General features: G+C 35.6%; 1 protein-coding gene across 1 annotated transcript; it reads right to left on the bottom strand.

Moving 5' to 3' along the window:
* Nucleotides 1–7,519: 7,519 nt before the first annotated feature.
* LOC140061023 (cytoplasmic dynein 1 heavy chain 1-like) lies at nucleotides 7,520–52,148 on the bottom strand. Its single transcript, XM_072107421.1, has 84 exons — nucleotides 51,824–52,148; nucleotides 51,393–51,492; nucleotides 51,118–51,291; nucleotides 50,330–50,585; nucleotides 49,853–50,039; nucleotides 49,005–49,225; nucleotides 48,410–48,630; nucleotides 47,783–47,951; nucleotides 46,309–46,400; nucleotides 45,658–45,874; nucleotides 43,418–43,504; nucleotides 42,905–43,060; nucleotides 42,506–42,640; nucleotides 41,901–42,035; nucleotides 41,274–41,345; nucleotides 40,892–40,975; nucleotides 40,467–40,646; nucleotides 39,986–40,132; nucleotides 39,388–39,534; nucleotides 38,678–38,922; nucleotides 38,136–38,208; nucleotides 37,026–37,136; nucleotides 36,536–36,655; nucleotides 35,895–36,035; nucleotides 35,670–35,768; nucleotides 35,452–35,575; nucleotides 35,173–35,318; nucleotides 34,973–35,083; nucleotides 34,432–34,641; nucleotides 34,095–34,241; nucleotides 33,741–33,907; nucleotides 33,373–33,546; nucleotides 32,926–33,277; nucleotides 32,619–32,819; nucleotides 32,232–32,514; nucleotides 31,908–32,008; nucleotides 31,451–31,607; nucleotides 31,053–31,290; nucleotides 30,770–30,953; nucleotides 30,300–30,512; nucleotides 29,734–30,129; nucleotides 29,291–29,503; nucleotides 28,859–29,062; nucleotides 28,561–28,728; nucleotides 28,190–28,423; nucleotides 27,863–28,037; nucleotides 27,601–27,754; nucleotides 27,057–27,386; nucleotides 26,755–26,941; nucleotides 26,524–26,619; nucleotides 26,165–26,422; nucleotides 25,697–25,911; nucleotides 25,125–25,218; nucleotides 24,823–25,014; nucleotides 24,484–24,663; nucleotides 24,229–24,382; nucleotides 23,381–23,576; nucleotides 22,870–22,987; nucleotides 22,323–22,538; nucleotides 21,754–21,993; nucleotides 21,332–21,516; nucleotides 21,000–21,069; nucleotides 20,740–20,886; nucleotides 20,246–20,396; nucleotides 20,067–20,154; nucleotides 19,616–19,781; nucleotides 19,177–19,311; nucleotides 18,632–18,901; nucleotides 16,411–16,486; nucleotides 15,600–15,760; nucleotides 15,313–15,485; nucleotides 14,566–14,803; nucleotides 13,256–13,426; nucleotides 12,870–12,971; nucleotides 12,417–12,538; nucleotides 12,197–12,300; nucleotides 11,637–11,803; nucleotides 11,183–11,251; nucleotides 10,775–11,041; nucleotides 9,810–9,920; nucleotides 9,441–9,501; nucleotides 9,145–9,241; nucleotides 8,727–8,763; nucleotides 7,520–8,300 (listed from the first exon to the last, which is right to left on the bottom strand). The coding sequence occupies exons 1-84, from the start codon at nucleotides 52,047–52,049 to the stop codon at nucleotides 8,145–8,147; spliced, it is 13,947 nt and encodes a 4,648-aa protein (XP_071963522.1). The 5' UTR covers nucleotides 52,050–52,148; the 3' UTR covers nucleotides 7,520–8,144.
* Between the last annotated feature and the right edge of the window lie 2,748 nt (nucleotides 52,149–54,896).

The raw sequence follows: 54,896 nt of genomic DNA, 5'->3' as shown, positions 1-54,896 counted from the left end.
AATAAATTATTTTTAGAAAAGTGCATATTTTTGTCATTTTCTACAAATTCCTTTTTTTTTTCGTTACTACGATACCATAAAATCATAACAAACATTTATACAGTTCTACATAGTTTACGTAATGGACCCTGAGGTTGGCAGGGTCCATTACGTAAAGTGGGCACTTCGGAGAGCAAAAATTTCATAGGCAGCATCTTAGGCCTACTCATCAGAAATTTAACATAAAGTGTTACATATTATACCTCGTTATATTAATTATGTGCAAGAGAAAACTCTATAATTCTATTTACAAATATGTTAAATATACATTTTTATTTCGGAATTAAAATTGGAATTTTTGTTTTGTAAAAATTAGTGGAATTCAAATTTCATTTCAACATTTCATTCAGATATAGGCAGTGTTGTATTTCGAAATTGACCAATAGAAATAGAAATAAGGGTTAGTACGTTGATAGAGATGGTTGGATGAAAGTGAGATGTAAACGATAACACTCCTTACATACAGTACTCCCTAACTAATCTAAAAAAACTTACTCTACGCGTTAGCTAAATTCTAATCGCACCTAAGTTAAAAAAAAAACATGATATCGTTTACAATTGGTTATGTTAAATGAGTTCAGAGGTTTTAAAGACATTTGATGAAATGAGTAAATAGTAGAATACACATAGCAGAAACAACACAACCTCTATTCAAAGAGTAAATTCAATACGTTTTTTCCTATGTTTTTTTCCAATACAGTATATGTTTTTAAATTTGGTTCAATTTTAGTAAATTACCAGTATTATTGCCAATTGTTTAGAATTATATAATATAATAAGGCACAATATAATAAGGCATAATATAGTTAATGCACCATATCAAACAATCACATTCTTCTGAATGATTTAATATTGTTCGTAATGTCTATGTTCATCCGCAGAAACCATCAACACCAATCACAGCTTTCTGGTAACTTCTCGTAATATCTTTTAATTTTAATTTACCCAGAAACCATACCACTATTCACCGGCTTCTGATATCTGCTTTTCATAATTATTGTCTGATATTCATATTTCCTGCTTCTCTTATCGTCTGATATTCATCTGCAGAGAACATACAACCAATCGCAACCTTCTAGTAACTGATTTTAATTTTGGCGGCTTACTGTTCATCTGCATATTAAACCATACTGCAAGTCACACCTTTCTGGTAAAACTCCTTATAGATATCATCTCATATTCATCCGCAATGCTTAAACATATCTGCTTCTAATAATAAAATAATCTTTATATATATTCATCCGCAATTTCGTCACAAATAAACGCAGCAAAATGATCTGAAAAGTAAAAAAAAATTAAATCAATTCAATGTTTTGACTAACCTTAATTATTCATCATGTTATTTTGTTTTATTTAATAGTTTTTGTCAATTCAATTGTTAGATTGAAAGGTATTTGTTGTTTATTCTTTCGTGTGTCAATTATTTCTTTTAGGTAAGAATTATATAATAATGAGTTTCATCAGCCGAAACCATACCCCAATTCACAGCCTTCTGATATTCATCCGCATAAACTACTGTACACCCCAAGTCATACTTCTGTCAACTTCTAATATTGTCTGCTCATATTCATCCGCATAAAATACTGTACACCCCAAGTCATACTTCTGACAACTTCTAATATTGTCTACTGCAAAAGAAAAAAACATTGGCACAAGGTATTAATATATTTAGCGTGTATTCAGCCTTTTCTTCCTTAGAAAGTACAGAATAAAATGATCATCCTAAAACCTAAGTTAACAAAAATAAACAGTTCATATCTTAACTATACAATATTAATAACATTTTTCAATAGAATTGTGCATAGCGAGTATACTGTGATAGAACAAAATTAGCCTACCATTCAACTGGTCTTAAACTTGGTCCAAATACTTTCAGTCTAAGTACCTACAAAGCACAATAAATACCCTGTCTCTCTAAAGAGAAGGTAATAAATTAGTTGATTTCTATGGAAAATGCTAATAATATGAATAATATAATTTATGGGCTGTATTCAACTAATTTTTCTCTTACCCGGTATGATACCAGGGATACAATATATATCATATTTTGTTGGCCATTTCCAGATACCCAGCTTGCAGAATAAAGAAAGGTTTAGCAAATAATATTTTTTTCCATTTTAGGCCTACATTATTTAGGACGACTTCTGATACTTTTACTTTTATTATCAATTTTAGTAAGTGTTAAAATACATAAATCCACAGCTAAAGTCTGTAAGGCTCAGTTCTGAACGTCCATAGAATCCAATGCAATACAGTATGCGAATGATATTAATTATTTTTTGATATGGAATGGGTTACATGTATAACTCCGCCATAATGCACATGTGCAATAACAACGTCAATATCACTCCGCCACACAAAAGAGTACAAAATCAATCCACACTGATAAATGAAATAAATGGTAGTAGTTACAGTTACTGTTATTAAACAAAATAAAAGTCAACAAGTAGCAGAAGTCTGATTAAATGCATGCCTTTATGAACCAATTTCTTGAAAATCGACATTATTAGCCTACAATTATCATAACTGAACCTTGTATGTTTCCTCAAGCAAGCACATCATGCCATGTCAAATGAGAAATGGAGATTTCAAACAGGGAATGCAAGCGGGATTGTCTGAAATGGCCACCAGATTGGAAATGGCCAACAGTGTGTATGGGAAAGATCCTTTCAAATACCACTGATCTTTTCGAATAGTGGACCAATGTCAAATATGTTTAACAGACTGGTGTTTACACACGGAACCAACGGCTTTAGGTCCATAAGAAAGCAATGAGAGTAAAGCATCTTAAGGATACAAGCAATATGTCCCAAGGTTGACTTGTGCTTCTTCTTAGATGCTAGTCCAATTCCTTTACCAATGCGCCATATGGCTCTCTACGCAAATAGCACAACCTCTTGGTGGTATTGTACACATTACTGAGGCTAAGCCATAAGAAGCCTGAAACTGCAAAATACAGAAAAAAGATCTTGGCCGAAACCAGATAATAAAGATGATCAAAGAGGATGCAGAGGGATGTAAAACTACTCAGCTCATACAAAGATTACAGGAGACATTTTACATGCTGGCGGTCTAAAGAAGATGTTTTGGATTTTCTTTATTTTTTACTTTCATTATTTTGCTCTTTTTTATTGTTTTATTCTGGTTTTACAGTTTTGACAGTGTGTGCCACTGGTTTTAAAAACTGATGACCAGTAAATAAATCTTGTTGATTGTTTTGTTTTTTTTTGTTGAAAAACTAATTAAATTGCTTCGGTCAGTCATCAACAACTTTTTGAAAAGATAAAAAAGAATCATACAAACCGTATCAACATACAACAAAACATTGTTCCAAAAATTTAAATTTACAAGCTGGTTTAAGGTTGGAACAGGACCTAAAAACCAACCATTCTCACCAAATCGTTACCACTGACATTTCATAGTTATTTCTATAGGGTACAGAAGTACACTCTTAAATAACTGACTGAAAACGACGAGGTACTAGGCCGTGAAACTCGCATGCTATCAACCAAACTCGCATAACGAGTCCTAGAGAATTTTTAAATTGTGTTAGTTTACACAGATGTTCGATACTGAGTTCCATGCCATTTAGCAGACAGTTTACAAAATTGCCCTATACCTTAAAGGTCGCGCTTACATTTTTCTAATACTGGACACTAAAATGACTGGAAGGCAGTTTACAATACATTTTCCTATACAAGTTTTTGATAGTGGGGAAGGCCGTATGTATATGTATAATGTCAATGAGAATAGTGAATGAATGGATTGCTGTTAATTATAGTACTATTATAGTAGTATTATTATTATTATTACCATTTTATTATTAAATTATAGATTACTTTATTGTCGAAAAGATTGCAAGAAGCCTCCCTATATAGACTTCTATGTGAACCTTTTTCAACATTTTAAAGGTTTCTTTATTTTTAATTTCTTTATTTTTTCAGTTTTTCATTTAGAAACATCTATTTTATATCAAATACAGTTATTCAAAGAGCCGCCCTATACAGCCTTTTGATAACCGAATTCGACGGAAATATTATTTTAAGTTAGTGACATGCAAGATTTGCTAGGTCACTGGATAGAAAGATAGAACACGTAAGTTAGATGTCGCAGAAGACATCATGCTGTCTCAGAAGACAACATAACGCTGGAAAAGATAGAATTGACAGAGTATAGATTCTCTCAACGTGACTTTGTCAGAAGCAGTGGCTACTAACAATCCGTTAAAGAGAAAACAAATAAATAAATAAAAAGTAACATGAGTTTGATTAGCTAAATCACAAACCTAGTTATCTAATCACAGACCTAGTCATCTAATCACAAACCTAGTCATTTAATCACAAACGCGGTGTGGTTCCCCGGCTTACTTATAACTTACCAACTCAAACCGGATGTCTTGCTGCGTTAGTCACTTACCTGCTAGTAATCCACCTGTAGATACAAATTATGGGAGCCGGCGTACAACATTATAGGGATATTTTACGCCGGTATGTTGTATCATGCACTAAACATTATGATTTAAAATGTTAATTTTGTCTTAACTACCGTAGTTAACTAAATAAATCAAACTATAGTCAAAAGAGGACAACAGACAACTTTTTTTTTCTTAATTCTTTATTCATTTACATGAGTAATAATAATAAAACACAGTCACGTAATGCTAATATAAATAGTTGTAATATCAGCTATTTTCATCCAGGCGTTGTCGGTTCTTGCTATGTTAATAAAGGAAAAAAAATATACATAGTGGTATACATTATGCATTGTCATATCACATGCGCATACATATAGGTATATGAGCGTGATAATGATATGCAAATTAGCATGTAAAACATAAATAATATTGGTGTCGTGCATGATACAACATAAACACATAAATACCATTATGGTTTATGTGTTTTGAGGAAGGGGTTAAAAGAAAAGATTCTGCAGCCAGTTCTGTTCACCTGTAATTTGCATAATTAACTAAACATGTGTTAGTTAACCTGAAAAATAACGAACCATTAACACTACCATACGTGTAATCAGAATGATTATACGCGCGCGCGTGTTTATTCACGTATTTTAGTTTTAATGGTTCGACTTGTTAGGTCTTACTATGTTTCTTCACGTATACCAGTTCTGAGCATCGTCTTCGTCAGGAGGATAACAAGGCGCAAACGTCAAGTGACGTCAGTAGGTCGTCATCAAGAATTTTGCATAAAGTTGGCTTTATAAAAATGGCGGATTTCAACAATCATTATCTACGACCTGTAAACGAAAAAGTTATAATAATATAATCAAACTGAGCGAGATACTTGGGGTAGTTCAAACAGCGACAGAACCCGACCCACGCTAAAATATGTCGGCCCATAATTCATGTTAGTTTACTTGGTGTACCAAAATTAACAACTAGAATTTCTCTCTATCCGCAATGGTCACTATTTGGTCATTTTTTGTTGTATTCTTTAATAATAGGCCAATACAATTTTCCGTTACTGTATATGCGGATTATTAAACAATGAAATATTCACAGTAAGCCGTCAACATTATTTTTATACCCATTCAAAACAGATAATTTTACCCCATTCTAACTTTAAGTTGGAGCTAATATGCACCTAATCTGTTTAGTTTATGCAATAGTCCTTATTTCATGTTTTAGTATTCATACCATGTTAAATATCTGTTATACCATACCTACTAAGCGCCTCTATCAATTCGCACCCTCCTCCATTGACTTCGTACAAAGGAATGCCGCTTGTTGTTCTTGCATAAGGTGTTCTAATGAATATTCAAATTAAACCACGCAGGTGATCAATATTGAGAATGCACATTGTTCTATTACGTCAATGAAACAATCTGCACTGATTGGATAAATAATATCGATAGCTCGCTCTTGTCTATCGAATTAATAAAGAAGCTCGACTTAAATAAAAATAGACTTGTGCTCATAATTATTTAAATAATCTTATTTACATTTTTATATATATTTATATTGGCATATATTTTGTAGTTTAGTTATTTTATTTTCAACCTGTTATTGGTGTTTTACACTGTCGGCTTGAAATAAAGAATAAAGAAAAATCGCTCGGAATATTCACCTTTTTTAAACGGTCTGAAGATGGGTTGTGTTTTATTTGAGGTGGTCAAAATGTGTCAAAAAACTTACGTGATTTAACTAAAACTAACTTTCAGAATCGACAATATCTATATTACACATGGGGTACAAAAATAACTTTGCATTGGAAAAGTTTTACACTAAAATAAAAACCGCCATGGGGAAGGTATCTTTTATAATATAATTCGCACGTAGGTCCATGCCTTATCATTCTTGTATTATATCATAGAACTATGTTTTATTGAAACATTAGAAGCATTTTTCGCGAATATCATGCAAAATATATGGGCTTTTTATAATTCAATACTATATATTTAATGCAGCAATATTGATATACACGTACAGTATGTGCAAGTATATGACATAGTGTCAATTTTCATAAAAACCACCTACTACTGTTTTCTATTATTAAAATGATAGATAATTTCCTCTGCTCGTCTTTGAATCCACCATCCTCATAGGCTACAGTATTAAAGAAACGTGTCAATTGATATTTTAAAGAAAATGTTTTAAGGCTGCAACATCTTTTTTTACAAACTACTTTGTTTGTCTTTTGTGAATTTGAATTCGATTTTTGTTGAATAGAATAGTCGGACGCCTTCTTCACTCGAGCTCCGAGAGTACCGTACTGTTTCGGCAACTCTCATTTGGAAGCTTCAAAGGGAACGGAGCGATGGAGATGATTCCTCTGCGTCATCTCAATCGTAATCCATATGATTGACGTCTTTTTTGGGTACTTTTAAGATATTTCATGACTTCTGTCTTTCTTTTTGTGTTAGTACCTAGAAACATTTATACTATGGTTTCAAACTAGGCCTACATTTAATTGTCACCGGAGAGGAAGTAAAGAAGAGGTTGGTTTGGGGAGTCTAAAATTCCTGTCTGTACTTATTGTCCTTTGTTAGAGCACCAGTAGTTTAGGTTCTAGACAGAGTTTTGACTTAAATGTTAGTAAAGAGATAAACATTTTGGCACATATGATGTTGAGCTCACAAGTCTGTGGTTTTCAGACAAAAATCGAAACGTCGACTGGTGCACTAACATAAAAAAGACATTAACTACAGACCTGGGGAAAGTCTAGTCCACCAGTTGACGTTTCGATTTTTGTCTGAAAAATCTGGCTCATGCTGTTTTTTAAACAATAAGTTGAAATACAGTTTTGGACTCAAATACCCAAAAGCAATTGTTTAACATTACCAGAGCTTATGGGGGGCCCTGAGCAGTGCCCAGAGGGAAAACAGGCATTAAAATATGACGAAAACGCCCATTTTCCTCCGTTTCCTTAATCATCAGTCTTATGCGTTATGCCACTGATCACAAAACATTAAACTATTAAAGTAATATATGGAATGAACAACATAATATCAGCAATTCAATGACATTTATTCCACAAACATTTATATCATGCGTTCATTTATTTTCTATAGAATGTCTTCATAATTATTATAACTTGAAATCTAGCGAATTTTTATCCGTTAGAAATCGCTTGCAAATAATTCAAAAATATTTTGCATTATGTAATTGATTTATAATTATGAACATTTATTATTTATTTATTTCATAATTCGGAAAGTTTAACATAATTATAACCACAAAAAAACTTTTAAATTGCAATTCTAATTCTACTGAGAAAACCTTAAGAATATCCAAAATTAACTAAAATGTAGCTCATTTAAAAAGCATACACACATTTTCAGAAACAGTATCTACATTTTTGTATTTTTTAGCAATAATTTGAATATATTTAAAATGCACACATTGATTTTATTTAATATTTTTTCAAATTCAATAATTTTTAACAAATAATAAATATTATTACTGTTAACTTTTACACCAATTATTTTTATTAATTTTACTGCTGGTACACTCTTATTTTTGACATTACATTTAAAACATTTAATATTTTTTTTAGATACTGGATGTCAACACATAATTGATAATAGCTATATCGGAAGCAAATCTGATGATTGTTTTTTTGATGTTACCAAAATGATATTTTTATTTCTACTTAGGCTGAAAGGCCAGAACATAAGACTGCTACACCTCGCTCATAGAAGCTGTGGTCTGCACTACCCTTAGTGGCGGAGCCCTCGCCGGCCGTATCCATGGTGAGTGTAAACAGAAGTTCGGCTCTTGTATGGTTCAAATACACAGGAAGAGTTACCTATTAAGATTAAAAATAGTTTCATATTATATTTATGGTTTTATGCTTTTTTTTTATTTCTTTTTTTTATTGTACTAGCCCATTACAGACTGCAGATTTCATATAGTTTGAATCCAACTCTTGCCACATCGCTTGTATCCTTAGGCAAGACACTCTCTCTCCACCCAGTTGTATTAATGGGTACCGGTTAGATCAAGACACAACTTTGCGCTGACTACCTAGCTGCTGCATTATGGGAGTATGTTTCCATACATGTTTGATGCAAAAAATGGCCGGGGTAATAAAGTGAAGCGCTTAGACGCAATAAGTGCGATAAGTGCGATATAAAAAAGAATATTATTATTACAGTATTTTTATTACTCTTCCCTCATTACATTAAAACTTCATCTAAACAATACTGTACAATAAATAAACCAACTAACTTACCATTGTGTTACTAAGTTTCTTGGCTTCATCAGCATTTCTGAAAAAAAAATGTCATGTTTATGATTTTATGTAAATTAATTTACAGGTCATAGGTTAATTTATACAGTAGAACACCTCCATTGGAACACCCTTATTCAAGGGACACCATCCCTATTAAGGGGACATTTTCTCATGAAATAAATGAGGGGCAATGGCTAAAAGGAGGAATATACTTTGATAGGCCTTTAACTATATATCTGTTATCTTGATACTATAATGCTATGTTTTTAAAACTTTGTGCTCAAAAGGCTTCCAAACATTTTCTTGCAACCTACAAAGCGCGACTGCTGCTATATAAAGTACTTAGCACAGGTGTACAGGTTACAATATTATTCTCAATAATAATTTGCATAATAAATGAATATGCTAATGTACTTACATTTTCCATCGTAGGATAGTGAGCGGCAGGTCTGTCGAGATGGAGCTACATAGGTACAGTTTGTTGTTTTGGCACTTGGATCCTTGCAGCTTTAAATCTACATATTAATGAATAACAAGGTATTTACAATTTATTTTTAATGTGAAAAACAGAAAGAAAAATGCAAAATTTTCTCTTTACTTTAACTACCGTATTTATTAAATGTAACAATTATCTGTCTCCAAAGCATGGAACATTTGTTGCGTATTATTACATAATAATGCTTAAAAATAAATAAATAAAACTAATGACATTACCAGTAACAGCGAAGCTGCAGTCATCTATACTGGGCTTCTGACCTTTGTCAACAACTGTGACCTATTGAAAAAAAAATTGAGACAATAAATAGGATATTTACAGTATGTTGTAACTAGACTCCATGTATCAGCAGTTACAGAAATTCATGCCTCAAGATATGGCATATTTAAAGGTTTAGAGCACCATTAAATTAAAACCTTACCTCCATTTGTAGCACATCTCAAGTTATGGCATATTTAACGGTTATCATAGTAGGTTTAGAGCACCGTTAAATTAAAAACTTACCTTCATTTGTAGCACATCTCAAGTTATGGCATATTTAACGGTTATCATAGGAAGTTTAGAGCATCGTTAAATTAAAACCTTACCTCCATTTGTAGCTCCTCCAGTGACCAGCTGTTAGCTTGGGCAACAAATTGACGAGTGGCTGTGATGTATGCCTCTGGGATAAACATTCCACCCAACCACACTTGAAGGTTCTACAGAAATGAATACATATCAAACAATGTTTATTACATTTATAAAGCTCTGTCCACACTATCAACAAGTGTGATGTGCCCATTTGTTTGTTTGTTTGTTTTATCTTTATACTGGGTAACCTCTTCAGTCAAAGACTGATCTCCCAGAGGGCTCAGTTGGTGATCAGTGGCTGTGATGTACTAATACACCGGGGTAACCCCCTACTCGTCTCGAAAGATGTACTAGGTTCTTTAAAGTGCACACGAGCAAGTTGTGTACACTGGACCTACGGTTTATAGTCCTTATCCGAGAAGACTCGTTCTACCACCAGAACCATGGAGTGAGTGAGCCTCGAACCCCTGCCGATGTTATGGCTACGTGATTACGGTTCCACTGTCTTAACCGCTTGGCCACTCACTCACTCGGTAGACAAAAATCCTGCCCAAATATTATAGTGATATGACGTCATCATGTCCATATATGGGCACATCACATTTTTTTGTCACATACAATTTGGTTGCGTAGACAAGAGCTTTAAACCCCTCTAAGCTGACACACAGAATAACACGCAATGCAACGATAGGGAAACAAGATTCTATGAAAATGAACACAATTATTACAGTAAAACACTCCTTTGAGACACCTCTATTAAAGGGACACTTTCCCATGAAAGAAACGAGAGGCCATATATTTGAAAACTGCAGCCAACCCCTATTCTGGTGACACCTCTATTAAGGGGACACTTTGTTGGGGCCTGAAGGTGTCCCCTTAATAGGAGTTCTAAATGACGAATTATTATATACTGTATATAAAATAATTACAATCTCTAAAGTGACACATTGAGAAACTAAAATATTTCTTTATCCTCCATTACCTTGAGCTCCTTGGCACCACCTTGTGAGGTTGCTGTTGAAATCCTCTGAAGCTGTTTGATTCGCTCACTGAAGTCTCCGACCCACTGGATGACAGTTAAGCCAACTGGCGCCTTGTACTTGTTCCAATTGGTAGGAATGATTCCTTTCGCCAAGTCCGATATCAGAGCTCTGTCGTGATTGGTTTGTTTCTTTTTGCCTTGGCACACTTGAGCCACATTCTCTAAATCGGCTCGTACTGTTTTTAATAAGCGCGCTCCAAGTGTTACCTAAAGTACGTAACAAAGCATACAAATAATGTGAAAACTTGTGATAATAATCTTACCAGAAAGTGCTTCATTCTAGACCACAACAATCATAATTCTATATTTTATATTTCTTTTTAAATTTACATTAAAACTATTTCTTACCTCTCTTTCAAAGAATCTGAAGAGCGGATCTTTAATGTTGTCTGCAGTTCTTCTCAACAATGGCAATGACTGAAAAAAAAAACAGATATTAAAAAAATGAATTTAAAAAATCGTAAGAGATATTAAAATTGTTGTAGTAGGGTGAAGCTATCACTACAGTCTAAATGTTGTCATCTTCATTATTACTAGTCTGACCAAGGCAATCTAACAACAGGACACTGAGCTTGCCTTGCCAAGATAGGAACTCGTAACAGTCCTTTGATCTTATGTCTTGCTGCGATAAATACCAACAGTACTGTACTATGTACATATTCTCCGCAGCGTACTGTTAAAGGGCGTGGAACTGATCATGTCGTAGCCATAGATAAACCGTTTGATCTCCGGAGTTCAGCATCATGTTGTTAGATTGCCTTGGTCTGACCTTCTTGAACGAAATTATTGATAATTATCCTACCTTTGGCACAACACTTTGCCAATGGCCGACAGACGTATTCAAAGTTCTCATCCAAGATGGCCGACCATCTGATGTATGTCTTGTCCTCGACTCAACAGATGTGGCAGACATGTCCTCTTCATCTTCCAACAGACTCATCTTCAACAACTTGGAGATCATGTTACTCCCTTTAAAAAGATAAATGTGTGTATTAAAACTCTAATCCTCTTCATTTTTTAGGTACAATATCCATATATGTTTTTTACACCGTGTTTCATAACTTACATTTTTTGTGCAATTATGTGTGTGTATATAATATATTATATTGTATATCTATTTATTATTGTACTAATAATTGTCAATCTTCAAGAAGAATTTCTGTTGTTATTTTATGATGGACAAATAAAGCATTTCAGTATTCAGTATTCAGCGTTTTAAACATGGTAGTAGCTACAATTGTACAATTTATGTCTTTAGCCACATGTCACCAAGGATTACCAATAGTAAATTAATCACTGTCCTATCAGATAGGTGGTAATACAGGTGCAAATTTAATTCTAATCAATATAGCAATGTCTTACCCATAGTAGTAAGCAGCACCTTCTCAGCATTGTTCGGCAGGCCTAGCCATGATGGAGTTTGGTTTTCTGGCAGGGACTCAGTCCACTGTAAAAACTGTTCACGTCTAATGAAAAACACAATGTAATATGAAAGTCTAGGCCTAGAGTATGTTATGATGCACACCTTACGACAAAATATGGATGAAAATAAAATAAACAGATGTCAATTAAATCATTTTACCTAATTCCATCTGGCATAGACAATCCCTTTTTATCGCCTTGTTCCAATTCCTTGATCAATTGGAAGTCGGAATCAAAGCTTTTTACGGTAAACAACTTGTTGACGAATGAAGTCAGTAAACGCTACAAACAAAAAGAGATTTATATTTAGCTGTAAAGTTCTGGACAAGAAATGGGAAGAACATTTTTACAGGCGATTATGGTACCATAACATGACTTTCAAAAAGCATCTCCAAATTAAATACTGATTACCAAAATTCAGAGATGCATTAACAATTTTAGATAAATATATATATCTTTTTATTTATTTATTGTTTTATTCAATATTTCCCCTAGAGGCTCCTCACAAGGCACAGACTTAGTCTCAAGAAGCCTTTGCAACACATAACAAATATTAGCTTAGCAACAGAAGGTGGAAATAAATAACAACAAAAATCCTATTTTTAGTTTTTACCTGATCAAAGTCATTGTCAATTCGGCCACCGTATATACACTGTGATAGAAGCGTCCTGAAGGCGTTCCAGGGTACCTTGTCGGGAGACAAGTTGGATCTTCCCTGTAGACACAATTAAAAATATATATTATTTTAAGCTCTGTCTACACTATCAAACTAGTTTGACAAAAAAAAGTGTGATGTTCCCAAATATGGTAGTGATATGCTTAAATATGGTAGTGATATGACATCATCATGGGCATATATGGACCATATATTTTTTTTTGTCACAGAGCTTAAGATTACATTAGTACATTTTTATTCAAAAAGGTATAGTTTTTGTTTTTCGTCATTGAATTGGGATTGTTGGGTTCAGTTTTATTAATATATGGTCTAATGCTAAGTACCTTAGCTGCCATATCCAACCACACGTCAAGTGTGTCACAAGCACACCGCAAGTCCGATTCGTTGAACTCGTACTTCTTAGACCAGCCGAGTGGAGAGTATACAAGACGTTCTTGGATGATTCCGTGGAACCATGACAACAAGAAGTACAACCTTGCTCTCTCTGTTGGAGCCTATAAAAAATAAATCTTAATATTATTAACAAAATGACGGGCTTAGGGAGTGAAGGAGAAAGATAACCCTGGCACTAGATCAGGATTGAACCCTGGACCTTGGAATTGAAAGGCAAAGATTGTAAACACCAACCTACAGCTCCACTACATATGTTCTAATTAAGATTTTATTTGGTTAAATCAGGGATCTGCAATTTAGTAAGAACTTTTTCCTATTGAAACAATAGGCTATTGTATACGACTTCCTGATGACTCACTTCAATTAATAACTGTGTCACTTATGTTTTATATTTCGCCTGATGAGTGCGGCCAGCTAGATGCTGGTCATACGAAACAGATTCGTAGCGATTAAAACAATGAAGTAACCAAGTTTTCTGCTGTTATTTTATTTATTTATGCTCTACCTTGGTATTGAGTACTCTATCCTAACGGTCTGATACTTTCAACCTATACATATATATATATATCCACCCACCATTCAACACGCTGTTTCTATTGTTATATTTCTTTTATTCCTGTCCACCCAGGCAGTACTTGCCAACTCATATGCTATGACTTTATCCAAATTCCCTCACTTGCACTGATGAAGGGCTAGTGTTGCCCGAAAGCTCTAACTTTTCTGGCTGTTTACTTTATCGTTTTGATTTAGCTTTTCACTTTTTTTTTTTGTATCTCCATTGTCATTTTTTCAGTAATTTGCCTTTGGATTTATATATATATATATATATATATATATATATATATAAAAAAATCCAAAGGCAAATTACTAGAGATAGAGATATAAACAATTTTGGAATGGAACTAAAAAAAGCTAAAATAGTGGTTAATATTAATATTGAAACTTAAATTTTGGTAGTCAATGGAATAATTTTACCAATCTGGGAGTATGTTCCTAATGTTAAGTCCAAAAGGTTTTGTGGTTTTAAGTAGTAATTCCCAGTGGTTTTCTTTGTATTTGCGAGTTTTGTCGCTCCATTTGACATCGTGGTCTATTGCAATAACTCTGAAATTTGCAATCGAGTGACCAGCTGAATTAAAATGTTCGGCTACAGGTTGATCAAGCTTTAATGTTTTGATAGCTGATCTATATATATATATAATATTCAATTTATTACAATTTAACAATATTTCCAACGTACCTTATTCATGCGTGATGCTGGTACGGTACTGAACGTCCTCAATAAATTGGCTTTCAAACCGGGAGGCGGTTCAAAGACGAAGACACGCCCAGCACGGATCAGATTAACTGGCACCTTGGGATTGATCTCCATGGTGAGGAAGAGACGGAAGCTAGGATGAGCAGTGATGCTATGAAGTTTCTTTTCCAATGTTACCAGCCATTGTGGAGCAAGATGTACATTCTTCAACATCACCCATCTAAAAAAGATAACACAAAATATAGTAGAATCCCTCTTTTGGGGCATCCCTATCAGGGGACACCCATGTTCAAGGGACACCACTATTCAGGTAACACCACTATTCAGGTGACACCACTATTCAGGTGACACCACTATTCAAGGGACACCACTATTCAGGGGACACCACTATTCAAGGGACACCACTATTCAAGGGACACCACTATTCAAGGGACACCACTATTCAGGGGACACCACTATTTAGGGGACACCACTATTCAAGGGAACCGCTATTCAGGTGACACCCCAATTAAGTGGACACTTTCCCTAAAACAAACAAGAAATATATGTCTTAACACGACCAACCCCTATAAATGGACAGTAAGTGTTCTGCTGTAATATTATAATTGTTGTGCATTGTTTATTTACCCAATCAAAGTGAGTTAGCTAATGTAATGGTTAATAAAAGATTACATTATTTTTAGGACTTTATTTTTAATGTCCTTGCCTAAACTCTTTCCTAGGCCTTACCTTCCAGTCTTGGAGGCTGAGTTGATAGCTCTATCAGCTTGGTTGAAGCCTTCTGCTGACCCTATGGCAATCGATGTTATACCTTTACCAAGTTCTGCTGCCATGTCATCAACACGTCCACTGGCATCGTACCCGGTGACTGAGCACATAAGGATTGGGGTCGATGCTTTACACTGCAATGAAAAAATATTTCCAGTATTTAGTAATTTTAAAACAGAAAATTAAAGTAGCATTTCATACAATACGTTAAGATAAATATGATTCACTGAAAATGAAAAATAACGTACATCTTTTTCAATGACGTTTGCCATATCCATGTTTTGTTCAGAGGAGTGTAAGTACTGATCTCCAAACACACTGATGATAAACATTTGGCAGGCAGACAGCAGACGATCAGGACGGAAGGCCTGGATTACTAGCAGACGATGCAATGCTTGGCCAATACCACCTGTAATCATATGCATATTAGTATTAGAAATTGTTTTTTGTTTTTTTTATTAATAAGATAATTAAGTAACAATAATTAATATATATATATAAGAGAGATGTTGGGCAAATGAGTTCAAGTAGTATAAATATTATGAGGATTTATATTTGGAAGTTATTTAATTATAAATTAAAATATAAGTAGTAAAACTGAATAGATTATGATGGAATTCTGTCATGAAATTTATGTCGTGAGGTGGTTTCCCGAATGATTGTAAAATTAAAACGGTACTGGGTATGATCAACTAGCGTTCTTGTCACCAACTAGTCATCCATTCATAGAAGTACTGATGTAGTAGCCTATCTGTACGGTGACCATAGAATGTGACCCGAGACATAACTAACTACGACTTTTAGAAAAATTTTTTACGAGTAGTTGTACGATATGAGGATATTTATGAAAATATGTTAAAGATGTAAAACATATTAGGCATATAAACAGTAATGTTTGTTTAGTATAAGCAATTTTATGTTAATTAAGATATAAGGAAGAAAAGCAAAAAGACGACACTAAGTATTTTAAGGTTAAAATACTAGAAATTTAGGCGATCTTGTCAAAGGTCAAGCGCCTTCAGCCTGCCACGTTTCAATGGAATAAAATAAAATTCTTACTAAATGGTACTACTTCTTTCCAGCACATAGGTACACTGTGCTCTGGTCCTCCACTATGAAGCCAAACTTTAAAGTCCTAGAAAAAATATGCAAACATAATATGAAAGAACATTTGACAAAATTAATTTATAATGCAAAATTTTAATATGAAAAGTAACAAATTTGAAAAAAAAACCACAAAAAAAACAATTGCGATGGAATACACAAAAGACAAACCCATACATAAAAGTACCAAAATAATGATTGTAAAATTATAAACATAATATATAGAAAACAAATGTCCAAAGTAATTCAAAAATTCATTTAATCTTTTGTCACCAATTTATATCGCTAATTTTGAAATGCAAAAAAAAAAAAAACCCCAAAAATACAAGAGGATGCAAATAGAAAAAATGTATACTATAACTGTCAATTAATCTTTTTCCCTTTCCAACTTTTAAATTTACTCAACTAAAGCGTGGTTCCCACTAGCGACGCAACGCAAGGACGTAACGCAACGCAAGTGAATTGACCAATCACAAGCGATGGCTTATTCGCTTGTGATTGCTAACTGTCTATAACTTCGCTTGTCATTGGTTAAAACGCTTGCGTTGCGTTTACGTCCTTGCGTTACGTTCTAGTGGGAACCAAGCTTAAGGTGTAACAATATTATTACCATAGAAATTAAAGCACTCAAACTGAGTGAAGTACTCGGCAAAATATATCAGGGAAAGCTATAAATATACTTTATATTTTGGTCCATGTTAAAAGAATACAGAGGGCGTGCTATTTAAATATCTCGTATGAAAGATACAGGTAAGTCAGATTTTAATATAATCTTTTGTGACTGACAAATATATCAATTTTCTTGAAAGACCAAGAAAAATGATGCAAGTTGTTTTTTTTTTTTTAATTTAACAACGACAATGAAGCATCAAGAGATACTTAACTACATTTTGCTTGCAGAAGAACATTACTATAAAAATTCTGAATCAAATTTACGACACCAATTATATGTCGGTGAAAACAGAAACTCTAAATCGCACAAAATAATGCTAAAAATAAGACAATGAGAAACGTTACAGTGAGACAACCGAAGACTGAAAAAAGTTAGACATGATATGAACTTGTAGGTACAGTGTATTTATGCTTAGTACTAGTATGATAGTATTTATGTTTCTAAAGATAAAGGTAAGTCCAGTATTCATTTCTGAACGTCGTGAAAAAATCAAGACATGTTCTGTAAGTATATACCTATTAAAACCCAAAAATCAAGGACGATAACTTAAAAATTGTGGACGTTATCGTGCTAACAAACAAAGTAAGTACTATAAATAACATAAAATCTAAACATCCACCCTTATGCAGATTTAGTTTTGTCCAGTCATCATGGTTACTGAGCTTGCAAACCCAGATTCTTGGGTTCGAGTCGTGGTTCTGAACTTCACCAAGTAACATTTAACTAATGTGCTTTGCTAATTGGTGGAAACAACCCAGTTAATTAATTTAATCATTTAATCCATCACCTGCATGCAAAAACCAAGATAAATATGAATGGATAAAAAAGTTTTTAATTGCAATTTATTTGTTACTAACCCTTAGAGTACATAAGCCAAACTCTAGGTTTACCTGAGTAAAATAATTGATTATAAAATGAAAAACATTTATGAAAATATAAAAAGATGTTAATATAACACCAATGATGTAAATACTATATGTAACTGTTAGTGTTTTAGTTTTAATAGTTTACAGACAACAGAAATAGTTACCAATGACATTTATTAAACCTATTTTTAATATTTACATATGTTGTACATTTGTCCTCATGGCTAGACTATGCTTCTATCGAGTCGAAAAGTCATTCTGTGCATGCTCAGAAGCGTGTGGGGCAGTGTGATGGACGTTCGACTGAGATCGAGGTTCAAATCCAACTCTCGCCGCATTGCTTGTATCTTTAGGCAAGATACTTTACTTTCATTTGTCTCTCTCCACCCAGGTGTATAAATGAGATCCCGGTTAGATCAAGACACAACTTTGCGCTGATTACTAGCTACACTATGGGAGTATGTTTCCATACATGTTTGATCAAAAAAATGACTATGGTCATGATGTTCAGCGCTTAGAGGTTTCACAACATTAGGCGCTATATAAATCCAGGATATTATTATTATATGCAAAATGACTCACTTTCTCCATCCTGAAAACATAAGGTAGGTATTAGTAGATTGTAGTCAATACTTACATCTTTAGATCTGACCCATTCAGCGAGCCCCTTGAAGGCTGGTAGGTTTGTAAGACGCATCATGGCCGTCACTTGATCATTCGTTAGATTCTCTTCCTTTGGGAGTTTCTCCGCCTGTAGTGAATGCTCCGCTCCCCGCAGGAAATGATCAAATTCAACGTTGTAATCTGGTTCGCTTGAAACACCTTTCAGATGGATGCGAGCCAAGAGAATACCGAACATGATGTGATCCTCGTGCAGCATGCCATGAGCCACGCGGGTAAACGCCATCTAAAAAACAAAAATAAAAAATTGTCAAGTCTTGTCGCACTTCATAAAACATTTTTAAATGACACCAAAATAAAACTTGTCTGCATATATGTATAAATTTTGATATATTTTGCATCTAAAACAGTACACTCATCTTCGTAGAGCAGTAATGATATTCAAACATTGGACTTCATGGTTCAGTGCACAGCACAGCGACTACCAACACTTTAATACAGTACAGTACCACATGGCACTCTCGTATACAAAAATCTATTATAAAAAAACCAGTTTCTGACCTGGAATAAATCCTTTGTAATTATGGACAGACGCGAGGTGTGCTCAGTTACTGATGTTAAATTATCATTTTCAGACAAAACTGCGTGGAACATTTCCAGGAAGAACTGCAGTGAGAACTGGTACAAGAAGTGAACCTAAAAAAAAAATATTATTATAATCATCATTACCATATATTGAATTATTTAACTTAAATAAATTCCTGTAATTTGATTGGATGATTGTGGTGTGATGTCACATGGCATTCAATAGATGTTACTATTAAACGATAAAAAAGACTTTTGGGAAAGAAATTTTTCAAAGTAGATATTTATAATATATTCATTTGAGAAAATCTTGGTGCAGGCCCTCAAAGGCAGCAAGAGGGCACAATACTAGAAGGTTATAAAGAGGCTTATTCTGGTGAAGGTGAGATTTAAATTGAGAGTGCAAGAAACTCACCAGATTGAGTGCTTCCAACGTAAAATAGATACTGCTGCAAGACTGAGCTAGGGCGTTGTACTGTTGCGAGACCGTCTCCACTTCTGCCATCACAACGTCCGTCTCTTCAACTTTCTTTGTCACATCCGCAGCTTCTTTCTTCAGTGTTTCTAGAGTTGTTATGATGCTTTAAAGAAAAATTTAATTTATATAATTAATTAATAAATCAATCTATGTCCCAGAAATTCATGAATACTACCTAAGGGACAGCCAGACAACTCTTTAGACATGAAACAGCCAGACAACTCTTTAGACATGAGACAGTCGGTCAACTCTTTAGACATGAGACAGTCAACTCTTTAGACATGAGACAGCCAGTCAACTCTTTAGACATGCGAGAGTCAATCAAAACTTTAGACATGAGACAGTCAGTAAACTCTTTAGACAAGACAACCAGAGAGAAAGGCATTACCTATCATCGTCAAGGATTCTTCCTTTTACATCATTCAAAGCCTGCAAAAGAGATTTCTCCAAGTGTCGCAGACGTAAGGCAAATTCCCCTGAAAGAATAAGACAAAAACTAATTATCTAATCATTTTATCAAAGATTGTATATAGAATGTTTAATTGAATTACTAGGTCAACTAATTACCTTGTAGTTTGAGCAGATCAGAGCGCTTCTCATCAATATCTGGTCGTTCTGCTTTCAGTACCTCATTCAAACACTGGCTCTGCAGACTGCTTCGGGTCACGGTGAAGTTAACAAACGTTACTCTGGAACAGATATCTGGTGCAAACTCAACCTGTAAAGAAAAAGAACAACACATGTCGACATTAATGTTCAAGGAATCTATTGAAAAGATTATGGAAATTTTAAAATTGTAAAATTTCTTTTAATTTTGAACTACCACTATCAATAAGAATGGGGTACAGTCAGTGGCTAAACCCTGGGGGCTTATGGGGACCCCTGAGCAGTGTCCAGAGGAAAATACATGCATTAAAATATTTCGGCTGAAGGCTGAAAACGCCCAAGGCCTTCAGCGTTGGAGGGCCACTTGGGGTTCCTAAACCAGGCGCCTCAGGCCTCTGCGTTTCGCTACTGGGGATGGTACGCACAAATCACACAAATGTTTCTTTTAGACTTACGGTTGGATCTCTTGTTGAGAGGAATATGGTAAACGATGGTGACAAGTCAATATCTTGGTCTCCTAGCGATATTAGGACACGTCCACCTGTTCTGCGTACTTCACGATTCAGCACAGAGTTTAAGATCGGATCGTAGCTTTCAACATCCTATCAAAAAATAAATAAAAGACAATAACACATATAGTTGGTATTCAGTATATAAAACAAAACAAAAAGAAAAGGCAATTGTATGTAAAATTAATCATAGAAATACAATTTACCTGCACAAGAAGTGGGTTTCCAAAACGAAGAGAACTTTCCAAGTTCTTTCGGAAAGCATCATCCAAGAAACTAAGAGGAAAAAAAAGAATTTTTATCAGGGGCAAAACTATAACTCACAGAGCTGAATAAATGAAGCAATTTGGATGTGATTTATGATTGGTTTATTGCAGGAACCAGAGCTATGATTTGGATGCAGGACTCTGGGATTGGTAGGTAAGCATGTTAAAACAAAGCTAGAGTTTTGGCAAATTTTAAGTTCACCCAACAACACAATATGCCTAGGTTCTAGGTCTTGGTCATCAAAACAGTTCTCTAGGTAAAGAATACCAACCTGGTCTTAGAGATCTTCTTGTCCCTGTATTCATTAAGCAAGAAATCTGTAGCTTGACCTGATGGATCGATGATCAATGGGTACCGGTTGAAGCGTTGGAGCATGATGGCGTTCTCAGTACACAAGTCGTCCTTTGGCAATGCGTTTGTCTGCCAGCGTAGACGCTCATCAGCATTTGAGAGATACTGTATAGATATAGATATAGATTTAATACATTATTATTTAAAGAGAAATTAATAATCAAACATAAATTAATTTTCAAACAATTAAGATGAGGATATATATGAGAATGTCCCAACCAAGATTCAAACAAAGAAACTTCTGATATGCAGATGTCCTACCATTAGAAAATCTGTTCTCAGAACATATTATACATTCATTCATTTTAAATGACAATTACATAATATCAAATTACTGCCTACCTCAACTCTAGCAATATCATGCCTGTACTTAATGCGAGCCTGTTGCAAGTGAGAGGACCATGTGCTAAACAAGTTGTGCCGCATCTGTTGATCAAAGTAGCCACCGTAAGCCATGAAGGCAGAGGACAACAAGACATCGCCAAGGATAGTGCTCATCTGGTCCTTGAATGATTGGCTACTGGCTTCCCATCTCTCGCTCTCCATAGACAGGCTACGTAGCAGGGCAGTACTTCGATTCACCTGGCGAGATAATTATGTAAATAAGCAATTAGCATATTTTAGTGTTTTTCTAGTTAATATAGGAATAGGGATACGAGAATATACACTAACACTGCTGCATCAATCTTCAGTAGAATTCCTCTTCCCTATTAAAGGGACACTTTATTATAACAAACAAGACCCAATTATGTTTTAACACTATGGCTAACTCCCATTCAGGGGACACCTCTAAGGGGACGTTTTGTTAGGTATCGAATGTGTTCTCCTAATAGGAGTTATATTATATTTGAATATAATACATTAATCTGTCATAGAAGAAAAGTTAAGATCTAAATATATTCTTAACATACCTTGATTTCAACAGATTCCAATGTTGATTTGATAGCCTGTGCTTGACTGATCAACTGAGCGTACTCCTCCTTGTACCTTGCGATACTCCTTTCCAAACCATCAATTACTTTGTTTACCTCATCCATTTCATGTTTGTTTTCATCAGCTTTAGATTCAAGATCCTTCAGTTGGTTACGCAGCGGTTCGACACGGTGAAGCATCTCTGCGTAACTTATCTGAACATTTACAAACAAAATTTTTTTTATTGCAAATGTATGCAAAATTACTACTAGTCCACAGTAGCTACAAAAAATTACAATCCTGTTGGTGCAGTACCCGCTGCTTACTTGGGCTTGAATCCAACCCTTAACCATCAGCACAAGCTAGGTGGTCTAGAGGTATGAACGCCAGGCTAGTGATGTGGAGGTAGTGGGTTTGAGTCCCACCCGAGAATTACTTGCAAATTTGTATTCTCAGTGTACTAGTATAAAGAACAGATTCCATCAGAGTAGGGCAAAACATCTGACCAATACCATACAAATTATGACAAGCAGTTTTGATACAAACCTGTGCAATTGCCCATTTGACTAGTGGCCCACATGCCAAGCTAGCCCTGTTAACCTTTTCAAAGTTATAATTTGGATCACTCAGATATTTTGACTGGATAGTCTTTCGAATCTGCTCCCTGTGAGGTAGAAATATAATAATATAATGAATTTAGGAATTACACCAAACTTTTACAAGTTTTAAATTGATGTCGACGTCTTTGCCAGTTTCTGTCCGAGTCCAATCTTGCCGAGTGCACTAGTACAATCTTGGTGACTGTACTAGAGGATGAAGTAATTCTCTACTAGGCAGCCAAACTTACGAACAGAAATAAAAAAGATATATAATAAATAAATTGTGTTGTAATATCACTCAGCAAGAATCTGGCAAAGATGTCGACATCAATTTCTTTTAAAATTATAAAAAATAAATCTTGCTTAATATGAAAACAATAAACTCAATAAGCCTAAGTATATAAAGAGTTTTTCTGAAGAAAAAAAAACTGGTAATAATAATTGATATTGCAACTTACGTGATGTCTTCTGTTGAGAAATTCACAATGGTGCTTATAAAGTTATCCTTGATGATGATACCACGAATTGCTTTCCAATCGGTGGTGTACTGACCAAGAAGCAGACAGATGGATTCTAGGGTGAGTTTGATCGCAGCAGGGGGGTTGCCCATTGAACGCACCTCTACCAAATGACTCTTCTTGATACCCTTTACAGCTGTAGAAGAAAGAGTTATTTGGTAGAAGAACAAAATAGTCCGGTGGCAGAATTAGGCAGGAAAAACCACTCCAAAGGGGACGAATTGCCATTAATATTATCTAGACCAGAATTTTTTTTAAACATATTTTATGATAAATGTTAGTTTTTATAATTGTATAACTTTAACCCTTTATTTCCCAAAATATCCCGATCAATTATCTTTCAGATTCGTAATTGAAAAATTCTGGTCTACAAAAGTTGGATGGAAATGTGTCCCCCCTCAGGTGGCGATACCCACTTCTGCCACTAAACTGGTTGTAAAAAAGCTGCTTAGGGTTAATGAATGATTGTATATGATATATTCATATTTTGTTACTACAGTAGAACCACATTAGGACATCCCTATTGAGAGCCCACCCCTATGAAGGAAAAACTTTCCTGTAAAACGAACAAGGGGAAAATATAAACATTTATATGCCAACCTCTAGTAAGGGAAAACTTCTATTAAGGGGGAACTTTGTTGGGTCCCAAATGTGTCCTAATTGTGGTTCTACTGTCATTTCAATAACATGAGATAATGGATTACTTTGTTTATGAAGGTAGATTTTTATGATTGATTTTATAATATGATTTTACTGAAGATAATGATCAGATATTAAAAGAGCTTTACCTTGCTGAGCGTCTTGAACTGCAGGTTCTACCTTTGCGAGATCAGACATTACAAAATTTCTAGTCTCCTCAATCTCTGCCGTTTGTTTTGTAAGTCTCACCTGTATCTCTTGCGACATCACTTTCTTCTTCTCAGCTTCTTGCTGGTCTTTTACCTAAAAGAGAGATCTCTTTAAATATTCTGCAACAGACAATTTTTGTGGGGTTGTCACCAATAAATGTAGTCTTTTAACTATATAGCAAAAACAAACCATACCATCTGTTTTAGTTTAGCGTTGGCAGCCGAATTCTTCGCTTCCAACTCATTCCTCTTCTGTGCCAAACTTTTCCTCATCTCTTCTACTTGGTCGACTGTTTCTTTGATCTTCTGCAGACCCACGTTCAGATGCAGCTGTTGTTCTTCCAGGTCAGATCGTTTCTCGTTGTACAGCTTCACCTATGAAGAGGAATTTATATGATGCCACAATTAATCTAAAGGACATTTACTACTGTAACCAGTATCTTTTATTTATCTATTTGTCAAATTTGTTCCAGAAATAGAAAGGATCGGATATAAGATCATCGGAGATAAAGGAATCTTTAAAATTAAACTTACGTAGTGGTTGATGAAGTCCAGATAGTGTCTCGGTGTGATGGCCATCACACGACCACCGCGCTTCTGCAGACGGCTGTTAGCCTGGTGGAGTGTTTGATGTACAAAGACATACGCATTTATGATGGCTTCGCGGTGAGTTGGTTGCTTCGGCAAATCTTCCAACGCCTTGGGGAAGTAGTCCGGCAATCGGTACTGTAATTGAAAGAAAAATTTTAATTCTCGATGAGAGCTACTATAGGGTAATCAAGTTTCAATGTCAATATTTTTAAAGTAGCAAGTATGACGATAGGCTATTTACTTACGTCAGATTTGTCAAGATCGACTTTGTTTGTAAACTCCTTGCCAACTTGATAGAGAGCGTGGTTTGACCAATCACCAAACCAATTCAGCACACATCTAAAGGGACATAAATCAGTTGATATTACCAAGATCCAAATTGGTAGTGAGAACAGTGGTTTGAGAAATTGAAGCAAGGGAGGTTACTTAATTTAAGTTTCACAATTTTTTTAATATTTAATTAAGTTCCAAGTTTCCAATTAAGGTTGAAGTGTACACCCCACACAACTATTTTTTAAAAAGTGGTCTACACTGTTCTCTTTGAAGTTGAAGAGTCCTAAAGCTCTGTCTACACTAACAAACTTTATCACAACAAAAAAGTGATGTGCCCATATATGGACATAATGATGTCATAATATCACTACCATATTTGGGGATACCACTACCATATACAGGGATATCACTACCATATTTGGGGATACCACTACCATATACGGGGATATCAGTACCACATTTGTGCACATCACACAGCAAACTAGTTTGATAGTGCAGACAGAGCTTGAAGAGCCAATTTGAGGGACGAATAGTAGACACGAACCTGTTAAAGAGAGCTGGTGAGGTTGCAGCTCTGTCCTTAAGACCTTCTGATGATGGGTTCATAGTGAAGACAACATGCAAGTTCTTCATGACTTGCTCTGTAAACCACTTGTACAGTTCCTCTGCGCTGTCCAACATCAAGCCTTGCTTCTGAGAGCCTTCTTTGCATTGCGTCATCAATGTTGTGTATTCATCTCCTTCAAACAAACCAGGTACCTGAATTGAAAACAAACATCACAATCAAATGTAAAACAAGGTCATTGATTGGCCAGACATCCATTTTGGACAGTACCATGGCATTGGTTAGTGGCTCAGAGTAAGTATGTAGGCTCGGGATGAGACGTAGCATGGCACGGTTGAAGGTTTCATAGGACAGATATGGGGGAGATGTCACTACATGAATGGTGCATTTAGCTGGTTAAAGTCCAGGTTCTGGATAAAATGGAAAAACTCTTAGATGTTTACTAACCTCTCCATTTGCTAATAGTGTGTTCATTCTTTCTAAGAAACTGGAGTCAAGAACGTTTGACTCGTCCATAATGAAACAGATCTTCTCGTCTTTACATCCGCTGCGGCGCAACACAACACGTAGATCCTCATCAAAGTCATCGGCTGTGTACTTGCGGTGGACTTTTACTTGGACAATGCTCAGTCCATTCATCCAGGCCACAAAACGAGACAACGTGGTCTTGCCAGCACCGCTTACACCAATGAGAAGTAAATGACCCTATTGGAAATATGGAAGTATATAATTATATAGTCTTTAAAAGTTTTCAGCATAATAGAAGAGAACAAGATTATTATTATAAATGACTATCGTTTACTTACTTGAGGTTGCTTGAAAATTCGGTCAATTCTAAGTACATGGTCTAGCACCTCATTGAACAAGACCAGAGGTACATCCAGCTCTTCTTCATAGAATACCTGGTGGAGAGTAAAACAAAGAATTAATAGGATAAAGAGAAAGCAAGTAAGTCTCCAAGTCAGTATCTCTCCAGTACATTTCAGTATCTCTCCAATAAATTTTAGTATCTCTACAGCATACGAGATGCTGATTACCTTCAGTCTGGCCTTAACATATTGTCTAAGCTCTTCTTGGTCTACTGGCACATAGTCCTTGGACAGCCAATTGGAATACAGGATTGGTCGCTTGAGGGCAGTAACTCTGTTGATGTTTGGGAAGTGCTTGAGTGCCACCATATCTATGTTCTCTTCAGTCCATTGTCTTTCTTCATCCAGAACAAGTCTGACAGTAAAAAGGAAACTTACTGTACTTGGTATTCTATTTTGTTTTTAATATTTGTTTTCTGTACATATAACTTAATTTAACTTTTCATATTAAGAATTTTTTTTCTCTTTACCTGTCTTGAAACAGCCTCAACGCTTCGTGAGCCCAGACACGCACCAAACCTTCTACTGGCAGTGACTCAAGAGGGCGCAATGCTTCAACAATACCTCTGACCCATCGGGTCATCTCACGTGGACTGTATATATAGTGAGGCTGCATGTCTTGGGTGAATCTCTCTTGCGACATCATGTAGAACTCTACCATGGCATTGGTTAGTGGCTCAGAGTAAGTACGCAGGCTTGGGATGAGACGCAGCATGGCACGGTTGAAGGTTCCATAGATTTGAGCTAGTGATGCAGGGCCAGGGTAGTCGACGTACACCACAGGTACATGTCGTAGGAACCTGTTGCAGAAAAAAGTATTAAATAGAAAAAATGTTAATTCCTTTCTGTCTGAAGCTTCCTGTCTGTAGGAAGGTTTTTAGTCGCGTGCAAACACAACTCTACAGCTCACTATTCCGGTCGGTTGGTCGGTTGTTAAACACTAACTCAAATTTGTAAATATATGGCCTTGTTGGTACAAACTGTAACTTCTTTCTTCACCACAATTTAACATACCTGTGTGACAGAGGTTTCCTGCCAGGATCTGTTGGAGGATTACATGCTCCAACAAACTGTATTCTCTCAAACTTAACCCATTGCTCATCTGATGTTCGATAGAATCCTCCATGTTCCAAAACTTGGCGCAAGAAAGAGATCACACGTTGGGTGCCTGAAAAACACAAAATATGGAAATATAATCTTTTGAAAACAGTTCACATGTTGTAATACTATATCGTGATAGAAATGTTTCAATAATTATGAAAAAAAATACACTTACCATATTTATCCATATCAGGCAAGTTAATCTCATCACAGAATACAACAAGCCATTTGTTCAGTTGGATGGGTGACAACACCACACCATTAGGGGTGCGTCGGTACTCACAATAGTGATCAAAGGTCTTTAGCATCAACTCTGGTGTGGTGGCACTTGAGAAATTCAAGCCAACAACCTAAATGGATAAAAATAAGAATTTTGCAGATGGAAACAAAAGTTCTAAAGAAGAAACATTACATTTGGCAAACCAAGGAACAACTTTTCTTATTGAAACAACTTTTCCTATTAAAACAAGATGTAACTTTTGACCCTTACAAAGACCCTTACCTCCATATCTGGCAGGGCTCTGAGAGCACTGAACAGGGTCATTGTCTTGCCACTGCCTGGGGGTCCACACAGCACCATTGGTTTGTGTTCATTTAGCCAGAGATAGAGTAAAGCTTCATGGCGTACTGTATCTAGTGTTGGAACAACAATGTCAGGAGAAGCAACTTTATGGGTTTCTACTTCAATCTGTGGTACCTTGGCTTGCCATGGTACCCATTCACCTGTAATGGCCACCTGTAAAACAAATATCATTATAATTCAAATTAAATATTACCTTAACATATCAACATGGTTGACATTAAATATTCTTATACAATGGTTCACATAGGAACATCACAAGAAATTAATTTTAAAGAAAACATTTACTTTACCTCATAATCAATGACTGACGTGTTAGCTTGAGGTGGAAGTGGGATTGTTGTTGCGTTGCGTATAAACTCTCCCATCTGGTCACGGTGTTTCATTTTGCTGTCACCGGAGAATGCCCAGATAATTGAAAACACCAAGTATCGTACACTGTATCGCTCTATTTGATCTTGCTGCTCATACAAGTAAAAAAATAACGATTTATCAAATGAAACTACGCAACAAATCTGGATGGTGAAAACAACTAATGGTTTTTTTTTTTCTGTCATTTAGAGTCTGAGGAATCCAAAAAAGAACACTCACCTGCATTGGGAAGTCTCCGTGAGTATGGTTATACTGGATAATATTCTTCGCACACTGGTGTATCATCGAGAAGAGAGAGCCTAGCGCTCTCAATCGGGTAAAGTCCATTATATGTTCTTGTGTGGAGGCGTATTCTAAACATCGTATTACCAGCCCATCAGAGCCAAAGTGTTGAGATAGCACAGCGGCTACATCATTCTGAATCTGGGAGGATAATAATAAAAAGATTTTTAAAATACATTTTTTATCTTAATGAATCAATATGCTATCTATCAATATGACCACATATAAAATGCAAGAAATAAACCATTTACTTTAACATTTTTAAAACAACTACTATTAAGGTGATACCTTCGGGACCCAACCAAGTTTGGCCCAAAATACAGGTGTCTCAATGGAGGTGTTTTACTAAATTAGGAAAGCCTACCGTACCTGCATGTTTGGAGAGAGCACACCTTCTTTCTCATCTCCTCTTCTGGGTTCCTCCTCTGCTTCTTCCAAAGGAATGTTGCGCAACTTTGTGAGAAAGTTCTCGCATATGATCTCTGTGCTGAGTACGTCTTCACTGAACCACACCATGCCACAACGACTGACGGTTGCCAGTGTGGCGTAGCGTAGGTCCTGTACCTCGAACATTACTCTCACCTATTATAAAATGAAGATATTTTTCATGTATGTATTTTGTAGCAACCATCAGAGGCCAATGCTATCACCCAACATGACTAACTTCCACCACAAGGCAGCTAGTATAGGCAGTGTAATCCATAATTTACAAAGTCCTAGGTCATTGAAAGCTACAAATATCTGCACTTTCATACTGACATTTTGATCACAATCTATATATAATTATTGACAGAATTTAATGTAAATCTTACATTTGGTGATAGGGCAAGACGTTCACCGTTGGGCAGTGTCAACAGTTTGTTATCATCAAGGACACTGTTAAGATTTTCAACCCATTCCGGATCCACATCTCCGTCGAAAATGATCCACTGTCGTTTGTTGCTTTCACCACGGACATTATCAATGATCTTGCGGAGGATGTGTGTGAAGAGACCATCTGTCCATTCCCTTGTGTTCGGGTCAAGAACACCATACAGATCTTCTTTCGTCATAGCTTTAGGGTCAATGACATGCGCCACACCTTCAACTCCTTCCAGTCGTTCAAGAGCTTTGAGGAGAGACCTCCAGGCAGTACTTTTACCACTACCGCTTGGCCCTACCATCATCAAACCATGGTTGAGGTTGGAGATCTGGTACAGCTGCAACACCTAATAAAATAAATTTTCACTGGTGAAGAAATGATGGAATGAATACATTTTTACAATTTATCAGTATTTTAAATGTACTTAAGTCATCTAGTTGTGGGCGAAACCCTTTAGTACACAAACTGATTATCAAGGGCTTTGACCTCGCACAATAGAGTACACTATCAACCTACTTTTTCAACCCAGCTAGCCCCTGTTTCTTCTCCCTCTCCATACACTAAGTGCGACTCCTGACAAACTCTCAGTAATTCACGTCTCAAGCCCTTCATTTCAGCTTGGGTGTACGGGATACCTGGGAACACATCTGACAGTAGGCTGTGAAGCAGTGGGATGTCTTCGGCCACTAGCTTGGGTACCATTGTCTCACAAACACTCTGGATAAGAATCTGTATAAAACAAATTAAATTTCTTCATTAAAAAATATCCTCTAGCTATATTTAAACTTAGTTAAATTTAGACTCTTACTCAGTCAAGCATCTCAACTACTAGGCCAGAGGATAATTGCAGTTCAAATTGTTGCCAACAGATACAATTTCATGATGTATGTCATAATATCAATTAAAAACATGTGACCTCTTTCTCAGTCAAGCGTCTCAACCACTAGACCAGAGGATGACGGTAGTAAAAAGGATATAAGAATTACCTCTTGTTCTGGCAACTCCTCTGCAATCTCTCCCTCATTAACACTTAGTCCTTTCTCCTTCCTTTCTTCTTTGATGAACAAGATTCGATCACGTTTCACGTTGCCGGCGCTAACCAACACGTATTTCAAAGCACGAAGTCCAAAGTCATAATGCGATTGTGATGAAAGCTGTTCATCACATAGTCTTAAGATAAAAGAAAGAAATATTTGTTTAAAAGTTAGAAGTTCATAATAATTCATAATTTTCATGATGCGATACCAAAGATAACAAGTTGAAACTTACTTGAAGAATGGCACAATCTTTGATGCAAGTTTTTCAGCCATCCTGAATCCTTGCGAGTACAACATAACCTCTGCAATAAGCTGTCTGTTTGGCTTGGTCATGGCCAAGCTCCTGAACAGCTTCTTAAGATTGTCGGGCAGATTGGAACGTCCAGCGTATCCAGGGTTCATGGTGATGAAGATGGCCATATCTGGGTTCACTTTCACTTGTTTACCTACCAGTTCAACTTGAATAGCCTCTGTAGAAGAGAAGTTTTGCAAGGACACATTAAATTGGATTTTAAAACCGGTATGTATCTTATTCTTCAGTCATTTTTAAATAGTCCCTAATTTAAACCATTTTGTGATATGTCTTGCTAAAAAATAAAACAAGGCACCGAACATTCAGAATGTACTCACCACCCTTGGAAGAAGCAGCTTTCTCTTTCAATGCTTCCTGAATTGTCTGGATCTGTTGTGAACAGGCCGACAACATCCTCTCCTCCAGACGATTGAACTCATCAAAGCAACCCCAAGCTCCTACTTGGCAAAGACCAACAAAGATTCGTCCCATGGCCTGTGAAACCGAAGATAAAATTAAGAATTTAGCAAAATAGTTGGGTAGCAGTGTGGATCATATCTCTTGACATAAAACATACATAAAGTAAAGCCTTGTCTACACTGATCAAACTTTATGTGACAACAAAATGTGATGTGCCCATGGACATGATGATGTCATATCACTACCATATTTAAGCATATTACTACCATATTTAAACAGTATCACTTTTAACACTACCAAAGTTCGGCACATCACACTTTTTTTGGTGAAACTAGTTTGATAGTGTAGACAGAGCTTTAGATGATTAACAATTACCTGGACATCAAAGTTCTCATCACAATTAAAGACCAGTACGAATCGTCCAAGTTGGTTACCAAGAGCTTTCACTGATTCAGTCTTACCAGTTCCAGCAGGTCCTGTAATGAAATACAAAGATATTTAAATCATAAAATACAATCAATTCTTTTAGTACTTGTCTGACATAGTAATATATTATACAATTCTTTGTAGAAAATTCTAAGTTTGACAAAAGAAGTATGATATGCCCAAATATGGAAGTAATATGACATCATCGTGCACATATATGGGCACATCACATTTTTTTTGTCATAAAGTTTGATAGTGCAGACAGAGCTTTACCAAAGGGTGATCCTCCCAGACGGCTTTCCAAAGCTTGAGTCATCGTCAGATAGCATCTGTCTGTCAATGGAGTCTGAACAAGCTTGTCTTGCACGCCCAGGTATTCAAATCCGTAATGGAACTTAGCATTGGCCATACGAATAGACAGCTGTTCCAGGACATCAGGGTTCTTTGGGTCAAAGTAGAACCGCATTTGACAAAGCCATTCAAAGGACTGCGGGTCGTTTACATTGTTTTTGATCAACTCTCGAGTCACGTCACGCTGATGGACGAGCTCAGTGATCTAAAAACAAAGATTGAGAAAATAAATGCATTTTTACTACATATAAAATCATTTAATTAACACAGAACTATGTGAAGTAACAAGAAATTACTAGGCCTACTTACCAAGTGTTCAAGCTTCTTTCTTCTGACTGGAGGTTGTTCTTGCAGGACAGAGTTAGCCAGAACCCCTAGTGTTCCTTCAACGGTGGCCAGGACAGCCTGCATAGGGCCTAGTCCAGCTGTAGGGTTCTGTGAGACCTTTGTCAAGGCCTTCTCTAAGCTCTCTGACCAGGAGATCTGGGCTGATAGCACAGCTAACTGGGCCTAGAAAAGCAATACACAAGTTTATTAGATAAATGTCCCTCAAATGTCACTCATTGATAAACTACTGTAGAAAAGAATGTTTAAAGTTACTGTAGCATAGATTTACCTGGTATTGATCAACCCATTCCAAATATTTGTCCGAATTGATAGCACCTTCTTTGAACTGCTCAATACCAGCAACGGCAGTGGCAAGTAGCTTCGCAAGAGTCATACGCATCTCGCTCTCCACCATTGTCAGCCATTCGTTGATCTTCGGATGGTCGGTGATGGATACAGGTGTCTTGAACATTACGTCTTCGCCTTCACGTGAAGAAATTCCGTTCACGATGGTGGAATCTTCGTTTAAGATCAAAGTAGAGATGCCGGCAAACATCTTCTTGAAGTGCTTTTGAAGCTTGTCAACATTCTTACTGTTTCCAATGATCTCTAGAAGATCTTCATCTCCGACGAAGTAAAACCTGTTAAACAAAATGTTTTTAATGTTTTTCTGAATATGATCTATCTACTTTTTCATTCACACCTCTTTAAAAGTGATACATTTAGATCTAATTACCTTGGGAATGATGATCTCTCCCTCTCCAGATACTCTCCTAATGCCTTCTGGATCTTTCCTAGAAGATCGGCCAACCTCTCAAGACCCTTCTGGACTCCTGGGATGTTCACAACATCAAGGACTAGTGGTGACTTGGCTACCTTCTTCATTAGTCCCAAGAACTCATTACTGATGCTAAAATAGAGAAACAAAAATTGTTTTAAAAAGAGATTCTGTCGCTCTTTCTTAGCTCTGCTTTGATTCTATGACATCCATGTCTGCTGCATGCTCGTATGCGACGGACAAGTTCAATACAGGAAAGGCAGTCATGACCAAAATGACCTATAAATTCACATCCAAGAGTTACAAGTCATCAGTGGTCACCTTACCTTGAGAATCGCTGGGTTTCCACCGGTAGGAGATGTTTGATGTCAGCACTGCCAGTGAAGATACCTTCTAAGTAGACCCAACGTCTCTGGACGTCAATCCACACATCAAAGATGGCGTTGATACGGTTCAGTTTCTCTTCCCATTGTAGAGATTCCTCCTCAAATACCTAATAATAATAAATATTATTTTACATATTTTTTTTGGAAAGCATCCAAGCATTAAAATAATGAAAACATGACACATAATATTAACAATAACTTGTGAATTCCTAATGCTACAAATGTTGAATTTCCTAATATAATAATAACGATTTTTACACAAATATTACTATTAAATACAACAAGCTGACTGACCTTGTAGTAAGGAGAGAGTTTCATGGCAGCAACACTGTTGATATGCTCTTTGACCTTGTTGAAAAGGTCATCCCATCCACGAATGATGCGGCATTTGTTCTGATAGTTGATCATGTCTAGTTCGTATGACTGCCAACTTTCACGTACCTATTTGGAAAAAACAATTGCAATAAAATTAGAAGATATATTATACTTGATGCATATAACTACACATCAATAAAATATTAACCTATTACTCTATGGTAGCATATCAAGTAGAAGATCTGGGTTCAAATCCGTGTGAAGTAGAAAAAGCTGCTCAAACTGGGATTCGAACCTGAATATACTTATAACTTACTTGTTTCAAGAATTCTTCCAGTGCCATTTCACCCTGGGCAATATTGATGATGTCTCGGACAATAGACTCATTCCTCAAAAGGTCAATGTCCCACACTTGACCTAGGGTCAATTCAGCTAGAATCCAGTTGACACGAAGTGATTTCATCAACTGCTTCCAGTGACGTTCTTTCAAAGCTTCTGACTTCAGCTCTATGATGTACATGTTAACCTAGACATATATACATATGGTTTAGTAGTTTTTTAGAGTTGAATCTCCTACACTATGGCAGATCATGAAAAGGTGGGGGAGGGAGGGTGGATGATAACCAGAAGCCATCAACCAAAAAAAAAACAAATGTTAAGCATCAGATAAACAAATACATAACAAGTAGAAATAGAATGAACCAAAAAACGTAAACATTATAAAATTTGGAAGGGGGAACACCAGCTATTCTACACACACAAAAAAGCATACTTTGATTGTATAAGCACTTTATAAATCGAACAACATTATATTACATTTACTGTATTAATGTGGCAAAGATAATGCTATACCATACCTTGGTAAACCCTTTGAGCATCTTCTGCACATGCTCATACGAAGCGTACTGACGAAGTCTAGCAGGGAGCTCTTTCATCTGTGCCAGAAGACTGTCTATGTTCTGTCGAAGCTATAATGATAAAAAAAATAAAATATTTTAGATAAAATGTTTTCAATAACAGTGTAAGATTTGTAAATGCAGAAGTTTTTTCAAATTACCTTTCGTGGTTGAATAGATAGCCATGGCTTCTCTTTCATGTCATCAATATTTTCCCAGATCTTGGAGAGTTCTGACCAAACACCCTTCAGGTCCTGGAGTTCTTCTAACGCCACTTGCATCCTCTCTTCACTGTTGGTGAAAGTTCCTAAAATGAAGCAACAGATACAATCACATTTATGTTTCAAGAGAAAGATTTGTTTTTCACAAAATTGAAAGCTCTATAGTGACGACCCAACTGCCATGACTTCATCCTCCTCTTATAACCCTCTCAGACATACCTGCTTCTTTGAGTTCTAGAGCTTCTTTAGCTTTGGTAATGTTGTCGCGGTCTTCTTTCAACCTGGCAAACTTTCCTTCGAAGATGGTGAGAGCACTGGTTGCTGTGTCTGGTTTCAGATCACCCTTTTTTAAAGAAAAGAATATATTTAAATTGTTTGAAAACCTACAAAAGACATCCACCAAAAACTCACTATAATACAAATGTTTCAATAGTTACCTGAATTGGTTTTCCTTTTTCCCATTCTGCAAGGAGTTCTGTTGTTCTGTTTTCAACCATCTTGTCTTCTGCGACAATCTTCATCTGCAAGCTGGCGACCTGTGTACAAAAATATATTTAAATATAAATCTAAATATATAAATAATAATGATTGAAAACATTAATATTTTACCAGATAAGTAATGCTACATCATAATTATATTTTAGAAGTTTCCCTCTATTTACTTGTTGTTGAATTGAGGCATCCTTTCTCTTCATGATCTCGTTGTAGGCACCCCATTCTCCTTCGATGTTGTCCACATACAACCAACTGGATGGGAACTGGTAGCGCTGTCTCTCCAAAAGCTTCTGTCCATGGTGGTACATCTATCAACAAAGAAAAAGATGTAACTACAAGAGAGTACAGTATGTAGCGACAATCTGGATAACAGCTAACATTCAACTGTACTGTACAGAAACAAAGGGCAATTCCTGGCAGGGGGAGGGATGTTGGTAGGTGTGGCAACTGTCATGGGGAAGGTATTTACCCTTGTACTTCTATAATTGCCCACAAGTAGTAATACAAATTCCAATTGTATAGTGTTCTAGTTAGTGACTTTTTATAAGGCACTATGTTTCTGTAGTGCCCTCAGAGCTGTAGCTTGGTGTGGTAAACATGCTTGCCTTCCAATCCCAAGGTCCGGGGTTCAATCTTGACCTAGTGATAGGGTTGTAAAACTCACAACTCTTTCAAATCCACTCTATAAACTTCAAATGAAACTTAGTTTATAAGCATGATAAATTATAAAATATTTTATCCATCCTGTAATTGGCGAGTTACTTGCTGTTGGATGCGTGGGAAAAAAAAATTTAGCGCCCATTATTACCTCTACTTGCTTTTCCCAAGAACGATGTTTTCTCTTGAGGTTTTGTACGTAAGTGATGAAGCTAACAGCATCTGCTGTGCTGGCTGTGTCTACAGAATGCTGTTCCAACTCGGTACGAGACTGAATAAATAAGTTAACATAGTCCATTCACAATATGTTTTATGTTCAAAGGTTACTAGGGGGTCTACAACATCTTACACCACTCTCAAAATGAGTGGTTTAAGGCAAGATAACTTAAAACAATTGTTTGTTTGTTAGCTTTCATAGAAGACAAAGAATGAATTTTTAATCTAATAAATCTATTTTTAATAAAATACAGTAATGAACGCAACGGTGTAAATTGGACTTTTACTCGGATGTTTCAATTTCATCCAATCCCAGTATAGATTGAGCTGCAAAGCATCTTAAAGCACAGATTATTCTTACAAATTACCACCTAAAAGTAAGCTTGATCATGTTTATCATTGGCAGGAACTAGAGGAGACATTACCTTGGAGAGCGATGAATGGAATTCTGTCATCTCATTGCCAAGCATTGTTCCAAACTTGCTTAGGATCTCCTTGTGCCATGTATCATACTTCATGTTCACTTTGGATTGGACCTTCACAAAAATACATCAAAATAATATGAAAAAGACAAATGGAATTTTATCACACGTGAAATTATAACTTTTCGAGGGTTAATATAATAAGTATATCACTTTTTAGAGGCCTATTTATAATTTGATTGCTTATACTGTAGTATGCAGTGTGGTACACCCTCTATTCCGTGGATACCCTCATAAGAGGACACTCTTTAATGAAATAAACTAGGGGAAATTTATTTTATAACTATTAAGGAGACTTTGTTGGGTATCAAAAGAGTCCCCTTAATAGAAGTTTTCATGGCATTTCATATTTTATTGTGTACACTATGAATTTGTATTAAATGCATGCTCCATTGTATGTGTTCGTTTGACATACCAAATATCAATTAATCAATTTGTATTAGATGCATGCTTTATTGTATGTTCATTGTCTGATGCACCAAACATCAATTAACCAATTTTTATTAATCATATGTTTCATTGTTATGTTCATTGTCCGACGTTGTACCAATTAACTTAGTGTCTTTGTTATGGTCTATACTCAACCTCACGCAATGGTTTCTAACTTGACTCGCAAGATATTACAATGTTATGATCTTGATTATAAATGTACAATTAATCAGTGGCTCAAATTAACTAACTGGAAACATAACAATAGTAACGCATACACAATCACCATTAACCCCCCTGTGGAGTTCTATAACATGCTTGCTTCTCTCAGTAACGTTTTCACTTAATCAATCCATTCATTATACAACCTTTACTCCATTGTTAATTCTATACCGAATTCCTCTCCTTAAAAATATCACAGAGTATGATTTACCAATTGTAATTATGTTTTGGCCAGTTTCTTAAATGTTAACTCAATTATCAATGTTATATTAATCCTACACATCATTGTTCAGATTGGAGTAGGTTACTCTACACATACGATTGGTTAATTGCTTTAAGCTCTATCGAGCATTGGAATGATTGGATATAATTAATGTTATTCTAAATTAAAACAATCAATACCTTTCCATAGTCAACAACAATAGGTCCAAACTCCTTTCTTGATTCTGCTGTGTCGAATGTGGTACGAGCTTGTCTAAAAAATAATTCAAATTTTATAATAAATGCATATTAAATAATAACACGTTTCTGGGGAGTCATCATATATGGTAACATCAGGTTGAACTACCTAAGTACTGAACAAAAATGTCTGGGTTTACAGCAGAATTTTTAAAATTTTGTATTTCTCATTGTGATTTCTGATACACATTTTTAATTTATGTACATTTAACCAAATTAAATATTTTATCTGAAATTCATGCTTATAACTGAGCTAAAACTTTTCAGAAATGTCTCTCGATTCAACAGTGATCCGGACCAATACCTCTCTAACACTTCCTCTAACAACACAAATGAACCGACAATGCAACATTGCTGCAAATATCACAGGTTTGATTTTACGCAACACGAGCAAACACAATTGTGGGAAAGGCATTTTCTTATGTTGCGTTGCATCGCTAGTGGGAACCAAGCCTTAACACCACAGTTTATGTGTAATCCCTTACCTGATTTCGGTTAGCAGTTGTGTCCACTTGACCATATCTTCTCCAAGCTTGTTGTAGATATTATGAGATTGCATGTCCCATAGAGATTGGTACTGTAGCCACACTTTGACGTATTCTTTCACTTGGTTTAGGGTGTTATCTATGGCCCTGTATGCTTCTTCTAGCACAATGGGCCCTGCAGGGAGCTTGGTCAGCAAGCTACGGTACACTGAGTGTTTAGCTGACTCGTGGTGGTCGACACCAACCTAGAAAAAAGGGACAACTATAAAGAACCACCTCAAATATCTTAAGCTCTGTCTACAATATCAAAATTTATGTGACAATAAAACCGGAAACGAATGAGTGGCCTAGGACACAACCAGACAACATAATTACAATAAAGTACAAAAATTCGAAAAATGGGGGTAAGATAAGGTGTTAGATAAATTCCAGTCAAAGTATATTGTGTGATGACACAAATCCTATCAGTGTAGGAGGATAAAAGGGACTGGTAAAATGTAAAAATTATTTTACTTAGCCAAAAACTGGCGTGGTAATCTGTTGACAGCGTGAGGTGAAGATGATGAGATGCTCACGCTGTCAAAAGATGATTGCGAGGGCACCCCGCAATCACGTGATATTACTAATATATTTGGGCACATCACACTTTTTTGTCAAATTTGTTTGTTTTGTTTCCTTGTTTGGAGGAAGATCCAGCAATCTTCTCATACCTGATATCGTGAACTCTCTAGACGTCTTTGTGATGTCACAATCTGCTGCCAGCCAAACAGCTGTTGCATCAGCTGGAACCTTGCTTCTTCAATTGGTGGTCCAAGGTACATTACTTGGTTTGTGATTCTTATTTCATGAATTAGGCCCTAAACGAGAAAAAAAAAAATAAAGAGAATAGAACAACACTATTTGCCAACAAGCTGGTACCAGAATGTTTTAAATTACTTAACATGCTAATTTATTACCTCAATTACTAACAACTGTGTAGTAGGTATATAAGTACTCTAGGCATTGATTTCAGTTCTGATGATAAGAATAGTATTCTTGAAACATGTCACAGTATTTTAAGGCAGTTTGCCTGTTCATTAAATACTTTACTATTTTGATTTTAACTTATTGTGTGCATACAACAAAATAATGCCCTTCCATTTGAGTACACAGCGTCTGGCTAAGTGATGCCAGGTGGTGTGAAAATGGCTTTAGACAGATGCGGAGAGCAAAGGGTGTCAGCCTATCTGAATCATAAATAGCAGTGGCGACAGAAGAGATATAGTGAAATATTTGTTCATTTTGATAATAGAATGGTTTAGAAAATACCTTAATCTTAGGGTCACCCCCTGGTTTGTGTTTAGCAGGTGCGTCTGTATCCATGGTTTCGTCCATTCTGGATGTGGCATCACCCTTTAAGCATTGAGTCCAGGCTTGCAATCCAGCTTGTAGTCTCTTAGCCAGACACTTCTCAACCTGTAGGCAAAAGGAAAAGTTTTTTTTGAAGTGAAGAATCAAGTATTACTTCAGAGGTCACCCTCTCAACACATTGAGTTAGATTAGAGTATAAACTGAAGACTCAAGTTTAAGTGAAGTCTCGAGTATTACCTCAGAGTCCACCATCGCAACACAATGAGTTAGATTAGAGTATAACTGACGACTCAAGTTTAAGTGAAGACTCAAGTTTAAGTAAAGTCTTAAAATATTACCTCAGAGTCCACCTTCACAACCCATTGAGTTTAGATTAGAGTATAACTGAATACTCACGTTTAAGTGAAAACTCAAGTTTAAGTGAAGCCTAAAGTTTTACCTCAGTGTCCAACCTCGCAACCCATTGAGGTAGATTAGAGTACGAGTGGAGACTCAAGTCATCAACAGCTTTCTGGATGTGGCCCAAAATGTCGGCAAACACGCTGGCGTTATAATCGGATGTCTCAAGTGATTTCACATCCTGGTCAATCTTCTCTTCTATCATGAGCAAATCATCCACCTAAGGCAACAAGTATAATCATATATTACCATTACTTAAGCTGTGTGTGCATATTAGTTCAAATTAAAGTCCCCATAGGTACACATGTACAGAAACAGATGGGGCCAAAGACAAACATTTGCAGCCTTGTGGGCCAAAGGGCTCGAAGAAGATAGGCAGGGTACAAAAACAATTGTAGTGAAATTTGAGATGAATATTGAGATTTTTGTAATTTAACAAATATTTTTGAAAATACTTGAACAAACCTTTTCTTGAAAGTTGAAGACATTTTCAGCCAATTTCTGAACATATGGATCGAGTTTGTATGACTCCCATGCGAGACTGATGCCCTATAAAGAAACGATAACAGTCATTTTAACCCTTCTTTGGGACACTCTTATTCTGGGGACACTCTTATTCAGGGGACACTCTTATTCAGGGGACACCCCTATTCAGGGGACACGCCTATATGCATGTAACATTTTGTTGGGTGTCCCCTTGTATTTGGGGTTCTGCTATATATGAAATGTCTTATTTAGGAATGTATTGCCATGGAAGAGTGGTAGAGTTTTACAATTTTAAAAGAGCCAGTAATAGTAGAATATCTTCTTCAAAGCATTCACAATTACTTCCTTAACAAATTTATACCTCTGCAATTAACCCTTGTACTTCTCTCTTCAGTCCTGCTACCAACAAAGTGATAGTTGGCCTAGCTTCAACCTAAATATTAAAAATAAGAATAAATTGTTATAGATTGATTGAAATATATATTTATACTGGGTAACCCTCTTCAGTCAAAGACTGGTCTCCCAGAGGGCCCAGTTGGTGATCAGTGGCTGTGATGTACTAATACACCGGGGTAACCCCCTACTCGTCTCGAAAGATGTACTAGGTTCTTTAAAGTGCACACGAGCTAGATGTGTACACTGGGCCTACGGTTTATAGTTCTTATCCGAGAAGACTCGTTCTACCACCAGAACCATGGGAGTGAGTGAGCCTCGAACCCATGCCGATGTTATGGCCACGTAATTACGGTTCCACTGTCTTAACCGCTCGACCACTCACTCACATTCAAAAGAACATATTGGTAGGCCTACAATTTTTCTTTATCTTTTTTGTATGTGTTTCAGATAGTCTAACCTTTCACCCTACATGAGCCACAGATCTGCACTGCAATAGTTCATCATTTTGTGAAGTCTGGCTAAGAGATCAGAGAAAGTCCTATTGTGAATAGAAATCCTTCAGATAATTGTTACAAGAATGCATATTCCTTACCTTATCACATGTTCTTTCATAGGTCCTCACACTCTCAATGAGAGAGATAGCAAATGGGTACAGCTGATTAGCCTGGTGAGCTTTGTTGACGATTGCTAGTGGAACGCGGAAGCCAAGCCATTTCAGGTTACGCACCTAGTCAAAACATTATACTCATTTCAATTTATACCAGTAGATAATGAACTTATCTCAAACAATAAAAAAAGTTATTGTTTATCTTACTTTGACTAAATTGTACATTATTATATAATTATTGTTAAGAGAACACTTGACATGGAACTTGAACTGACAACCTCCAAATCACTGATGCTGATGACTAGGGTTAGGTTCAAGCCCAAGTCTAAGAATTTTCTATTAAACTTTTAGGGGTGTAAACACACTGGTTTTCAAGTATTAGTATTTATTAGCAGTATTACATTATATTAATTTCAAAGGACCTCATTGGAAACAAGTCCATAGAGGACTTTTATGAGTTATCCTTGGCATCCTTCTTGTTTTGCTGTTGTTTTTATATTGTAAATTTAAATTGTATGTCTGTAATTTTTTATGTACCGATGCCGAAATAAATCAAATTTCTATGCAAAAATATTATTATTTATCCGAACCTCTTTAGATAATGTTATGATATCTGGCAAGAAGTTGATTCTTAGCTTGAGAACATTTGATTTGGTTCCAGTACGAGCTCTTTGACTTTCAATGGTGAAGATACGACCTGTAACTCCCAGTTGACGTTGTTGAACCTGATAATAAAAAGTTATTAATTTGAATGAATTAAGAGGTTTTCAGTTTATTAACATATATTGTTAAACAAAGGGTTATACTTATAGATAAAAACCTAACCAAATAACATTCAATAGAACCCTTTGTTTTTAAAAAACACTTTCATGAAAATTTAAGGACAAATCCCTATACAGAGAACATCCCTGTTAGTGGGGAAAATTTGTTGGTCCTAAGGTGTCCCCTTAATAGGGGTCTTAATGCGATATAACAACATTATTTTATACCTTTCTTGACCAGTCATCAAATACTTCTTGTGTGCTCAGCTTAGCTCGGAAGCTGTCGCCATCTGCTTTTAACTTTTGACCTTCGACATGGTTCTCCCATCCTTTGCCAAGTACGTCTTCCACTCGTCTCATGTAGGCAGTCAATTGACGATCAATCTATAAATATAACACAAGTAGTTAAGAATCTTAGGCCGTGTTTCCGCAGCCAAAAATTAACTGATAATTAACCGATAAAAATTAGCCGATAAACTGCCTGTGGAAACAGGGTTTAACCGATTCCACTCACAAAAATTTAACCGATTATCTCATTCAAATCAGATAGTTATCGGATATTATGCGATAATTTTAAACCTTTGACCTGAAGATTAAATTGTTGCTTGTGATTGGGCATCTGGTTGTTTGGTAATGACTGACCATGCGCACTTTATTGTTTAAAACATCGACGTTCAAATTGATTTGCCAGTGCCGGACCGGTGTGAAAGACCCTTAAAAGCAGTTTTATCTTTTACATACCTGCCTGGCCCAAATGATGGATCCAGATGTTGGGGGAAGATCTCTTACTTTGCTCATCTTGCTGGCTTTGCTCAATGGATATTGAATCTGGGGAGAATAACATATAGGTAATATAATAATAATAATATTTATTGGTTACTCTTCTTTAAAACTTACCATTGGTAAAAAGCCAATCCTATTCATAATACAAGACGTCATTCATCATTATGTAATTTAATATTAAAATGAGAATTTGGTATTTATAAAAATTGTTGTCTTTGTGACTGCACCTCATTCATATGCCACCGTTATTATTAGTATAGAGCTGTTAGAAAGTTAATATTTTAACAATTCTGTGCAGGATGGGGTGGGGTATCTATTTTTTTTCTTCAATTCTGGTTCCTTTTCATTTATTAAGATTACTGAATACATTATTATTTTATATTACAATTTACATAAAGAAAACAAATTTGAAAGCACAAATATCCCAGACATGTTGCAGACGCTTCAAAATGCTAATCTGGCAAATCATTTTTATGATTATTTTTTATTTTAAAAAAGTGCATGTTGTTGACCAAGGCTATCTTTGTTTCAAAAGCATGCTTATATGTTTAAATAAAGTAATAATCACTAAAAAATGTGTTTTATCCGGTCTAATTATAAAAACTTACGTTTTTAATAATTTTCAAATCTGGTTTTTCAATATTGTGCATGGTTGATAATGACAGTGGATAGGGGAACAATAGGTTAGTAAACTTGACTCATATTTAACAAGAAATTGGTTTAATAAACAAGTTTCTTTAAGTGCTTCTTAATTGATGTACTTTCACAACTCTCGTACTGATTACAAATAATTCTGGTAAGACGCGTGCTCGTCTTCAATTTAAGACTTAATATACGCGAGAAAAAAAACTTTAATTTAACCCATCATTAATTTAATAATCGTTTTTTAACAATTCCTGGGCTTAATAATATTGCGCATGATTGAAAATAGTGTTACAAATTCAGTACAAAGGCTTGTAAGTTAATTTTAAGATGTCACCGTTGATTGATCCAGTCTGTAACATTATTAAGTGAATTTGAAAAGTGATGATCTTGGTATACAAGTATTTGATTTTCTTTCTCCGTCATTACATCAGGTCCTCTGGGAAATTATGTAGAGATGAGTGCTGATGGTAACAACAAGTTGATTTAATCAAATAATATCAAGTAAGATTATTACAAATAGCTTTCTATTTTCATCTAAAGTGTTTCATTGGCTTTTTCTACATTCTTTGTCATCATACTCCCTTTGTTTCTTCTAACTCTATTTTGTTAATCTTTTCTTTTTGTCTGTTTCTTACTTTTTCTTTCCTTATGCCTCTTTCAATTCTTAATACTGTGTGTCTTCTCCATCTGTATTTCCTCATTATCTTTTCATAGCCACGAATGTGGAGCATTGTGAAAACACAACATTAACATTCGATTTGATTTGCCGGCACCAGAACCGTACCGGAAAAGGTGTGAAAGACCCTTATAAATTCTCCATGCTGTCAACTCTCTCTTCATTGCCTCACCATCTTTCTCTATATTTTTATGTTCCTTAATTTCCTGATTCTTCCATTTCTTTATGCCTCCTTAATTCTCCATGCTGTCAACTCTCTCTCTTCATTGCCTCACCATCTTTCTCTATATTTTTATGTTCCTTAATTTCCTGATTCTTCCATTTCTTTATGCCTCCTTAATTCTCCATGCTGTCAACTCTCTCTCTTCATTGCCTCACCATCTTTCTCTATATTTTTATGTTCCTTAATTTCCTGATTCTCCCATTTCTTTATGCCTCCTTAATTCTCCATGCTGTCAACTCTCTCTTCGTTGCCTCACTATCTTTCCTTATATTTTTATGTTCCTTAATTTCCTGATTCTTCCATTTCTTTATGCCTCCTTAATTCTCCATGCTGTCATCTCTCCTTTCCTCTCCTATTTTGTTTCCTGCCACTTATTTTCCCAACAGGTTCCACGGTTTAGTGATGTATCTTTTGGGCCCCGCTATTATCTCTCTTTTTATTTCTAGTACCTCTTGCTGTTTGATATTTATTTTTATCAATTTACTTTTTCATTTATTTGACTTGTATAAAAAATAGCCCAAAACAATTCAATAGGCCTTGTATAAAAAAATATTTTGCTTACTTTAGTAACTCGACTTACAAACATTCAACAAATCATTAAATATCAATAATCACACAAAAAATATCATAAATAACTATAAAACAATTATTTACCTTGAATTTATCATGAAGTGCTTCTATGTCATCTTTTACTCTTTGTATCAATTGCGTCTGATATTCACGAATAGCTCCACGGATGTGTGGCCGTACAAACAGTGCGTTGAAACGCGAAAAGATACGGAACATCTCATTTGCATTTTTCGCGGTACCAAGCTGATCACGAAGGCGTGCTGTTATTCTTGTTTCGACACGATCAATACGTTCATCATATCTATAAATATATTTTTAAAAATTAGCTAAAAATAGCAATACAGTTTTTTTATTAAAGATGTATTCTCCCACAAAAACATGAAAAATGAAGATTAATTAAATCAGACTTTGAATAGGCTATTTTTTAATAAAGTTAATCACTTTTGTAGAAAAAAAGTATAAAATGACAAAATAAATGATTAAATTCAACCAAAAACCCATTGGCTGGCAGCCAACTTGACTATTTTTGCTTCAAATTACAGTTTTTTTAGGTAAATCATTTTTGTTTTTGATCCATTCAAAGTGAATTCAAATGTTCAAAGTGAATAACTATTATGTGACATTAAAATGGAACATATTCAACATTCACAAAAATTGTTTGAAGAATTATTTTTCAGGGGGACAATCCATCTTGCATATATTTTATAGTTTATGTAGGCCCATGTATAACTGTACCTTTTCATGGCTGCTTCAAAGGCATCTGAGCCCTCACGCGTCACATCTAGCCCGTCTACTTCTTTCACGTTCTCGTACGCTAGGTTCACTTCCTACCAGTATAATAAAGGTATGGTATTACTGTTACTAATTGTATTATTTATATGTTCATTTTATTTCTAACCTGTAGAATCCTTTTAGGAAACTCCTATTCAGAGAACACCTCTATTAAGGGACACTTACCTAAGAAATGGCCACATTAAAGGATACTTTGTAGGGCCCTCAATATTAATGGTTCTACTGTCTACAGTGTGAGTTAGTATAATAGTTTATATATGATAAAGGCATATTATATAATAAGAAAAGAAGAGCATGTAAATGTCTAGTTTTCATATATTCTTTTGTTTCCATTGAGAGTGCCATTTGATAATTTTATACATTTTTTTTAAATATAAATTTGCAATCTGTTTTCGGAGAATTACTTTGTACTTCAGATAGCTTGAACTTGAAAATTCCTAAATAAAATTTATTAAAAAAGGTCATTTTTAATTATGACAAATTCACCAGATGTTTTGATACTCATAAAACAAATTATTAGAATTCATAAAGACTATAGTCCCAACAGACCTCAATATCTTAAAGCCTTTTAACAAAGCAATATAAAGCCATCTTGGTTTATATCAACCCACCTTATGTTATTAGGAAAGTATTATTTGAACCAATGAGGTGTACAATTCCTGTTTACCACTTTTAAACCAAAAACACGCAATGCATAAAATAACATGTTTATTGTCATGAAAAGGCTGTCATATAATTTTTGTGTATTTTGAGTACCTGGTTGAAAATACTAGGGAGAAAAAAGGTGGCGTGGAAAGGAACTGGCCACCCTACCACATAATGCCGAGGCTTAGTACAATGAGCTCCTAACAGCTCATGCCCCTACGTTCAGAGAACACGGGACTCACCTTTACCTTTTTTAATGAGTATCAACAATAAATAATGATTATAATAAAAAGTGAACTAAACTAAATAATCATTTAAAGTTTAGGACCACAATGAGAAAAATAGGGACTGGGATTAAAAAAAACTCTCTGCCTTCTGTAAGTACAATTATTAATTATGACAAAAAAGAGAAACAAAAACTGACAATGTAGGTTGACTGCATGTCTGTCTACGAACAAAGAGTATGCGGTGTAAACAAACAAATATAGACCGATTGTCTGTAAGGCCATCTACTAATATTGTTTTTAAAGTTAAGCTCTGTCTTTACAATCAAACTAGTTTGACAAAAAACGTGTGATGTGCCCAAATATCACAATTTTTTGTCACATAAAGTTTGATAGTGTAGACGGGCTTTAGATGCAAAAAGTAACTAATAGTACAGATCAACTGCCTGTTTTAAGTTCATCCACTAATAAAAAAAAAAAATGGATAGTAAGGGGCAACAAGAAATATAGATTGTCTGCAAGTCTGTCAAGTAAATGACGAAGCTTACCTCAATGGCGTTGGCATCAGCAGCATCCATCAGTAGCTCGTTCATGTTTGTTTGTTGAGATTCTTCAGAGCGAGGACCTCCAGGACTGCCAGGGGTGGTCTGAGGGACCACTGCCGGTCGCAGAACTCGCACTATCACAGTACGCAGTTGTTCATGTTGGCGACGGAATCTACAAAGGTTTAATAAATGTAACAAAAAATTACACTAGGCCTACTAAAGGTCCATTTACACTAGCGCAATAACAATCACTGATAAATAAATGAAGAAAGCATAAATGGTTATCTTGTTCTATGATAAAAACTTTTTTGATTTCTTTTGTTTTATGTATGAAAAATGTGTGTCCTAGTGTAAATGGGCCTTAAATTTTTTTTTTTTTAAAGTAGAACAACAACTCCTCTGGGACACTCATATTCAGAGGACACTTCCCCAAGAAATAAATGAGGGGAAATATTTCTATTTAGGGGACACCCCAAATAAATGGACACTTTAATAGGGTTGTGCTGTATCAGTTAATAAAATCATCTACGTAGTGAGTGTTCAATTCGCGGTAAATGAATAATAATAGTAACTTTTAATTTTGTCCTTCATAAAGTTATACAAATAATTTTATTGAACTATTTGACATACTTTCGCATCGTATCAAGTCGACTTTGCAATCGTTTGTGGTTTGGGTTGACACGCCATACCATTTTCAAGCTCTCTTCACGCTTTTTCTTGACTATATCACGTAGCAGGCCCTGCAGCTTCTCATATTCATCTTCCCACGTTCCGAACACTTCGAAACATGCAGACATGACCTTCTCAAATTCCTCAAAGCTGATGTGCATGAGGCGTCGAGTTCCGAGCACCTTTAACAGAAAAGTTTTATATTTTTTTTGCCAGAAAAGATTCAAAATTTAAGATAGATATATAGATTTGTTGTTACATAGTTAAGGGAAATGCGTTACAGTAGACAGCCTCCTTTGGGACTCCCTATTAAGGGGACACTACCCAGTGGAATGGACAGGAGTTATATTTATTACACTATGTTCAACCCCTATTCAGGTGTAAAGGGGACACTTTGTAGGGTCAAGAAGTGTATATGGTTCTCTTCTAGTGCAGAATTTTGGAAAATTTTCATCACCATATTTTAATCGTATCCGCATACAGACGGCTGATGAGAACGACGTCAACTATTTCAAATAGCCTAACCATGTTCACATATTAAAGAAAGTTATCTTACCTTGAGGAGTTGAGTAGTCAGATCTCTTGATATAGCTTCCACTAGTCGTAAAGCTCTCTGAATGGGATACTTTGTGTTGCGGATCTTACGAAGATGTTGGAAGATGCTAACCAGAGCGAGCCGAATGCGGTCAAGCTCAGAGGCCGCCAGCAGGTCATTCAAGGGGAAGTCTTTCATAAGAGGAGCGTAATCGTTGACCGTGTCAAGTGCTGGTTTCAAACCTGTTCATACAACAAAATCTATTGTTGGGTATTTATGTCTCAAAAGGATCGCTACAGATATGTATAAAGTGTCTTTCAAACTAAGTGGCATTCGAGCCTTTCGTAAACAGATTTCCAAAAATCATATACTACAGTACAGTATGATAAAAATTAATCAATTTTTAATAAACATAAAACTGAATGATTTTAAAAACATTTACTGTATGTGAATATAGTTGAATCCTAATGAACTTTGGAAAGTGTCTAGGGTCAATGAACTACTTAAAAACCGATGATCTGAAGAGAAATTAAACTAAAAAAACTCTGCACTTTGCACAGTAAGTGCATTGACTTCTCAATATGGTCACTTATAATTCATAAGTCATAAATCAAACCTTCTAGATATTAAAATATTATAATAAAATTCATAATGTCCATCCTTCTTCCATTCTTTAGGAGCAAACTTCATATTTGAAGGCTACTGCTCCACTAGCTATAGCTGTTGCAACTACACCACAAGACAGGGGTCTCCCAGAGAACAGGCTGTTTGATTTCGCACACAATTTTTACATTGTTGATTTATCTAAATATTTTTTTTTTAATTATTTAACTTTTTAATTAAAACTGAAACAAACAAAAAACACAAACCTGTATCGGTGTCAAAACTGACTGTCGCATGGAAACGTTTTCCATGTTTTAAAATTTCTAGGGTTAATGCTACCTCAACACTTTCGCGCTTCTCTTGCACTTTCATCAGTGCCCTCTCTAGATTCAACCAGAAGCTGATTTCTTGGAGCGCAGTACCGGAAGCTGGATCACGATCAAGCTTTGTCACCTAAAGAGGCAGCAAAATTAGTTCTTGTTTACACATACTTGATGTATAATACGTAACAAATTAAAGTCTCACATTGAATAATTCACTGATGGTTTTTTAATTATTCTTAGGCTTTAGATATTTACACAGATAAGTTGGTGACCTACCCACTAAAGTTAACGATAATTGACTCATGAAGCTAACTTATCCGGGTAAATATACCTACCTGTAAGCCTGCATGCAATCTTAGAAAACAAGCAGCAGAAGGCAAAAACAACATTTCTTAATAATATTCATTACGATTACTATACCTTTTGAATCTCTCTTATCCATCTGTTCACACCATTTTGAAGTTGGTTCAGGAAGACAGAATCCTCCGCTTTGTCGGCAAAATCGATGACCTTTGGCCTTCGATTCTCATCTTGACATTTGCGAATCATCGTTGACACAACAGGATTGATGGGAAGTGTTATTTCAGGGATGTCAATATTTTGTTGAAGGTGAAGAAGTCCCATCTCAAGTTCAGAAATCTTTTTCTCAACTGTTGGCGCCATTTTGTCACCATCCCTAAAAAATGGCAGATTTTACTAACTAATCTTTTTTGGAACTTTAACAATAATAATATCCTGGATTTATATAGCACCTAATATTGTGAAACCTGGAAGCACTGAACATTATTAATCAATTCATTCTTTTTTATTTAATAAAATATTTTTAACCGGGTTCCCATTTATACACCTGGGTGGATAGATGCAAACGTAAGTAAAGTGTCTTGCCTAAGGATATAAGCAATGCTGCGAGAGTTGGATTCGAACCTCGATCTCACAATCAGTAGTCGAACGTCCACCATACTGCGCCACACGCCCTTTGCAAACACTTACAAACAGTTAAACTATACCCTAACTAATCAACTCTTATATAAAATTAAGGAGACACCACCAGGACTGAAACAAAAATGGTTCCCTTAATAACGCTGCTCCTTCAGTAGATATATATTGCCACACTGGGGCGTCGACATCAGCATTTTGTATGGTGTGCACCCAGGTGATGCTAGGTGATGAGAAAGTCAAATTATCAGAGGTTCTACTCTATTACAAACCTATCCACTTTTCCTGCAGCTCTGATGTAGGATTTGAAAAACGGAGCAATGGCTTCACTGACGTATGCATGAAGTGTCTCAAACGGTGATCCCTCGCTTAGCGCCATCACACGAAGTTGAGAAGACATTGATTTATCGGCATCGACTAGTCCACCTTTCTTCAGGAACACAATGCTACAATGAAATGACATTTATTAAAAACATTTTGAAAAGAAAACGTAAAGAAATATGCGTATATTGTGAAGAAAATCATTTGTCAAAAACTAAGAAATTACCTCATCATTTTTGTGTTTGTGAATTCAGCCGTGTTTTTTATTGCATATGTAATCACCTCGGGCTCGCCGGGTTCTGAAGATTCACTTGCTTCGTCATCATCTTATAAACAAAACAAATAATTTAATTGTACAGTATATTTGCCACATTTTTTTTATCTTTTGACAGGACAAAGTATTTCATGTATTATATACTGCTACTGTTTTTATTACTCTTTTTTTCTTTTTCTCTTTTTCTAATTATTATCAATAAATTACTGGGCCTCATTAAAAAACTATGTAGTCATATCCTACCTATCTATAGACTACTATATTTACTAATAGTAATATTAATGACAATTTGTTTGAAATGTGATGGAGATTAACTCCATATGATATTTATCTAATCAAATGTTACAAAATTCTTTAAATTATCAATTGCATTTATAATGTACCTTTTGTAACATTCCTCTGAACCATTAGGCAGTGTACCTGCGGATCAGAAAGGAACTTTTTCATGCATTCTACGTGAGCCTTTTCGGCAAGGGCGTTGTCCAGTGCCACAGATGGTTCGCCATTTTCGAGTAAAAGTGGAACAGTTTTCCGGAGATAAGAAGTCAAAATTGGCACCTCTGCGACCACCTGAGTGCTCTGGCTTTCGGTATCACTGCTATCCGCCATCTCTGGTGGATAGCTTTACCACTTTAGCTGCACTTTAGTCGTTTTTTTGTTGATTTTTCTCTTCTTTTAACAGGCAAAAACGATCGCTGAAAATGTATTTTCCCAGACAATCGCTAAATAACCTATGACCTGAAACCGGCGTTATAATCGGTATGTCGCCCTCAATGTTACATAAAAATCCAAACTTTTTAGAAAATAAAAATGAGTAGCCTACAGTACAAGGTAAAAGAAATTTCGTAGAAATTATCAATGATCAGAAGTGCTTAATTAGTTATCATTGTATGCGTTAGTATATTTGTTATTATATTTACATGTTTCTCTTCTGACGTTTAATTTCACTTTACAGTAATGTTATAACTATTTTACATAATATTAATGTTGTTTGTAAAATTCGGTCTACTTACTAATAATGCTATAACAATTACGAAAGTATAATGATTAAAATTTATATTGCATTTGAATGTCGCTCAAATTTGGTTATAATTCGGAGTATTATTGAATTGAAGTAAATATTGACTAACTATCGCGTTTACATGAATGAATTAGACAACAACAGTAGGCAGTGCATGAAATACATACTTTTTGCAGATCGACAACAATAAACAATAACATCATCTTTGTTTATCTCAAGATCAAAATCAATCAATTAATAGCCATCACAATTAGATACAACCACCCACGTAATCATGGGGCAATCATTGTCTATCTTCTGCTCATTGTTGTGTACCCCAATCTGATTATAACACCACGATTCGAATTGTCTTTCCCGCGGGGAAACATCGCAGCCTATGATAATTGTCGTGAGTGCGTATTGTGCATTTTGTAGCCTTCATTGTCCTTAAACCTGAAAGGGTTTACATTTATATTATTACTTTTGATAATGTGAATTTGATTTGACTATACAACTGCGACTCATTTATTTCCCTCAAGGATCAGCGATGCAAACATTTAATGTTAGTGCCATAACATTGTGGTATATTTAGCCACATCTCAGTCTCTCAAAAACAAAAGAGGATTAAGAACGCTTACACTAGTAAGTCGCATGCAGACAAAAAACAAGCACTACAAAATGATTGACACATTCAAAAGTATTCCATACAACCAGGGATGGAACGGGTTCGGTCTGGGGAGATTGTGACTCATAGGGTGAAAAAATGACATTTTATTGTTAGCTAGCCTTGTATCTAACTGACTGTCAATAGTCAGTTAGATATTATCAAATGACAGCTGCAGAATCGGGCGTGTTAATACCCCTCAGCATTCCCGAGATTTCCTCCTCTCCTCTCGCGTGGTGCCACAATGGGTACAGTTTTTACATTGCCTTGTTTTCAGCATTGTCTTATTGGCTTCTAATGTGTTTGAAACGCTTCGCTCAAAGTAGTCAACGCTGAACGCAAACGCGCCTGGTGAGTGAGTCAAGTATCACATTAACATGTAATAACAGGTGGTTGTGATTCAGTTCTCACCTGTTCAACCTTAGAACATCATGTGTCAAAAGTCTTGCTTACTAATTACAATCACTTCCGTAATTTCGGCACTAATTAGCCGGTATTTATATTTATTTAATAATCAAATAGTGTGACCAATTCGATGCATTAATCGCTGTTTTGTCTTGTGATTATTTGTAAAAAATTGTATGAAATCATGATAGGCAGACATTATAAAATATGGAAAAACAGACAGACTAACATACGGTAACGATCTGAAACCCCGGGTTACATTTTGTACTGACTTCATAACCCATGTAGGCCTATGTGACTATATGACATTATATAAGAGACGTATGGACATACAGACTAACAGATACCGATAGAAACAATCCCATTTAAACCATCATTAAAACGCCGTGCAAAATGCACTAAAAACGATGGACTGCCGGCCGTGTCCAACTGACCAGTAAAGCTTGGTTCCCACGGGGATGCAACGCAAGGACGTAACGCAACGCAAAGTAATTTGTCCAATCTCAAGCGTTGATTCTAACAGTCGCGTGTGATTGGTCAACTCGCTTGCGTTGCATCTACGTTCTTGCGTTACGTCCTAATAGGAACCAAGCTTTAGCCACCCTTGAAGATGTATAAAATGATTTATATAATACACTGTTAATGAAAACGATCGATACACAAAATAATGTGCTATAAATACGGGAGTCGGTAAGAAAAATATACTATACGATAGATGTGCAGTGTATAATTAATAACGGTATATCGGATAATAAGTTTAAACCGTATAAATATATTGATTTTTAAGTCCTCGGTGGCTCGATAGAGAGACTATAATTATTATTCATTATTGCGTACAATAACGCCAACTCCCGACAAATATACGCCAATTTAATTGAGAAAAACACTTAAAAGTCGGTTGTAGATTACACGTAGGCCCACAGGACCTAGTTTTAATTGCTAATTTAAAAGAACCGTTGACGGCTATTGGCCGCCCATAGAAATGAATATTTACAGAATTAAGAAAGAAAGCTAGGCTGAGATTGTGCTTTTATTTATTGACTATACTTTATGATTATTATTAATTATTCTTTTAACATAGAAGACATTCATTTTTCTTTCGTTGGGCGTTACAACCACTTTTATTTTTTCCATTATAATCCTATCTAAAAGACTTTTGACATACACAGATATTTTCCTTAAACTGTTAATTCTAAACAATGTTTCAATGTTTTGTCAGGTATTTTAAAATGTTAATGTCATTAAAATCGGCAGATTCACAGTGCTGTATCGCCACATACATATCTATTTCCGAAGTATCAAAGAATATTCGATCTATCTCATTTATATCACATGTTGTGCCTGTATCATGTAAGGTTAGGTTATGGGTTACTGTTACTAGATACAC

Source organism: Antedon mediterranea, chromosome 10 (genome assembly GCF_964355755.1).
Source record: "Antedon mediterranea chromosome 10, ecAntMedi1.1, whole genome shotgun sequence".
Classification (NCBI taxonomy): domain Eukaryota; kingdom Metazoa; phylum Echinodermata; class Crinoidea; order Comatulida; family Antedonidae; genus Antedon; species Antedon mediterranea.
This window is presented reverse-complemented; position numbering and strand designations above follow the sequence as displayed.

Excerpts from the sequence above, each read along its gene's own strand:
- LOC140061023 (XM_072107421.1), bottom strand. The coding sequence starts at position 52,049 with ATGGCGGATAGCAGTGATACCGAAAGCCAGAGCACTCAGGTGGTCGCA. Across the intron at positions 43,061-43,417 it reads CCATCATTTGGGCCAGGCAG|ATTGATCGTCAATTGACTGC; the intron begins GTATGTAAAAGA and ends TTATATTTATAG. Across the intron at positions 11,042-11,182 it reads TCAGATTCTTTGAAAGAGAG|GTAACACTTGGAGCGCGCTT; the intron begins GTAAGAAATAGT and ends TACGTACTTTAG.